Raw genomic sequence first — 71,091 nt, forward strand, 5'->3', positions numbered from 1 at the left:
GCGCACTGTATGCACTAAATCACTTTGAGCGAGGAGAAAATTCCAGGACCCCCACCCAGAAACATTGGCAGCCAAGAATCATTGAAGAAGGCCCGCCAGTAAAGATCAAGGTGGATAATGGGTCCTGGGAGTCGGGATGGTCCATACTAGTCTGGGGAAGGGGGTACGCAGCAGTAAAATGCAAAGGCACAGGAGACATACGTTGGGTGCCATCGAGAAAAATTAAGCCAGAGGTTGGTGGTGAAAAAGAAAATGTCAGGGAAATAACAAGAGCTGAGTATCCTCTTCCAGGACCTCTTGATCGGCCGCCCAAGGAATCCTGAACTGGTGGAGCGCAGAAGAAGATCTTTCATCTGGATACCGAAGAAATTCTTGAGACTCAAGAACCCAAAGGACCCAGAGAAACAACCCCTGCTGCCAACGAGAGACACCATTTTGATGCTGCTATGTCTTTTGTCTTTATGTTGGTCGCCGGTGGGGGGTATTCACTTGATCCAACAACCTGGGAATCTGTGGGTTACTTGGGCGAAACAAACAGGCAGGACGGATTTCTGTCTTAGCCTGCAATCAACTACCTCGCCATTTCAAACATGTTTAATTGGGATTCCTATATGGGGGAACTCCTCTGAGTTTCAGGGATACGTAAGATCATATAATCCCATACAAGATCCATGCAGAGAATTCTGTGCACTAACAGCTATTAACATCACACGTAGAGATTTAGGGAATGACACTGTAATCCTTGCCAGCAAAAGGATAGCATGTGTTGTTTGTACACTGAATGTCACTCTTCCTTGGGATCCCCAAGAGCTGCAGATATTGGGGTCTCAACAGGTACCTAACGATACATGGGATAAAGAGGGAGGCTATTGGTGGTCTCCTGGATGTATTGGCTTTGCAAGATTTAACTACGAGAGGAGCCGTTCAAATATTTTAGATCTTCTCACACCTCAAGGTCCTTATTGGAATGCACGGAAAAGTAGATCAGATCCATTCACTACCGTCTATCCACACAATACAGAGCTATTTACCTGGGAAGGGTCATATTGTGGCTTCCTTCCAAACACATCCACACCTAGGGAAAATAGTAGTTATTGTCTGCCTGAACATTGGGTGAGTAACCCTGGTGTCATTAATGTGTCGAGGCCTGATGGTTCTCAACGGGGAATAAATTGTAATCTCAGCAGCAAGTATGCAAAAGGCTGCTGTTTTGAACCCAGGGCAAAAGAACAGGGGCTAGAAAAATACATCTGGAACAACTCCACTGCGAAAGCACTGCCACCGGGTATATTCTTGATTTGTGGTGACCGTGCATGGCAAGGTATACCATCAAATGCAGTGGGAGGACCTTGTTATTTGGGACTGTTAACCATCTTGTCCCCACGAGCCCTCGACTGGGTGCTCCTGACCAGAAACATGACGAAATCTCGGAAGAGACGGAGCATTCACACACTGGCATCGGACTGTGGTGACAAAGTTCAACTTTGGGGACCAACAGCAAGGATTTTTGCATCTATTTTTGCACCAGGAGCAGCTGCAGCGCAGGCGCTAAAAGAGATAGAGAGACTCGCTTGCTGGTCCGTGAAACAGGCTAACATGACTTCCACACTGCTGAGTGAGCTACTTGAAGACACTGACAGTATTAGACATGCTATGCTTCAAAACAGAGCAGCAATTGATTTCTTGCTTCTCGCACAGGGTCATGGTTGTAAAGACTTTGATGGGATGTGTTGTTTTAACTTGAGTGATCATAGTGAGTCATTGCACAAGAAGTTGGAGTGGTTAAAAGATCACACCAAGAAGATTGGCATCCAAGATGATCCTTTTGGTAACCGGTTGGAGAGTTGGTTTGGTGGTATTGCACCATGGTTCAAGCAATTGCTTAAGGTAGTGCTGATAGGGCTTCTCATATTCCTCGCATTTATGGCTTGTGTGCCGTGTGTGTTTCAATGCTTGCTAGGCTGCCTGCAACGCATGGCTGAAAGAATGGTTAATACGCAAATAGAGTATCATAAGATGCAAGATAGGCTTTAAGGTGAGATTTAGGTGTTAAGATTTAAAGAGAAGTTTACACAATATAAATCTATAAGCTTATAGACCTATAAATGTGTGACCTTGTATATATGTGTGAAATCTGCAAACTCTATAGAAGCAGGAGGTGAAGAGGCTGAAGAAGAGGAGGAAGGTGCTAAGGAAGAATCAGAAGAAGGCAAAGAAGGTGAAGAGGAAGATGGAGAGATATTGTTGCGTATTGTAACGGGTTAAGCCTTTTAAGCATGGGGAGGGGGAAATGTTGTATTAGGCGAAATACGGGGATGTTATCGGGCTGTGACGTGACAGGCCCTTCCCCATATTCTGGAAGAATCTTGCTACGTGTAATACAGTAGGCGTAGACGAAGTGGACAAAGGTTATATAAGGTCGTGTGTGCTTCAATAAATCGCCATTTTACCACGCTACCACCTTGGTGTCACTTGGTAATTGGTCTAACTACTGCTTCAGTTGGAGGCGAGAGATCGTAAAGCCATTAACGATCATAAAGCCTTCACACAGCACTTGGGATGTGAGCACACAGAGCAATGCCCAGAGTCCATGGGGTAGGAGAACCATACTTAGGACACAGGTTCAGGGAAAACCCGAAGTGATGTGCCAGAAGAAATACCACATGGGTAGATGAGTGGGATGTGCAGCCTCAGAGCAGTAATCCTCGGGGCTGGAAATGAGAGGATCTGGATAGGAAATGTCCCATCCCTGGAGACAGCCCTGGGAAACCTGATCTAGCTGTGGATTTCCTCATTCACTGCAGGGGGGGTTGAATTCACAAGGAAAAGTGAAGAAGATACATAAAAACCTTTTAATCTTAGCAGGAAAAGATGCATTATGGAGAATGAACAAAAGTGTTCTTTCCATAGCAAGAGCTTCTATTTTATTTACTTACTTCGGTTTAAACAATAACTTGTTGCTTTCTTATTTTGAGACAAGATGTAGAATTCAGAACTATGATGATCAGAAACGTGGTTAATATTCAGCACAAAAGTGCAGAAGGCTGATTTTTTTCACTGAGAGAACTTCACACACCCCAGCACTTCACTGGAGGCTGCTAACCCTGCAGACAGTCCCACAGCCAGAGTAGCACCGCCCCTCATCTCCTGGGAGGGGCACTTCAAGTTCTGAATGCTGAGGTACAAGTAACCAAAGAGCACAAGGAAGAGGAACAATCCCCACCTTCTGGAATTCGCACCCAGCAGGGGGCCAAGGCACTCTAGGACTCCTCTCTCCACTCATTGCTTCCTTGGCAGCTGGAGAAGAGAAGGAGAGTCACAGGGAGCCACGTGAAAGCACTGCAGCATCTCTCCAGACTGCATTCATCAAATCCCACAAGCTGAACCTAGCTCTCTTCTATAGCGTGAACTGTGTGCTCAAGAGCAATGCTCTATGCAGGCAGGATGCAGAGGCAGGTAGTCAAGTAGAAAAAGATGGACTGTACAGGATTAGCACAAAAGACACCAAGCTGAGTGGTACGGTTGACATGGAGGAAGGAAGGGATGCCATTTGGAGGGACCTTGACAGACTTGAAAGGTGGGCCCGGGTGAACCTAATGAGGTTCAACACAGCAAAGTGCAACGTTTTGCACTAGGGCCAGAAGAACCCCAGGCACCTGTACAGGCTGGGAGGAGTGGTCCTTGAGAGCAGCTCGGCAGAGAAGGACCTGGGGGTCCTGATGGACGAGAGACTCAACATGAGCCAGCAGTGCGCTCTGGCAGCTTGGAAAGCAAATGGTATCCTGGGCTCCATCAGGAGAAGGGTGGTCAGCAGGGATAGGGAGGTGATTATCTCTCTCTACTCTGCTCATGTGAGGCCCCATCTGGAGTACTGTGTCCAGGTGTGGAGCCCTCAGTACAAGAAAGACATGGAGATTTTGGAAAGGGTCCAGAGGAGGGCCACAAAGATGATCAGGGGGCTGGAGCACCTCCCCTATGAGGACAGGCTGAGGGAGTTGGGTTTGTTCAGCCTGGAGAAGAGAAGGCTGCGGGGTGACCTCATTGCAGCCTTTCAATACCTGAAGGGAACCTGTAACCAGGAGGGGAGTAAACTCTTTGAAAGGACCACTAATAGCAGGACAAGGGAAAATGGTTTTAAGTTGAAAAAGAGGGAAGATTCAGGTTGGATGTTAGGGGGAAGTTCTTTACTAGGAGAGTGGTGAGGTCCTGGAACAGGCTGCCCAGGGAGGTTGTGGATGCCCCATCCTTGGAGGTGTTCAAGGCCAGCTTGGACGGGGTCCTGGGCAACCTGATCTAGTAAATGTGGAAGTTTGGTGGCCCTGCCAGGCAGGGGGGTTGGAGCTTCATGAACCTTGAGGTCCCTTCCAACCCGGGTCATTCCATGATTCTGTGAAAAGAGACTGAGTTGGGGTATCTGAGATCCTCATGAGAACCAGCAGTCAGATCTGGCACACCCAGACCAGTCTGGTTACAAGAGAGGGGAAGAGGCCAGAGAAGTCCCATTTTTAATCTCACAGGTTTTATAGGATTTTAGGCAATATCCATGAGATTTTATTGAGCAGAAAGAATTTTTACATTTCTGATTGCAACAGTTTCTGAGATCATTCTGCTCAAATCTCATCAGACCTCTGTATTCAGAAGTTCATCTGCTTGCAGAAAGTGATCAGACTTCAGCAAAGTGAGAGTACAAATGGGAGGAAACAAACATGTCAGCTAATGGACAATGGAGCCAGGAGTCTTAGCAGTAATCAAAGAAAAGCACTGTGAGCAGTGCAGGAAAGTGACATACCCCTCTCAATATTATAGATCAGCTTTTACTGAACTCAGCAGAGCTGTCTCAAGCTTTAACTCCAATGATATCTGCAGAGCTATCACTACTTTCAGTGTACCTTTCAGTGAAGGTGAAATAACGTCCACAAAGAAAGTGTAACTCCAAAGCGAAAGGCTGAGCAGACACTTCATACAGAAGCACAGCTCCTGGCCCATGCACTACTCACTGCTTGGTCCCACTGGGTGCAGGACTCACCTGCAGGCCAGACCTAACACATCTGGAAAACACGGTTCATCAGACTGCTAATGGAAAGCAAAGCTGCCCATTACATGCTCTCTGATGTGCTGCAGATACAGAAAAATGAACATATAAAATAAGATCACTATCAACTAATTTCCCATTGGTGTATTTTTTTTTTGTTTGTTTGTTTTTGTTTGTTTGTTTGTTTTTTAAATAGAGAAAACTCTCTGGAGAAGGGAGAAAGAATGTTTAAATATTGATTTAATACAGAGAATGGTCTGATGGTAATACATTTTCAGAAACACTCTTAATGGAAGGCTCCATCACAGTCATACACTGCTTCTAACAAACGCTTGGGCAGAGTATTTCTCTCATTCCTGAGGTATAAGCACACAGAACAAAGCAGAAATTTTTCTCTAACTCCATAGTTATACTATGTTCCATGGGCTGCATCTGGCCTGTGGATTGTTGTTCCTGATCTATATGTTATTTTACCTCACTTTATATTATCTTGCTCCTGTTTCTTTAAGATATTCCATATTTTAAAATGTCATGTTTGTGTCCTTTAGATTTGGCATAAGAAGCAGCTGGAACTGGGCTATCTCCTCTAGCTGAAGTAGGGCTCATTTAACACAACATATTTCACTTCTTCCCATATGCTGCACACCCACAGCATTACACAGCTATTTTTCCTCCAAGAGAAAGCACACCCAACTCACAGCCTCCACACCTGTTTTAGCTCCTGTATCCAGACTAATCAAAAGAGGCTCCACAGAAGATAAGAGAGCAGTCAGACATCCTCTGTTTACTGATTTACACATCACACAGCCTAGCCTTGTGAAAGCAATGTTGAAGAAATGTAATCGGTTTATTTGCACTGTGACAGCCGCGTAAACCACAGAAAGGAATGTGACAAATGAAGCCATCAGCTGTGCTGTGCAGGGAGTGAATACATTACACTTCCAATTACCAAAGTAGATAATACATTCCTTAAATAGGCTGGCACTGAAGCCCAGAGCCATTGTCATGGCACCACTGAGCATCCCTAGCAAGGCACTGGGTGAGAGCACTTCCCCTGAGGACAGGCCCCAGATGAGGCAGGAGGTGATGGCCAATCTGGGCTCATGAGGTGCTATCAGGGATGGGGCTGACACCACACATAGGGGTGGCAGGAGAACAGGGGCTACACAGTGCATATCACTGCTGGAGCAGTTGGGGTTGCTGTAGGGAGAAGTCCTGGATCCAATGTCCCTGACATCAGAGATACTCTTGTGGCATTTAAACTGATAGGACCCATATACAAAACGATTCAGGCAGCTTTTGCTCATTAAGGGATACAGTGTGGTACACAGCAGCCCTGAAAAATCTCTGCTTCTGTCTAGCAAACACTAAGGGCCTCTGAGCCACTAATCTGACTGTAAAGTTAAGAAGTTAAAGCATAGTGCCACTTAACCTTGCTGTGAGGAGACTGCATGCCTTCATGCATCTCAGCAGCTATGCTCCTTGGTGCTCTGTCAGTGAACCCCATGGCTATGCAGTGCAATGGGCACTATGTGCTTGGGGCTGCATGGACACTGCACCCACCCGTCTGAAGTAAGAACCCTGACCTCCTAGTAGCCACCCCATGCCCCCATCTCTCCAGCTCCTGAATTCTTCTTCACACTGCACTGTGTTCCTCCAGCTGGGACCCACAGCTCAGAAACTGGACAAGAAATGTCAGAGCCATGTGGATTAAAAGGCACCTCAGGAAATTCCCCCGCTTTGTACAGGCCAGCAAAAGTTCTGCTGCCACCGAAGTTGTCATTGGCTGTGGGGGGTGGAGGAGGGGGGAAGGCTGGGCAGTGTTTCTAGAGGCACACAGCCCACACTTGTGCTGCTCACAGCAAAGAGGACCTTAGAGAGACTGAAGCTGTGCAGCCTCTTAGCTTCTCGTTTCATAACCCATTAACTTTACACTGTCCAGACTGCCTGCTCCAGATGAAAGGTCTCTGATTATCTTTCCAGGTAAATTAATGCCTGACATATTTTGTTATTAGGCTTTGAAAGGCCTAATAAATAAATTTACTAGACAATTTCTTCATTCAGTATTGCAGTTTAAACCAACAGACAACAGCAGAGAAATGGTTCATTGAAGCTAACTGCCAAATAGCTGGTATCATGATGCAAATCAACCCTGAACAGTGCCCAGCAACACTTCTGGTCCACCTCACAGCACACAAATACAACTCCTGCACACTGCCTTCTTTGTGCACAGGCTGCTGCAGTCTCCATTCAGCTGAGCAAAGGCTCAGAGTTTCTGTCCTCCCCCTTTCAGTACAGTTATCCCTCACTGGGGGCACAGAGCACGTACAGTCCAGTGGTCCAGTGGAGAGGCCACAGCCCCCAGAAGTGTGAGGAAGGGACTGGGCTGCACCACAGCAGAGGTGGGTGCTGTGCTGGGAATCATCTTTTCTAAGCTGATATTGCAAATGGACCACTGAGATGATCCCTCATACATCAAAGCCTGAATTCCCATTAGCTGTTGAAAACTATTTAAAAATTACTCTCAAAATACTTCTCCTTAGTTCAAAAGTAGACAAGGCAGATATTAGAGATGTCAGAGAAGACACTTCTTTATTCCCAGTGGAAATGTTATTTGTACCTTCTAAACACCAGAGCTATTACAATAAACAATTCCATGCAAATAGGAGATATTTATGAGCAAAGAGGCACTCATGGGAATGAAATTATGAACACAGGTTCTTATTCTTAAAATAGTCCCTATTTTATGCAGATTAAAATTCTCCCTTGAACTATTCCCGTCCCTGTTCCCACCCCAGCACAGGTCAGGAGGAGTCAGCCCCAGGCCATGCCACCCAGCCCCTGCCTGGCACAGCTGGGCTCCTACCAGCCGGATCACCAGCTGCTCCAGGCTGCAACCAAACCTGCTGCCTCTGGTGTGCCTGTCATGCTTATCACTGGTTAACAGGCCAAGAGAAGCTGCTGAACCAGTGTTCTTGGCCTGTCTCACAGCAATCTCATGCAAGTCTCAAGTAGTAGTAGCCATAAATGATTAATTTTCAGCAACATGAGACAGGACTCCATCTGCATTGCTCTATACCATGGCCGTTACTATATTCTGTTCTACAAGATTTAGTATTAGCCTCATGCATCTGTGAGAAAGATTAAACAAACAAACAAAAAAATAAAAATAATTAAAATATCAACCAACACAAATGACCATGTCTAACTGAGAAGCAATGATTTTGAAGGAAATGAGTTTTAAGATACCACTGAAAGTTGCTAACAAATCTGAACCCTTACAAATACATCATCAAAATGCATCAGGAAGAGATACTTCTACTCAACAATTCCATTTGATTGTTTTGAATTTGGTTCTAGGAAGGCTGTTTTTTTGTTGTTGTTGTTGTTTGGTTTTTTGAGGGAGAAACAGAAAGAGAGAGGAATACTTAAAATATCTTGATAATCCATGAGCTTATGTTTGGAAGAAAAAAAGGGTACTTTGAAAGAGTGACCTTACAGCAAATTTGCCAGTAACAGTGGTATTTCACAGGCAACCAGCACTGCACTTGCCCTCAGCTCTGCCCTGGGCAACAACTGGCACAAGCAGGTCAGGACCTGGGCAGCAGACATCCACACTGCCATCAGGCTCCCACCTGAGGGTAGCCTTCCATCCCTCCAAGATGGTTTTTACTTGGGCACCTGCATCTTCACTGTAGAACATGTGCTCAGCTTTGAAGTTTATGGAAGGGGGTGACTTTTTCTGCAACATAGCCATAGCCTAAAAATGAGCATAATATAATAACCACATGAACTTTGTTCTTTAATACCTTTGGTGTTCTCAAAAATCATGCTATTCACAAATAAAAGCACAGTTGACAACATCAAATTACCAAAAGGGAATGAGCTCTGAACTTGAACAGAAGCTGGGGGACACAAATACATCTTGATACCTAAGGACATTTTGTACAGACAGAACAGCTACATTCCTGGGACGGGGACATGAAATTAAATGACTTTATGTAGTCAACTACAACTCTGTATTCACAGACAGGGAACAACTGGACATTGCATTTCACCATGCTGGAGTGGACAAGCTGTTCTCCCACGCCGTATACTCAGACCTTTCTACTACCACAGTGTTGCTCATCATTCTCTTTCCTGCTTGCCTTGCTGCCCCAGCACCTTGCTGTCTTGGAGATGTGTAAGAAACATTCCTTGGAGACAGTAACTACAAGACAGACAGAGCTCTCCAGTTAAACCTTCAACTTGACAGCTTTTCCCACTGGAAAGATCATTTTGTAGGTCCTTTCCAACCTTGTGATTCTATAAGTCTATGAAAGGGCACAGTGGGAATAGCACAGTATCTCCTGGGCTCAAAGGACCCTTTTAACTCCCAGAGCCCCTGCAAAAGGCTTGGGAGTGTCTGTCACACTGCATCCTTATGGTTGTTCTCCCACGGCAAAGAGGTGGCTTGGTTGATGATAGCACTGTTGGATTAAAGCTCACTGGCCTTTGGTCACTTACACTGCACCTGGTACTGAGCTGGTGTTCAGAAGGGCCACCCACAGTCCCCATTTCTGCCAAGTGGTTTTCCCCATTTATCTGAGCTTGAACTCCTGTATCCATAAAACAGGATTAAAACAGACCTATGCTGTTGTGCACAGAAATCCATAAAGAAACAATGCTGGTTATTGGAAAGACACAAATGCTCTCAAGTATGTGTGCAAAACAGTAGTAAATATTTTAATAAGGTATTAATGGTTGACTTAAAAGGCACTATGCTAATCTACAAAGAGCAAGACCGATGTGACTACTTTCAACACAGGATTCTACACTCCTAATGGTCCTGTAATTTTCAGCTAAAGCCTGTTTCTGGAGGATTATCAATTGTCTCTCATAGGCATTTCTTATAGAAAATTCTCAGGAACACTGTGCATATTTTAGCAGAGCCTGAATTATACAGAGAACATGCCTTATTTTCGTATCTATAGGAATAACTGGCTTCTGTGTCATTGTGTGCATAGGTTTTAAATTGTGGATCATCACATCAGTATCCTCCATGAACCTTAAATGCTTGTAAACATTCTACTTAGTAATGAATCTACATTTAATATAAATGTTTTTTTTCCTGAAGTTTATTCTAGGAAGAAAAGAACAGAAATTCTCATAATAAAAAATAAATTGTAGGTAAATCATATTCTTAAACTTCATATACTATTATATTTCATAACTTAAATTCTACAAATCTTGTATTAATTAAGCAAATTTTAAGAAAATGAGATCAAAGCAGAGAGTACACAAAGCCAAGCATTTGTAGTTATAGCCTATGAAAGTCTAACAGTTCTCTCCTTATTTCCTTAAGGTAGTAAAGAGAACCATAAAACCACTGGTTGGAAGGGCTACCAGCCTGTTCAGTTGCTCACACTATGTTATGAACTCTCAGAAAGGCCTGATAAGGCATTGCCCAGGCAGACGATCTGCCCAGAACCAGACGATCTATATTAAAATACACGGCCTAACGCCATTGGCACCGTCTGAGAACCCCGGCTCTCTCCCAGCGGTGAACCGAGCCCAGCCCTGAGCCCGGCACAGAGCGACGGAATTTTCTTCTCCTTTGCAAGAAGCTCCGGAGCTGCTGCGCTCCACGAGTGCCATCTGCTGGCACTGCTGCGCATTGCCCGGGCGGCCCCGGCTCGGCTCAAGGGCAAATTGTTGTGAACTCCCTCGGATAGACAGCTATGTTAGCTGGATAATCACAGCTGCGATGCCACCAAGAGGCATTTTGCCATCCAGCTGTAATTCTGTTATTCAAAAGGTAACTGTCAAATCACTGAAATCACATCCAGTTTAATTTAAACCAACTCTCTACTGCCCCCACCCTTTATCTGCAGAAGAAATCAATTTAGAAGGCTAGAGGAAACCTAGAAAAGTATCTCATCGCTTTAGTTATGCCAAGAAACTAAAACCTGTTTTGGTAGTCTCTGTTTCACAGACTTCCAAGAGTATTGTGGAATATTACTGCCTTGGAATGGAAAGATTTACAACCAGAAAGCCTACGAGTTATTACAAAAACAACACATTAGTTAGAGGATTTACTGTTGCAATTAGGCTCTCAGATGTGCGACATTCGGGCAAAACAAACAAACAAACCAAAACAGAAGAAAGTGCAATTGCCATACATACAGACAGCCAGAACAACAAGAATACGTTTTCTTTAACAGAAGAAGAATTGCTGTAGAAGGTAAGTAAAATAGTGAAAGAGAATGGCTACGCTCATGTCAGTAGATTTGAACAAATTATACTGGATATGGCTCAATAAATTTGTTAGCGCATTTCTGTATGGAACATCTCCAAAAATGTGTATCCAAATCCAGAATTATCTTTAAAATGCTAGCTAGCAAACAGCAAAACTATTGCATTTATCTTACTGAAAACACAGATGCAGCACAAGTCAGCATTACACTGTACACAATCAGGAGGTGCTACATTTGATTTTCAGCTTTCCCCTGGAAATGAACCCACAGATTTGCAGAGAATGACACACTCATAACATCAGGCACTATCCCAATCACCTCATCCAAGTATAACTCAAAACAAGGCCTGACTTGATGTCCTCCGAGTTCATATAGAAACGCACTGCTTCAGTAGTATATTCATAGACTGTAGTCCATGATCCCCCACCCCCCTTTCACACATAAAAGACAGAATACCTTCTAAGATTAATGTAACCAATTAATTGCTGATAGGAACCTCCTCCTTTACCCAGCTGCCTCTGAGAGCATCTGTATTTGAAACACCATGCCAGAACAACTTCATCTCACTTTATAGTGAACCTGTTCTGAGGAACAGATGGTACATAGAGGATGTGCTGCACTGCACCCACAAAAATCCACTGCCTGCAAGCACAGCAGATTAATGGCCTTTCACAAATTATTAGTACATCCCCATTTTTCAGGTGTCAGATAGATGTTGCCTGAAATGTTATTGCTAGTACTCTAGAAATCCAACATCTACTCTATTTTCTTTCTTGTTATTTCTGGCAAAATATGTAATTTATGTCTTCCAAGCCATCTAAACTGCAATGTATTGACAGCCAGACAAACAAATGTGCTGGAAAGCAGATGCAAACAGACACATTCTTAATATATCTATAGTTAGGAAGAAAGAGGTCAAGTAAAGCCAACTCTTGCACAAGATACACTTTGGATTTAGTTCAGAGAAAGCTATGAGGAAGTTTTAATGTCACTTTCTTCATTAACTGTAATCTGGTCCACCTGAGGATAAATGTGGAAGTCAACAAAAGCTAAGGTAAGAGCTTGCTCCTTCAGTCTTCCTGGCTCTGAATGAAAAGAAGAAGAACATACCAAGAAATCTTGCAGAGGAAAAAATAATCAGCTGGGATTTCAGTGAGAATTCCCAAGTGTACCTCAAGTTCAGGTTTCTGGGCATTACTTACACTGAACCCTGTGCAGTCAGATGTACAGTTGGAATAAGGCAAGAATAGTTATGTATGGTTAGAATAATACAAGAACAGTAATGTACAGTTGGAATAACACAAGAACAGTTGTAAATAAATAATCAGATGTTATCTATGGGAAAAACTCATCAACTCTGAGGCCTTCAGACAAGATGGAAAAGGTTGAGTCTTGCCACAAAGGAGCGATCTCCAGAAAGAGATGCTGCCTTAGTGGTCAGCCCTTAAATGAAATCTAGGAGAGATCTCTGTCCTTTTCCTCAAAGGCAATACCAGCTGATCAATAACTGTTCCACACTTTGGACAGCCAGAGCTAATGATATTGTATATAGCTGTCATGGTTTAATAATTTTGTATTTTTTGCTATCAGTATTCCACATCATAACATCATATAAAGCATGAATAATTTTACTGAATCTGCAACTTACAGAAGAAGACTACATCTCACAGGGAACAACACGATAGGTCACGGGACCTGGACTCTATATTAACTCTGTCGCAGAACAGACTGACGTCTTTCGAGTTCTGGCGTTCAGGGGAGTGTGTGGGAGCCTTCAGCCGTTCGCCTAGATTCACAGTAGGCCTCTCGGTTACGGGACTCATTCTCTCTCCTATTTTGCTTGATTTCGTTAGCTCAATTTTCAATTATATTGTATTATATTGTGTTATCCTGTATTTCGATATAGTATTTAGTAAATAAGTGTGCCTCCTTAGATCGTTGCCGCTGTTTTCTTTTCCTAATTAACTTTTTCCTTTCGGCCTAGGGCCCCTCCGGGGCCCAAGGCCCCCTGTCACGGGCGCAGGTGGATTTTTAGTTCAAACTGTGACAGATTTTGGTGGAGAATGCGGGCAAATTGAGTTGCTGTTTTTTCTGTGTTTTCTTCTGTTGCTCTTTTAGCTTTTAACAGAGCTACGAGTTTTTTTCCCTGTTAAGGAGCTATCTCGTGTTTGCGATTCTGCACCTGCGAGCTTGACCTTGAAAGTCCAGGCGGACTGCCAATACTCCGGTATATTTTATAAACACTGCTGAGCTTTGTTTTCTTTTACTTTTTTCTCTCTATTGGAGGAAAAAAAAAAAAAATGTTTTCTCTACTAAATTTGTTTTACCAGGGACTGTGTGCCATTGGTTCCTTTTTTGAGACGCTCCGAACATATTGGGCCATGTTTAAGCTAGCCACTTTTTCTTATGGAGCTATACAATTGTATAATGGATTGAAAGCATGGTTAGCAATGCTCACTTCGTATCTGTATACAGCTCCAGAGGGAGCAACTAATGCAACTAATTATACAGAAATAGTGATTTTTAAGCGTGCTCCTCTTTCTTTCTATGAATCCTTTATGCAGTTTTTGAATGATCAGTGGGCCACACTCTTAATCTCCCTGATCTTACTGTTGATTATTGTAATAATCTCACTCAGTATCTGGATTTATAACATCCGGAGGAAGTCTTCTCTAGAACCAGAGAATACTGAGTGGCAGGGAGTGTGGAGAGGTTTTGAAGAGATTCTCAAAGGACAGACATCTTCAGTGTTATGGAGCTTCACTCCTGAACACTTGAAGAATCCTGAGAGTTTGATTGCATATTTGAGGCAGGAATGTTGTGGCTCAGGCAGATCTCAGGAGGCACAAATGATTTTGGGCCTAGCTAATGCTTATCGGGCCTTAGTCAATACCATTCCTGAGAGGGAAGTTTTTGAAGGTGAGAGAGAGAGTCTCAGGGCCGAGAAGGAGAGTCTTAGAGCTGAGGCAGAAAAACTTTGGACTGAGAAGGTAGAGAGAGAAAAAGCTTTTGAAGCTGAGAGAAAAGATCTCCTGTACCAACGAGACTCAATCTGGTACGAGAAAGAGAGTCTTAGAGCTGACGCAGAAAAACTTTGGGATGAGAAGGTAGAGAGAGAAAAAGTTTTTGAAGCTGAGAGAAAAGATCTCCTGTACCAACGAGACTCAATATGGTACGAGAAAGAGAATCTTAGAGCTGACGCAGAAAAACTTTGGGATGAAAAAAGCTCCCTGCAATCCCAACTCAACACTCTCCAGTCCGAGCACAGCGCCCTCCGGTCCGAGCACGACACTCTCCAGTCCGAGTACGGCGCCCTCCGGTCCGAGAACGACACTCTCCAGTCCGAGCACAGCACCCTCCGGTCCGAGCACGACACTCTCCAGTCCGAGCACAGCACCCTCCGGTCCGAGCACGACACTCTCCAGTCCGAGCACAGCGCCCTCCGGTCCGAGCACGACACTCTCCAGTCCGAGCACAGCGCCCTCCGGTCCGAGCACGACACTCTCCAGTCCGAGCACAGCGCCCTCCGGTCCGAGTACAACACTCTCCAGACTGAGCGCGATGCCCTCCGGACCGAGCACAATGCCCTCCAGACCGAGCACAACACTCTCCAGTCCAAGTATGACGCCGTCCAGTCTGAGTGCGGTACCCTCCAGGCCAAGCATGATGCCTTCCAATCCAACTGCGACACCCTCCAGTCCGAGCATAACGCTCTTCAGACTGAGCACAATGCCCTCCGGACCGAGCTCAACACTCTTCAGACTGAGCACAATGCCCTCCGGACCGAGCACAACACTCTTCAGTCCGAGCATAATGCCCTCCAGTCTGAGCATAACGCTCTTCAGACTGAGCACAATGCCCTCCGGACCGAGCTCAACACTCTCCAGACTGAGCACACTGCCCTCCAGGCCGAGCATAACGTCCTCCGGTTCGGGTACAACACTCTCCAGTCCAACTACAACAGCCTCCAGACTGAGCTTGGTGCTGTCCAGTTTGAGCGGAACGCTCTCCGAGACCAGCTATGTGCCCTCCAGGGTGAGTTGAATGTATTTAACCAACTACCAGGGGCACATGTAGTCCAATTTGGCCAGCCATTGGGGGCACATGTAGTCCAATCTGACCAGCCACCGGGGGCACAGGTAGTCCAATTGGACCAACCATCTGAGACACCAGATACAATGTTGGTTGCCCCTGTAAGAGGGCGAAAGACAAAACAAGTTTCAACTCAGTTAGAGAAAATGCAGAAGGAGTTAGAAGAGCGGAGGGAGTTAGGAGAGCAGGACTCAGGAGACTCAGGGGAGCAGGGGGAGTCAGAAGACCAGAAGAAGTTGGAGGAGCAGAGGATGTTAGAGGGGTATAAGAAGATGATAGAGGAGCAGAAGATGATAGAGGAGCAGAAGATGATAGAGGAGCAGAAGAAGTTAGAGGAGCAGAGAAAGTTAGGAGAGAGGAAAAAGAAGGAGGGTTACCTGGAGGAAATAACACAAGCATCAGGGTCAGGGTCAGAGTCAGAAGAGGAGCCAAAAGCTACTTTTTCTTTACGAGAATTTCTCAAGTCCAAACTTGTAGATGGGGCAGCCTCATCAACACAGTTGCCACCATCAACACCTGGGACTCTTGATAGAGCAAAAGGTGAGCAAAGTATTACGACCATTATTGATCGATCTTTTAAACTGAGTGAAATTCGAGATCTAAGAAAGGATTACACACGTCAGCCAAAAGAAAATATGGTCACTTGGTTACTTCGCTGCTGGGACAATGGTGCCAACAGTGCATGGCTCGATGGCAGTGAAGCTCGCCAACTGGGTAGCATTTCCAGGGACCCACGTGTGGACAGAGGTATTGGCACATGCCAAAATCGGTCCTACACCCTTTGGAAGCGGATGTTGATAGCGGTAAGAGATAGATTCCCCTTTAAACGGGACTTGGAGCCTGAGAGAAAGAAATGGACTGATATTGAGAAAGGTATCCAATTTTTGAGAGAAAATGCTCTGGTGGAAATGCTATACAGCCGCGAGTTCAATCGTAATGATCCAGACCAATTACATGATCCTGAAGCAGTCCGCGTTCCACGACAAATGTGGCGTGACTTTACAAAAGCAGCTCCAGAAAAGCATGCCAGTGCACTTGCATTAGTATATGGCAAAGGGGACAGGAAACCCTTTGTGAATGAACTAATTGGCAGACTTCAGGAACTTGAATTATTTATAAGCGCCACAGAAGTTAATCTGTATACTTCAGCCATTGTCAAAATTGTGGAAAGGTTAAACGAAGTGGAGGGAACACAAAGTGATATTATTGACAAATTGGCTAATGTGCCTGATGTAGATGAATCCACGGTGGTACAAGATGATGGAAACCAGGATTTCCACAATCGCCTATTGAGGAAGCTAAACAACATGAGTTCCTCTCGACCTGTATCATCGAAAATCTCAACCATAAAAAAGAGAGGTCCTCGTATTCAAGCAAATGACGATGATAAGTCACCTCGAATCAACAATGAGACTACACGTCTTGCCTTGTTGCTTTTCCTCTGTAGTCATGGGGAGGACATGAAGAAGTGGTGTAATTCATCCACTTCTGCACTTCAGGCACGAGTGAAAGAATTACAAGGTGAAACAACTACCAAGGTGAACTCTTCCAAGAAGGGGAGAGTTCCAGTTGCTGCAAGTCAACGAGGTAAACAATATAGGGGCCCTGCCCCCAGCCAGGGGGGGGAAAGGGACAACAGAGTATACTGGACTGTGTGGATTAAGTGGCCTGGCACATCTCAACCACAGAAATATAAAGCCTTGGTGGACACTGGTGCACAATGCACCCTAATGCCCTCAAGTCACCAAGGGACACAACCAATATATATCCATGGAGTGACTGGGGGTTCCCAAGAATTGACTATGTTGGAGGCCGAAATAAGCCTCACTGGTAAAAACTGGCGAAGGCACCCTATTGTGACTGGTCCAGAGGCTCCATGTATACTGGGAATCGATTACCTTAGGATGGGATATTTCAAGGATCCCAAGGGGTATCGATGGGCCTTTGGGATAGCTGCTGTAAACACAAATGGTGTTAAGCAGCTGTCAACTTTACCTGGTCTGTCAGATGATCCTTCTGCTGTGGGGTTGCTCCAGGTAAAAGACCAAGAGGTACCAATTGCCACCAAAGTGGTTCACAGACGGCAGTACCGCACCAATAGGGACTCATTGCTCCCCATTCACAAGCTAATTCGCCAATTAGAAAATCAGGGAGTGATTAGCAAAACGCACTCGCCTTTTAACAGCCCCATATGGCCAGTGCGTAAAACCAGTGGGGAATGGAGGCTGACGGTAGATTACCGTGGCCTGAATGAAGTTACACCTCCATTAAGTGCTGCTGTACCAGACATGCTAGAACTCCAGTATGAATTGGAGTCAAAAGAAGCTAGGTGGTATGCCACCATTGATATTGCTAATGCCTTCTTTTCCATCCCATTGGCTGCAAAATGTAGGCCACAGTTTGCTTTTACCTGGAGAGGTATTCAGTATACCTGGAACCGTTTACCCCAGGGGTGGAAGCACAGCCCAACAATTTGCCATGGATTGATCCAAGCTGTTTTGGAACAGGGTAATGCTCCTGAACACTTGCAGTATATTGATGACATTGTAGTGTGGGGCCATACAGCAGCAGAGGTTTCCAAGAAAGGGAAACAGATAATCCAAATTCTTTTGAAAGCTGGTTTTGCCATTAAGCGCAGCAAGGTGAAGGGGCCTGCCCAGGAAATCCAGTTCTTAGGTATAAAATGGCAAGATGGACGTCGTCACATCCCAGCAGATGTGATTGACAAAATCACTGCTATGTCTCCGCCCACAAATAAAACAGAGACCCAATCTTTTCTGGGAGTAGTGGGCTTTTGGAGAATGCATGTCCCAAACTACAGCCACATAGTGAGCCCTCTCTATCAGGTAACACGGAAGAAGAATAATTTCTCATGGGGTCCTGAGCAGCAGCAGGCTTTTGAGCAGATAAAACAAGAAATAGCCCGTGCCGTGGCCTTGGGGCCAGTACGGACGGGACAGGATGTGAAGAACATCCTCTACACTGCTGCTGGAGAGAAAGGTCCCACCTGGAGTTTGTGGCAAAGAGCCTCAGGAGAGACCCGAGGCCGACCCCTAGGATTTTGGAGTCGAGCATATAAAGGGTCTGAGGAGCGCTACACTCCAACTGAGAAGGAGATCTTAGCCGTGTGTGAGGGGGTTCGGGCTGCTTCTGAAGTAGTTGGGACAGAGGTTCAGCTTCTTCTAGCACCTCGCTTGCCAGTAATAAACTGGATGTTTAAAGGACAGGTTCCCTCCACCCATCATGCTACTGATGCCACTTGGAGTAAGTGGATTTCATTAATTACTCAACGAGCTCGAATGGGAAAACTCAGCCGTCCTGGAATTCTAGAAGTGATCATGGACTGGCCTGAGAGTAAAAAAATTGAAACACCACCTACAGAAGAGGTATCACGTGCTAAAGAGGCACCACCATACAATGAGCTACCAGAAAACGAAAAGAAATTTGCCCTATTCACAGACGGATCATGTCGTATTGTAGGGAAGCATCGCAGATGGAAAGCTGCTGTATGGAGCCCCACACGACAAGTTGCAGAGGCCACTGAAGGTAAAGGAGAATCAAGTCAATTTGCAGAGGTAAAGGCTGTTCAGCTGGCTTTAGATGTGGCTGAACGGGAGAGGTGGCCAATGCTTCATCTTTATACTGATTCATGGATGGTGGCAAATGCCTTATGGGGGTGGTTGCAACAGTGGGAGGATGATAATTGGCAACGAAAGGGTAAACCTGTTTGGGCTGCTGAACTGTGGAAAGACATTGCTGCCTGAATAAGGAACATTGTTGTAAAGGTGCGCCATGTAGATGCTCATGTGCCTAAAAGTAAGGCTACTGAAGAACATAAAAATAACCATCAGGTTGATCGAGCTGCCAAAATTGAGGTGGCTCAAATAGACTTGGACTGGCAGAACAAGGGTGAATTATTCCTAGCTCGGTGGGCCCATGAGACTTCAGGTCATCAAGGAAGGGATGCAACATACAAGTGGGCCAGAGACCGAGGGGTGGACTTAACTATGGACGCTATTGCTCAAGTTATTCATGATTGTGAAACATGCGCCATAATTAAACAAGCCAAGAGGATGAAACCTCTTTGGGGGGAAGGGCGATGGCAAAAGTATAAATATGGAGAGGCATGGCAGGTTGATTATATCACCTTGCCACGATCTCGCAATGGTAAGCGTTATGTACTCACCATGGTGGAGGCAACCACTGGGTGGCTCGAAACATACGCAGTACCCCATGCTACCGCCCGAAGCACCATATTAGGGTTGGAAAAGCAAATCCTGTGGCGGCATGGCCCTCCAGAAAGAATTGAATCAGATAATGGGACCCATTTTAAAAATTCCCTTGTAACCACTTGGGCCAAAAATCATGGCATTGAGTGGATTTACCATATTCCCTATCATGCACCAGCTTCTGGTAAGATTGAACGATTCAATGGGTTGTTGAAAACTATGTTGAAAGCAATGGGTGGCGGAACGTATAAAAATTGGGAGAACCATTTAGCAGAAGCCACCTGGTTGGTCAACACTCGAGGATCTAGTAATCGCAATGGTCCTAACCAATCCAGCTCCCTACGTACCGTGGAGGGAGATAAGGTTCCTGTAGTACACATAAAGAGCGTGTTGGGAAAGACGGTTTGGGTCCTTCCAGCGTCTGGAAAGGGCAAACCTCTCCGGGGTACTGTCTTTGCCCAGGGACCTGGGTGCACGTGGTGGGTGATGGACAAAAATGGGAATGTCCAATGTGTACCACAAGGGAATTTGATGTTGGGGGAGTGCAGCCAATGATTTTCCTGTAGATATATAGGTAGAGTCTCAGAAAATATTTCAATTAGGTAGAGAATAGTTCAATTAGGTATAGGACTTAAGATAGAGTGGATTAATGTTAAGGAAACACTTTTTCTCTATATACCTTAATTAGGCATTCTGTAAGCAAGTTTTCCATCTGGACTCTATATCCTGCACTGGCCATGCATGTGTAGAGCACACATGGAAAGAAGTATAAGTCAAAAGGAAATCTGCTGTGGTGGCTGGGAAAGGATGAGTGCACCTTGATGTGGGGGACGCCCTACTAGCGCTGCCTTTCCCCTCTACCGCTGACATGTTTTCCTTTTTCTGGCAGTTTTGCCATTTTCTCAAAATTAATAAATAGTAGGTTAGGTTATAGAGTTTTGTTCTCAACTTAGGGATTTGTATGGAATAAATATAAATTGTTGAGAAAAATAAGGTTGCTGATTATTCACAATTATACATATGAGTGTGTATGTATGTATAAACATAATGTAATGATGTAGAATAAGGGGTGGAATGTCATGGTTTAATAATTTTGTATTTTTTGCTATCAGTATTCCACATCATAACATCATATAAAGCATGAATAATTTTACTGAATCTGCAACTTACAGAAGAAGACTACATCTCACAGGGAACAACACGATAGGTCACGGGACCTGGACTCTATATTAACTCTGTCGCAGAACAGACTGACGTCTTTCGAGTTCTGGCGTTCAGGGGAGTGTGTGGGAGCCTTCAGCCGTTCGCCTAGATTCACAGTAGGCCTCTCGGTTACGGGACTCATTCTCTCTCCTATTTTGCTTGATTTCGTTAGCTCAATTTTCAATTATATTGTATTATATTGTGTTATCCTGTATTTCGATATAGTATTTAGTAAATAAGTGTGCCTCCTTAGATCGTTGCCGCTGTTTTCTTTTCCTAATTAACTTTTTCCTTTCGGCCTAGGGCCCCTCCGGGGCCCAAGGCCCCCTGTCACGGGCGCAGGTGGATTTTTAGTTCAAACTGTGACAATAGCTACATAGTATCAACCTTCTATTTCTATCCAGTTATAATCTTATGCGCACTTATTAAAATTAAATTGAATGCAATCACTTACAACTCCTGACCTGAATTATCTCTGCTTCACGTCAGACCTCTTCAGCACAGCACTAGGGATTAACTAGCATTGTAGAAGCACAGTATGGGCAAGGAGTCCAGGACATTGAGAGTGTAGCCTCCCTGACTGCTTGGTGTCCCACTACAGTGCTGTGACCTTCCTGACAGCATGAAGAAATTCTGGAACAAGAGAATAGCTTCACTGCATTAGTAATAGTCATTACACTCCTTTTTCCTCATATATTTCCCTCCTAGCCTTTAGAAATCTACAGGAATATTTTCAGAGCATCAAGCCTAAATTCATACTTGCAAAATCCATCCACATTTCTCCTGTAATTACAGCACACAGAGCAGTGCTGACAACCTGAAGTCTTTTGAGGCTCCTGTCCCATTGATCTGGACACTAAACAGGGGAAAGCTACTGTGGACGTTAGTGGATTCACAGCTGTATACCCAAATTTTCCTGTGCTCAAACTCATTTCTTTGTTTGGGAAGCTGAAAAGGAATTGAAGAGCATCAGTTAAATATTTCATGTTGTGCTGGAATGTATAATTCATGATCAAATCCTTGAGAAAGAAACAGATAAGATGGAGCTGCAAAAGCTTTAAATGAAGTATTTTCTTTTTGTAGTAAACTGACTGCTGAAAAAGTGCTTTTCTTCTTTTCTATTGGTATTATAATGAGAATTAAAAACGTGATAGAAGTAAGAAATGCACTAAATGGATTTGAACAGTTATTCACTTATACATTTTGTTGATTGATGCAATTAATGTTTTATACATGCTTTTCCAAAGGTACCCTGTTGTACTGAGTTCCTCCACATATCACTACCTCCCATAGGAATGGGATGCATTGGCCTCAACGTATAAACAACCCCATGTGTTGTTCTTTTATTGTAGTAAGCTCGAGGAGTCACAGGGGCTATTTAGCAGTGCTTTTGGAACACAGCTTTTGGAACTGGTTCACTCCGTTAAAGCTGATGTGGTGGTTTCCAAAATCTGAACTTTCCTCCCCTTCTCTAGCTGGACACCCCTATCTCCCTCAGCCTCTCCTGATAGCAGAGTTGCTCTAACTTCTGTATCTTCTTGGTGGCCCTGCAGTGGACTCTGCAGCAGCTCTGTGTCTCTCTTGTACTGGGGAGTAGAAGACATAAGTGTACTGGGGAGTAGAAGACATAAGCAGACTACTTCAGATACGGCCTCACCAGTGTGGAGTAGAGGGGAAGGAGCTCTTCCCTCCTGCTTGCTTGAGCACTGAACTTAACAAAAACACTAGGATATGAACATTTCTTGTTTTCTGGTTGTTGGGCTTTTGGGGTCTGTTGTTGTTTATTTGGCTGGTTGGCTTGGAAAGTTCAATACCATTATACATGCGCTGGTAGGATCTCATCTGATAAACTGCATATAGTTTTGATTACACATATTCAATATAGACTAATTCAGATTGCCATCTTTTCTTGGCTCACTAACAACCAAGATCATAGAACCATAGAATGATCACAGAATCATAGAGTGGCCTGAGTAGGAAAGGAGCTCAAAGAGTATCTAGTTTTAAACCCCCTGTCAAGGGGCCACCAACCACCAGACCAGGCTGCCCAGATCCACATCACACTGGAGAATCATTCGGTTTCCAGATTATTTTAAGGAAAAGATTTTAATCCATCGTATTTTCTGAAAACTAAGAATTGATCCTGCTCAAAGAAACAGAATAGAAAAACATCACCCACAGGCTGCAGATATTTACCTCGACTTCTCTACATGCCATCCCCAGTGTGCTTTTCAACTCACCTTGCACAGTAACCCTGGCTTTTGTTATGGAGTCCTCTGTCTCACAGGGGTACTCCCCACTGTCCTTGGCAGTAGAGTCATGGATGATCAGAATGGCCCCAGTTCCCTCCTGCTGCAAGTCGTACTTCTGGCTTTTACTGATTGCTTTGCCATCCTTGTACCACCTGATGTTCAAATCCGGTTTTGACAGCTCACAGCTCAGGCTGATGTCCTGCCCTGCTGCTGCTGTCTTATCCTCCAGCTGTTTTGAAACCTCAGTAAGTTTTCCTGGAAGAAAACATTGCTTTTTGAGTAACATACACTTAGGGTAGGATGCCTCTCTCAAAATACATGCATCTACATGCTGGAGATAAGTTAGAGAGGCACTTGCAACAGACGCCATCCTACAGCCAGCAGTAATCTGAAAAGTACAGACAATAGAATTCCAGGCAGCATTTATTCTCTCTTAAATCTACCCAATTGAGGATGATGAACCATGTCTGAAAACTGCCTCTCTCTTCTCTCCACTCATCACACTGGGAGCCTCGGATGATGCTCTCAGATGCACATGCTCTAGATAGGAATTTGTTGTACAGCTAGATGATGTGAAGGCCATCCCTTCAGCTTATACTTAGAGGATATTTGCTCCCACAGTTCCCTCAACAGAGCATTCCTGATTTACTGTTAATGGAACAAGCTGTAGTGAGATGCCCATTTCCAACACTACCCCAGTGCTTTGGGTAGTTCTCACATTTGTGTAAAATGTTTCCTCCTTTTACATATTTTTAAGAGAAATTCTCAGTGCTTTGAGGTTCAAGTAGAAGGTTGCTATTCACTTTAACCATATTATGAGTTAGCTCTCATGACAATCTTATCAGAAGACAGTTGAAGGAATCAGGCCCCAGAATCTCTCCCATCTCATTACCTTTCACAGACAGAGAGGCTTTGGAGGTTAGACCACGGGCAGTAAAAACGACTTCCCCAGCGTCAGTAGGAGTCACACTTTTGATAATGAGAGTATATTTCCGACTCACGTTAGAAGCTTTAAATCGCCCACCACTTTCCACTCTGCTTCCATTCAGTGACCACTTGAACTCATCAATGCTTTCATGGGACAGAATGCATTCAAAAGTACAATCTTCTCCCTCCTGGATTTCAGTGGTTTTCAGCCGTTTGGTAATGCCACTATTCAGCTCTGGAAGGTAAGAGATAGGTTAGTATGAGGTTTATATGGAGAAAAGGCATTTGTGACTGACATGAGTAGCAGTACTGGTGTTTTAACTCAGGATTTGCAGAACATGGCTACATTCCTTACTGATGTATTCTCTAAGACATTCTCCACTCAGAATTACCAGAAAGCTATAAAAAAAAAGAGACGTGAATCTCTTGTCTTTGCTCTGGAAGAACTACAATTAGAGCAGCTCAGTCCATGGAGCACAATGAAGATTCAATGAGCTACAGAGGGAACAACCTAACAGAGAGGACAACTCTAGGATGCTGCGTGAGAAAAAGGGTTTTGCCTATGACAAGAAATTAAATGTTTCTATTAGCTAATTTGTTACCATCCTACCCCTACTGGTGTTCAAACCATTTCTCCATTTTAGGGATGTTTAGAAAGGAAATATTTCCAGGACATTCTTGATGTGTTTGGTGATTTTCATGGCAAAATGAGATACATTTACATCAAAAGCAATGGGAATTTTCCAGACATCACTGTGCTAAATTGCAGTAATACACTTCTATTGTAGAAACTATTAAGGCTCGTGGGGGAATAGGTGTAAGACATAGTGACCACACTGAATGTGCTTTCAGCACTCCTTTACTTTCCACAGTACTTACCCTGAATGCCGACCTTTGATTTGGCAACATCACTGCCAATATCACAGGTATAGAAACCTGCATCTGACTTCTCGAAGTCATGGATAAGGGGATATAGGGTCTTCCCAGACTGTACGAGCTCATACTTGTTGCCAGAAGTGAGCAGAACACCGTCCTTCTTCCACACTGGTTTGACCTTCTCTTTAGAGACTTTGCTTTCCAATTTAATCACACCCCGCTCCTCATCAAAAACATCATCCAAGGACTTAATGAAGACAGCAGGCTTCTCTGCAATTAAACAGGCAAAACACAACAATGTGATACAGAAGTTGAGACATTTTCAGTTGCTTTCAGCTTTTTAAAGAGGGATCAATAAATCTTTACCACTACTGACAACACCAATATAGAACCTAAAGCGGTTTCATGTCTGTTGACTGAATGTGCTTTATGGAATTCTGAACTAATCAGTAGGAGAATACAGGGAGCAGGAGGGACAGCCTGCATTGCCATGGGTGGGACTGATAGCACATGAAGTAATTGGGATGCAGCTCTTCTAAAGCTGGAGATCTGTCATTGCCCTCACATGGAGCAGAGCTCATACAGCAGGCCACAGTATTAAGAGGATAAGCTGCTGAACACTTTTGATTTTCCTGTTTTATTGACTCCTTTTATCTATCTTCTATATCACACATCAGATGTTTATACTGGGGAAAAAACTTCCACCAAATGCAAAAGAAAGGAGAAAGAGGAAATCCTTCAAACTCTGAGCACATAGAGTAAAAGAGCTTAATTGCTGGGGAGAGCAGATTAGAATCACAGTATCCTTAGAACTGGAAAAGACCCTTAAAGGCCATCTAGCCCAGCTCCCCTGCCATAAACAGGGACATTCACAGCTAGATCAGGTTGCTCACACTCTGGTCATTAGTCATTCCAGAGGCAAAACACACACTGAATGATCTCTCCCTGCAGTCATAAATCCTTGGAGACAACAGCACTGACACTGCATGTTACTGAAGCAGTAAAAGAAATTGCTCTTCTAACTCCCCTTGTGTTAAGTAAAATGATGATAAAAAGGAATGGAATGCTTTGGCAGGACACCAAAACCATCCTCCTTTGTTGATATCTGCTGCAATGGAACCTTCCACTGGAAGAAAGCCCCTGATGACTTGTCACCCCAGAGAGGTGAGCTTTAGAAGCAGGATTGCTGCACAATAGAATGAACTGGAGCTCCTTAGCATCTCTTACATCCAGGAGGGGTGTGATCAGACCCACCTATCACCTTCAGGTGCGCTTTCTGACACCTTGTCTGACTTCACTGTCACTGTGCCAGCATCCTCAGGCTTAACCTGCTTCATTGTCAGTGTGCAGCAATTGCCAACGTTCTTGATGTCATTGTAATTGTTGGTGTAAAGGAGGTTGCCATTCAGGAACCATTCCACGTCCTCGACATCATGGGACAGCTCGCAGGAGAAGACAGCAGAGCTCTCTTCTTCAATTTCTACATCCTGCAGCTGCTTCGTTACTTCTACACTGCGGGCTGTGGGGAAACAAGGTGAACTGTTACCACTGTTACTATCAATCATACTGGGATGTGTTAGAATGGTTGGACTAGATGATCTTTGTGTAATCTTCTCAGTGAAGATTATACATTTCTAAAGTTAGCAGGAGAGAACGGCAGAAATCAACCTCAAGAAGAGAAATCAGAGGTGAAATAGGACAATACCAAATGCAAGGTCCAGCTCTTGTTCTGTGCTTATTAAATTACTCCCAGTTGAGGCTTTTATTCAAATAAGAGTGAGTTGAAAATATAACAAGTACTTTAGGATGTGAATGGAGACTCTTACACTGGGGACAACAGCAGATAAAACGCCTGGAAGTTTCTTTCAGATGAAATCAATGACAAACTGCATCAAATTTAGGTGCTACCAAACTTAACCTTGTCTAGTTCAGAAATACAATTAATTTCACCTGATTTGAATTCTTTGCTATAGCCAAGGACAAAACCTCAGCTCTGTAGGTCTGAATAGTAAGCACATCACAACTATTCAAACACATCTTTTACTGAGATGCAGCTGTCTCATTTAGTGTCCAACGACTTTGAACTGGAAATGGAGCAGACCCTCCAGACACACACACAATATTTCAAAGACCCCAGTGAAGGAAGACTGTACATTAATTAATTCTTCATCTTCATGATGTAAACCAAGCCAGGATATGTTACCTCTGATGAGCAGATTGGCTGTGGATTTTGATTTGCCAACTGAGAACTGAATGGTGCCTGTCATATCAGTGATGGTTTTCATATGGTCAGCTGGTGGATGGTGCCTTCTTGCTGCATAATCAAGTTTCTGCCAGCCTCTAAGACTTCCCCACATAGATACCACTTGGGAGGTTTCACAGAAGGAATGGATATCTCGCATTCAAATTTGGCCTCTTCAGGCTCAGTCACATCCTCATCACACAGCTCCTTTACTAGATTAATGGATTGCTCTTTAAGAAGGATGGAACAAGAGAAAGCAGAGATTTAGAAGGGATGTAAAAAAACACTTACATTATCACCCTACTTACTCACATCAGCATTACTGCACATGAACACTACACCTATCAGCTCAAAATGCCTTAAAACATCATTAAAAAAAGAATAGAAAGAAAGGAATGTTTTTAAGAAGTCAGACAATATAACTGACAACCTGAAGAGAGCCCAGATCTTCTGATTCCCAGTCCAACATCCAAATCAAACCATGACCTTCCCATCCCGATATCAAAATCCTCGCATTACGAAATGGAAAAGAGGTTCAATGAAACATGGACATTGATAATTACTTTGATTAAATACAGCAACTTAGCTCTGAACAACAAGTTTTCTCCTAGTAAAGGTCTCTGTAGCTCAAATGTAATGACTCTACTTAGGAGAAATTCACTTTCCAGGATGTTCTTGTCCTTATAATTGTAACAGTGGCAAAGCTGGGGACTGAACTCTTGAGTACTCTGCTAACTCAAATGTCTCCCTTTTCTTTATCACACTTAACATCATATATATACCCGAACATTGTATATATTAAAAAAACCCAACACCTGTGATCTTTCCAAACAGACAGAGAAAATGAAGAAAAAGTCAAGCTATGTGTTTTATCCCTCAATGTTCAAACACAAATCTGAAGACTAAAGGTAGAAAATCAACCTCCTAAGAAAATAATCTGTTTTATTTAACAAACATAAATCCCAAAAGACAAGCTGGATATTTTGTAGGCAGAAAGGTAGGTAGGTAGGAGTTTTCATTTCTGTGAAAGGTCCTGGTGGTGTGTAAACTCCTTGACATTCAAGCAAAGGATGTTAGCTGGTTTATAACATAAGATAATTTAAACAAAATCGTCATCAGAAGCATAATTACCTTTCACTGTAAGATGGGCACGAGATTCTGCCTTTTCTGCTACAGATTTTATTTCTGCTGCATCCTTGACTTGGACACGTGTGTAAGTCAGCGAGTAGGTCTTTCCTGAAGCAGAGAACCACAGAGTCACTAAGGCTGGAAAAGACCACTAAGGTCATCTAGTCCAACCGCCAACTCATCCCTACCAAACTGTGCTCTTGAGAGCAAACCCACAACTACACTTGGCTTCCTTGAGCAAAGAGCTCTGAGACACATGGCCAGGCTGAGCATCATCCATCTGGTTTCACAGCATCACTGCCTGTTCTCACATGTCAATGAAACCACCCATTCCCCCACATCCACATCCCCACCAAAGTGGAATCTAAACATGGCTTCTACAAGGACTGACCAAATGTGGCCGCCGTCACCTTCAAAGTACCTGATACAGAAGGATCACACTCACTGTCAGACAAAACCTCTTTGGAGAGGTGAACTGACTGCCCTGTTCACCCCCACTTTGGAAAGAACTGCACTCATTTCCTACCTGCTCCTGGCAGTGTGGGATGGTGGGATAGCATCACACTTCCCACACTAAGCTTCCCACCTGTCACTTGTTTCACTTAAACCTCAGTCCCAAAAGAAAAGGGGAACTCCCTTCTGAACCCCATTCACCTCTTTTCAGATGTCCTTTCTGCTTGATCTCCAACCCACCCCCCACTCAGGAGAAAGATCCCCCTCTTACACCCTACCATCTTGCCGCATTCTGATGTTGCCATCAGCCTTCAGATTGTTGTCATCTTTGTACCACTGGCACTGAACCTCATCGTGTGAAATCTCACAGACAAAAGATGCACTCCCATATTCATTCACTACCACATCTTCCGGTGGTTTAACAATCTTGATATCTCCAGCTGTGAAACACTAGAGATATATTTGTCAGGGTATTTCCAGAACTGAGTGCAGCATCTTTTCCTTACACATATTTGCATAGAAAATAAGTAGGTTTATGTTTTATTCTAAACCATCATCCATTCCTGAGTCATTTCTCTCTTCAACACAGTAAATGCATTATTGCCCTTGAACTTAAAGATAGACTTACTAGCTACAGTGGAGCTCCCTGCAAACAGTTTTCATGGAAACCAGAATCTCATTTATTCTAAAACCTTTCAAGCAAAATTAAGGGTAGAAAAACAATAGAACTGAATGAATCTTTAAGGTCATTTAGTTCCAATCCCACTGCTATAGGCAGGGACACCTCCCTCCAGACCAACTCTTCTCCTCAGGGTCAAGGCTTCTCTCAAATCATTCTCCTCTAAGCCTGTGCCTGTGCTTGGGATTGCCCTGACCCAGGTGCAGGGCCTTGTACTTGGCCACACTCAAGTTCATGAGGCTGCCAAGGGCCCACCTCTCCAGCCTGTCCAGGTCCCTCTGGGTAGCATCCCTTCCCTCTAGCACATCAACAGCACCGCTCAGCTTGGTGTCATCTGCAAACTTGCTGAGGCTGCATTTGATTCCACTGTCCATGTTGCCTACAAAAATGTTAAATAACACTGGTCCCAACACCACCCTCTACCTGGACACTGAGCTATTGACTGCTGCTCTCTGAGTGTGACCATCCAGACAGTTCCCTATCCTGCAACTGGTCCATCCATCAAAACCATTTTTCTCCAGTTTGGTGACCAGGATGTCATGCACGATGGGAACAAATGCTCTGCACAAGTACAAGTAGATGATGTCAGTTGCTCTCCCATTATCCACTGATGCTGTTACTCCATTATGAAACTCTACAATGTCCTGTCACTACAAACCTGTCTGAACCATTGGCTTCTCTGCATGCTCATCACTAGTCTCTCCTTAGCTTGTGTGCCCACAACGTATGGGGAATGTCAGCCACAAATCTTACCTAGGGGACATCTGTACTTCAAAATACCTTGAACATCACACAGTCACTTTTAACTCTCCAGGTCTGCACTTCTTTATGTCAGAATCAGACCATATTTCTGTGCTGCTATTTCCCTTTCCTTCTGAAGGGCTTGGATACAACTTGGATTAACCTGAGGAGCAGAGTTCCTGCATAAAACAGCCAGTACTGAAACACCAACCCAACCTTGTTGCAGACTGAGAGAGAAAATGAGAGTTCACCAAAGTCATGGGACAGGACAGATGTTCATGTTCATGCTAACACTGAACTCAAGTGGCCACATGAGGACAGTATCTAGTAGGAAATCAGAAAAAAGCATCCTTTCAGACGTCCCTTTGGAAGGTGGCAACTACCAGGGCAGTAACCTGTCTGATGCTTCAGAGCCCGCTGATGAGCTACAAACTGGGGTTTAACCAGTGCAACACATGGAAATAAAATCTGTCTTGTGCATAAAGAAGTAAGAGAAAGGTATCCAAAATGACTAATCAAGAAATGCCCAAACTGCCCATGAAGCATTTCTTCCCGTGGTGCAAAACACCACAAGAGGATTTATTTGCTCTTTCAGTTAAACTTACCATGAACCTTTAGGGTAGCTGATGTCTTGTCTTCAGCTGCTTGGCATGTGCATGTTTCCTGATCTTCATATTCACACTTGTGAATAATGAGACTTCTCTTATTTCCCTGGGAAGTAATGCCCACTTTTTTACTTTGATGGAGCTCCTTCCCATCCTAGAAGGGAAAATATCAAGTCAGATCTCCATTAGTCCTTCCATCTCTGCACTGAGCAAATGCAGCCTTCAGATCTGTGCTTAATTCACCCACTTCCCTAGAATTAATGGGACTGTGCTTACTGGAACATATGCTGAAGCTTGACCACAGTGCAGTGTTTTCAACATGTAGGAATGGCTATAGAACATGCAGAAATTCTGGCTGACCTATGACAGCTTAAAGCACTGTGGAGGACTGTTAACAAGCCCGTTTGGACATCACCTTGAATAAATGACATTATCCCCAAGTAAGGGAAGGAACAGCTGAGCACCAGGGAGGTACACAAAGTGCCAGAGCAAATTCTCACACTGTCACGTGCAAAGAAAACTGAGATTTCACCCTAAAACCCAGTTCACAACAAGGCTACAAAATCCTGGCTGAGAATTTCTGTGTTAGAGTTGAAGCTCAAGACTGTACTGTACTCCAACCGACAATATTTTGTGCAGCAAGACCTCAGGAGTTCACAAGAAACCCAAAACAAACTTCCATTTCAACTTGATAAATGAACTCAGGACATAATAACAAAGAGTGCTGATCTGTACAAGTAAAAGAGCATAAAGAAAAGAGAGCAGTGCAAAAGCTATCAAGCAAAAGCTCAGACTCGCATCCCTTGGAAGTGAAATTAAAGGCTCTCATTCATTTCCAGAGAAGTCAGAAATGAAAATACCATTACATGCCATACCTTGAACCACTTGATGTCCACGTTGGGCCTGGACAGCTCACACTCAAATGTGACCTTGTCCTTCTGAGTGACGCTAATTTTGATTGCAACTTTCATTCTTGGATCACTTAGGGCTTCAGCCACTTAATGGAACTAACTCAGTTAAAAGTCAGGGGTAAAATAAAAACTCTCTTGTACTAGCAGAGAGATTTGCAATGGAGTAACTTAAGTAAGGATGGGAGACTGAAGGTGTTGGGGAAGACATCCAGGCTTTAGCTACAGGGCATGCACGCAGAATCACAAAACAAAGGCCAGTCAGAGTAATTAGAGCTTTGTCAGAATTAATGGGGTTGTTTCTACATGCCCACCCTATCTGCCAGTGTAAACCCTTCCAGTGAAAAAAAGGAAAGCTACATATAGGTGGGGAGAATTGTTGGTGAAATTATTTGTGATATTTTTGCTAAGAATATGCCCAAAATCCTGGAGCAAGACTTCAAGTTAAGCAACTCAGTCTGTGTAAGCAGACTTACAGAAGGGAACCATAAAGCTTATGGAAGGGAACTGTCAAGCTAATCCACAGCTAAAACAGAGTAGAGACGAATTGCAGGAGCTTGTTTACTTACTTTGCACAAGTGTGAGCTTTAACCACTGCTGAGCTCCTAGAACAAAAGTCTGAGCCAACAAATTTCACCACCCTGGGAGATGATGGAGAAGAAGAAACCACTTAGGACCACATAAAAGATGTGTCCCTAAGTGTATGAACTCCTTTATGTATGAGCACCTTCAAAGAGCCAACAGAGTCAATGATTTTATTGGAAGCATCAGATTTTATGACCCGCAGGAAGTAACCACCATAACTCACACTCACATCTCCTGCCTGTAGAGGAGATCCTCCTTGCATCTACAAAGATGCAAGAAGAAAAGAGGCAAAGAAGGGGTAAAAAAAATCCCATCTTACATTTGGGATGCTTAATTCCAGACTTGAAGGCTGATTTGCCCACTTAACAGCTGTGCTCTTCAGAAGCAGCTGTTCAACAGTTATTTAGAGAGAAAGACAAGTTTTGTACATGGTTGTTAACACAGAGAACAGCATAAACACACAAATAAACTCAGCTTTGCAGTGTTGTAATGGCTGATGAGGGAAGCCAAGGATCCTTCCACACTGTCAGCCTTCATTTCCAGAGACATACCTTTGGGGGTGATGGTAATGCTGCTCTTGTCATCTCTGGACTCACAGAAGTACTCTCCCTCATCCTCAGCCCGGATCCCTCTTATTGTCAGGGTTCTTCTGACCCCTTCCTCATCAATCTGGAAACGTTTGCTGGGTTTGATCTCAACTGCATTCCTGCGCCACACCACCTTCCCTTTGCCATGGCTCACTTCCTCTTCCTCTAAGCCACATAAACAGCTGCTTAGTGCTCCCAAAGCGAATGCTCACCAGTTGTTTCCAACTTGAAGGTCATCTTCTGGCCAGCAGCCTCGCAGATGTATTCTCCAGCATCTTTCTTCTCCAGCTGCTCCACAACCAGACGCCGTGTTTTGCCCACAGATTCCAGTTTGAACATTCTGGAGGAGGCAAGCAGTCTTCCATCCTTGTACCATTTTACTTCGCTTGGATCCTGTGCTACTTCACAGCTGAGGGAGGCACTTGCTGCCAGAACAGCACTCGCCTCTTTCTGCACCTTCTCCTGGTTTATAAACACAGGTTTTGGCTCTGAGGGAAGAAAAGAAAAAGTATTGACTGAGGGACTGAAATGTGACCATCTTGCAGCTTTGTATGTACAGCTTGGAACAGGTTTAGGTTACCACTTGTGCCCAAACTAATAGCCTTCACTAGAGAATATCAGCTCTTCTGTTGAAACTAAGTGTCAAATCTAGGCAAGAAAGAGCCTAGGAACTGAAGGAACCAAGAGGGTCCTTGAACACCAGTCCCATGGTTGCAAGTCACTATGCAAACATATTGAACCCAAAAGAACATTTGTCCTGCAGGCAACCAAAACCTGAGTTCCTTTTACTTAAGACCCACTGTGAAACATCAAAACATATAAACATGTGATAGTCAAACCACTGGCTGCCTTTTCATGACCCAGAACAGTACTCCTGGCTTCCTGAACAGACTCCTCATGGCCTCTACCATTGCCACAACTGGGACTGTTAAAGGCACAAAGGAAATATGCTCACCAATGCAGTCCTTTGTTCTTTGTGTGTGATTTGCAGATATCTATTTTACTTTGAGCTCTGGCAATAGTCAGCTCTGCCAGGTCTCTTACTGGGAGTAGCAGACTCACCTATCCAGATGCAGCCTCCAACATAAAGGCATAGTAAAAAGGCAGTGTACTACTAGGAGAAGTTCCTGCTTCTCCTGCCATGAAAGGCTGCACGTAGAACATGCACTCCAGCCTCACTGCACATACTTATCTTAGTCAAATGTTAGGGTGAACAAGAATTACAGTTTGGGATCTCAGGCACAGGAGAGGTTTGAATAATATCTTGAATATTGCTTCCATTGTACATATATCAGTAATTATTATTCTACAGACAGACTGAAACAGGTCTTTGTGCCATACTAAAACCAAATACTTTCTACAAACCCAGGCAATCAAGTCTAGAGAAAAAACCTCAGCACAGACTACTGCAACTGGATCACTGTATAACAGAAACTAGATTTTACTTTAATGTTCTCTGCTGTATTTCAGACAACACCTGTCTTACCCGTGACATGAATCTTGAAGGTGAGTTTCTGGCCAGCAGCCTCACAGCTGTACTCCCCTGCATCTTTCTTCTCCACCTGGCTCACCACCAGCCGACGCTGTTTGCCCTCTGACTCAGCCTTGAACTTCTTGCTCCAGGTGATCAGTTTCCCCTCCTTGTACCACTTCACCTCCGTCTTCTCCTGGGCCACCTCGCAGCTCAGCGTGGCATTTTGAGTCATTACAGCCTTCACCTCCTTTTGTACCTTGTCCTTGTTTGTAAACACGTCTTCTTTCTCTGCAGGGACATCACAACAGTCACACCGTTTTGCTGCAGTCGGCTGCAGTGCTTACTCCAGTTCCCCATTTTCACTATACTTGCCCTTCACAGGGAGCATCGTGATGCCTCATTAAGACAGGAAAACACTTTCCCTCTATTTTGCCTTGGGAAATGATAGGCATATCATTTCATATCATATTACATCATATCACAAAGGTAAACATTTTGCAGTCTGATAGCAGATTTGGACATAAGATTTAGAACACCTGCATGCACTGCTGAACCTCCTCCCTTCTGTTTTTTTCTTCTCATGTCTCTCTACATTTCCAGAAAATCAGAAGGGAACGGCCCTCTAGAACAGGCTGCCCAAGGAGACTGTGGATGCTCCATCCCTGCAGGCATTCAAGGCCAGGCTGGATGTGGTTCTGGGCAGCCTGGGCTGCTGCTTGGCAACCCTGCACATAGGAAGAAGGGGGTTGGAACTGGATGAGCACTGTGGGCCTTTGCAACCCAGGCCATTTATCAGTCTGATTATTGGCATTTTCCACCTCATTGTGTCACTCAAATTTTGTAACCAGATCTCTTCAAACACCTCCCCTTTTCTCACTCCTTGCATGCCTGGTGTGCTCTTGCACTGTAACCCTGCAGACACCAGCTGACTACAAGAGCTGCACAAGTTACCCTCTTTGCCTGTGGTTTGTGGCAGTAATTCATTCCTGGATGGAAAAGCACATGTAGAATAGTGTTGCTATGACACTAGATGACAAAGAAAGTCCTATAGCCAAAACGTTTTGCACCAGAGAGGCTGTCAGTTTATTCTCCAAATGCAAGACACACAAAACGAAGCGTTCCTTTATCTCTGGGATTCCAAGCATTTTCTCACCTCTGACTTTCACTTGGAATGTTGCTTTGTCATCTTCTGTTTCACAGCTGTAGCTCCCTTGGTCTTTCAGGGTCACATTTTTCACCATGAGGTTGCGGTGCGTCCCCTGGGAGATGATGGTTGTCCTCTGGTCCTGCTTCACCTCTGTTTCATCTTTCTTCCATACGACAGCTCCGCTTGCAGCTGACACCTCACACACCAGCTCCAGGTCTTCAGAAGGACTGACTGATATTTCTGGAGTCGTTTTGGGCTTGTTGACAACATTAATGGCTTCATCTGAAGAAAAAAAGAGAAAGTGGTTTACACCCTGACTCAGGCTTATTCAGCTTATTCAGAACTGATTGCAATGTCTCTGCTCATTACATTTGGGTGATCGAGTTTCACCTCTGGAGGTACTCACATACAAACGTCTGCTTGATTCTCCTGTGTAAAGGAAACAGTAAGTTCTATGCAGACAGTTCTTATTTCTTTTAATCAATTCTGTATTCTGCACATGTTCTTCTAAAGCTAAAATGAAGGCAGCTAAGTAACGTGTTTGCAATACATGAACAAACCTATTCAACACCTTGTCTCTAAGCTAACAAGCAGCGTTTGATGAGCACATCAGTATTTCATGCCCTTCATTCCATCCAGAGAGAACCTGCCTGAAGAGCAAGCTGATGGCTGTCAGCTACAGGCAGACCTAGCTTACTATGGCATTTCTTACAGCAACAGCTGTTGCTTTCAGTCACTGAATATACCAAGGCCAATTACTATGCCAGCCACATTTATGGCATCAGTGAACAAATAATTCATAAAACCAGGGTCTTCGAATTACAAAGTGAAATTGCAGAATGCATGATTCTCAACCAAACAGAATGGGAGGTGGGATGCAGGGTGAATACCTGAGCCAACACCACCTGCAAGCAATCCTTCAATATCTTAGGAATCTCTAGCCATCCCAAATCCAGTGTTGTGCTTGATCTATCATCTCTGCTGAGTTTTTAGCTAGCTGATGGTGAGCATCATGGTGGTGATGGGTGAGCAGTCAGACTAGAGGGTCTTAATCAACCTTAAGGATCCTGTGATCAGAGGAACGTGAATGTGCTGTTAAAGGTCACAAGCGCTGCGCTGCAGCATGAGCATACACAGCGAAAGGCTTTCAGTAGAGCTTCAGTTCATAAATAAGGACTGTGTTATGGAAAATAGGCTCAAGATAGAAACCAGAAAACAGATCTTAATGCCAGGTTCTGTGAATGCAGCCAGCTGAATTTCACAGATATTGAATTTCAATGACAATTTCTTGTGTTATTTTACCCTCCAGCTCCACCCTGAACAGGAACATGTCAGTGACAAGCATTACTCCTCCAGGCTTGACCTGACAGTGCTTTACTTGTACTATGAGCTAATGCCAGGAAGAGCAGGAAAAGAGTTTCATCCACGTGCCTTCTCCTTCCTTAGTAAAACCAGTGTGAAACTGCAGCCACGTCAGGCTGAAGGAGACGTCTCAGATGTCCTGCCTGGATGCAGGAGGTCACGTGTCAGAGGATGTCTGGCACGTCAAGTCTCATGGCAGTGCAGTGCATGACAAGCTGCAACAACACTTTCCTGTGGGCTCCTTTGGGCACGAGGCCCAGCGGGTGACACACCTCTGGCTGCAGCTCTTCAGAGCCTCCCAGCAGCCACGTGATGCCCATGGGAGAGACACAGCTGACCCGCACAGCAGATGATTTACCAGCTAGCTCTGATTTACAGCAAGAGCAGATACAAGTGGCGATGCTGAATGGTGAAACACTGAGAATGTGTGGCATGGGTATAAGATTGGTGAGCCTGAGGATGTTCAAACTCAGGCTGGACAGGGCTCAGAGCACCTGATGGAGCTGTGGTGCCCCTGTTCATAGCAGGGGAGTCCAACTAGCTGACCCTTAAGGGTCTCTTCCCTATCTATGAGATACACGAAAACTGATTCTGCAGTAATCAAGCTACCAACAGCAGAATATGATGAAGAGCCTCATGCATACTCAGTGTGGAAAAAAAAAGGCAATTGTTGCTGGGAAGAAGGTGCATTTGCATTTGTGTCATCTGCAGAGGGTACTGCAGAAATAGAAAGTCTTCCACTGGAGCAAACAAAGGGCTCTCATTTATTGCAATCAAGGCCCAGCGTGTGGATCTCAGAGATCAGACCTACACCCTGCAGCAAAACAGACTTTCCCTGCGTGGGAAAGTTCAGTTTCTCTCTACATCTGTGTAAGAAAAAGCCCACCATGGAATGACAGCTAAGGAAACATCCCTGTGACTCTTCACAGGTCTCTTCTACATTTGGGATCACTGCTACAAAAAGAGCTGTTTACATCATCTCTCGTGGCCACCCTGAGAGAAGAGCAGGAAGGCTGGGATGCTCTTTTTCCTATCTTTCCCTTGATTTCCACTATATCTTAGGGACGAATCACAGGACAGAACACAGAAATCAAATGCCTCTACAAAGCAGATTGGCCAGTTCAAGTCAAAACAGCCACTGAAAACACCCCAGATGCTGTCTGACAACAGCTGGACTGTCGGGGAGTCAGGTGAATGCAGTCTGCTGGCCCTGGGCAGGAAGAGGACAGCCCAGACTGTCACATACCTTTCAGTGAAAGCTGATAGAGCATTTTATCCCCCTCACAGATGCACTGACAACTTCCAGCATCATCCATTGAGACGCTGTGAATTTTCAGGCTGTGCTTCTTCCCCACAATGTGCAGTTCATAATTTTCACTGGCCTTGAGCTCCTTCCCATCCTTCATCCACCCCACAGTAGCGCCTGTGTCTGAAAGCTCAGCCTGCAGTTTGGCTTCCTCACGCAGCCGAGTGCAGATCATTTCTACATCTTTGCTCTTATTGGTAAATCTCACTGCAGCACCTGTCAGGAGCAAAGGCCTCGTTATTTCAATTTAGATCAGGCTAATGTGGTCAAAGTTTGCTGCAACATCTCTGAAAAAGTATCACCTTCTGTTCCTGCACTCATCATTGTGTCAGTGCTGAGCAATTCAAGATATTTCATTTGGTCTTATTGCCGGATTTACTAAGTAAAAATCAACCAAACATCTCCTGCTACTGATTAAGAATGCTCTAAACTGCCACCCAGTGACAAACAGCTCCTCCCATCATGAATGTTTATTTGTTCTATTTGGTCATGCAAAGCTGATTGATAGAGATATTATTGTAATGAGTGCTCCCCTACTTCTAAACTATTCCAGTGCAATCAGAAAGGCTGTCTGAACCTGGAGCTGAAAGTACTGCTCTATGGTGATGCAGTGGTAAACCTGCTGACTGAATGCACTGGCCAAGAGCTGTGAACTGCAGACATTCATCAGCTGGCATGAAGCAATCTGGTTCAGATACCAAGCAGCTGGGTAGATTGGCTTACCCTACACTCAGTGCTATCATGTTTAGGTCATTACCAGGACTCACGTCAGTCCATGGGATGCAATTTCAGGTATTTGGTACAATCAGTGAATGCCTGCAGCCCCAGTTGTAATCATCAGATCACAGCATTGACTTGACTGTAAGAGGAAAGGAGAAGGATCAAAACAAATACCTCTCACTCTCATCTTGGGGCTGACATCAACATTTTTGGCAACAAATTTCACTTCTGCTCCATCATCGTTCTTGGTGATGTTCTTTATGACTAGGCTGTGAGTAGTTTGGGTTCTCTTGATGATGCAGGTCTCGCTTTCCTGTAAGACTTTACCACTGAGGTACCAAGTACCGCAACACGTTGTTGTAAGGTCAATAGTAAACATGGCATCCCCTCCAAGTACAGCTTCACCAGTTGTTAGGGGGGATTTCACAGCCAGGACTGGATCTGAGGAAGAACATGGATGTCTTAATGCTCTTTAGATGCAAGTCTGGTATCGGGAAGATTAAATCATAGGTACATTTCTACTTCTTTCTTTGCATGAGTGCTGGAAGAAGCACTTCTATGCTTCAGATCTGTTACAGAAAGTTCTGCCTCTTGCACATGTGAGATATCAAAAGATAAGGATATTCACGTCTCTGTCACAGAAACAGAACTTGTATCCCTTTGTGGTAGCCGGAGGTTGATAGGAGAACTAGGAATAAAGGAAAGCCTTTGGTGTGTTAATGCACTACTATCCTTACAGTCAAAGGAAACATCTTTAGGGAACCAACACAGCTGCTCAGCACACGCTGACCCATTTCCATTGGGGTTTTTGTGCTTGCCAAGGTGCATGCTCCCTGGGAATTCCAGAGACAGGCTCTGTCCATGCGCATTGACTGCAGACACTCGGAACTGATCATCAGCCTCTTCAGACAGATTGCTCACCGTGAACTCTGGGACGGGGACAAGAGACTAGTGGCACCTCACCCAGGTGAAGCCAGTTAGTTTATAGCGTTCCACAATGTAGCCATCGATTGGAATGAGGCAGTGCATCTTCGGAGGGGACCATGCCAGCGTCACTGAGGTTTCTGTTTTGTTTTTCACCACAGGGTCAGCTGGGGGCTGGGTGGGAGGTTTTCTGGGAGCTGAACAGAAATAAATACAGAAATATTAGCATAACGTCATTTAGGCTGGAAAAGACCTTCAAGATCAGCAGACTCAACTTTCAGCATGACCTACTGAGTCCCACCATTAACTACTGTGATACCTGAGGACATACATGACAAGCTTATTCCTGCAGGTATTTGCATAGTGAATATATTCACCCTCTGGTTGCTTTGGAACATTTTAGAGGTTAAAACCCCCGTGTGCAGGAGGTTAAATTCACTGTGTGCAGCCGCTGATACAGGCAGGAGGCTGGGAATTACCTGATGGGCTTTAGTTACAGACTACTGACACAGTAAAGGATTGATTTCATTTCATTTTGGCCATCAGAGAGTTTGGTGTCTGGTTTAAGTCACCCATCTAGACTCCAATTATAAGCATATGGAGAACAGCGCATTTAGGAGAACTCATCTCATCTTAATAAACCTGAATGAAATCACAGAATCATAGGATCATGGGAGGGTTTGTGTTGGAAGAAACCTTCAAGATCATTAAGTTCTAAACACCCTGCCATGGGCTGGCTGCTCACTAACCAGCTCAGGCTGCCCATCACCCATCCAACCTCGCCTTCAACACCAAGGACAGGCATCCACAGCTTCTCTGGGCAGCCTGAAATGGAAGCAGTGAGACACAAGTTGAAAATACTCAAACATTCATGACTGTAGAGAGAGCCAAATACTCCATACATATTGCCTGCCTGGTCAATGGTATTAAAATGCCAACAACAGACTCATCCAGCTCATTGAAAATGGTGTGAACATGGCGTACATGATTCTTCCAACAGCTAGTTAGATCTGCAAAGAGTAAAAATAGGAAATCTCAATGCCATACAATTTTCCCTTATAACATAGAGAGACACATAACTGTTTTGGGGTGCACTGTTACCAGCCTGTCAGTTGCTGTTGGTCAGTGCTAGATGCCAAAGGTCCCACTAACATAGCATGAAGCCGAAAGCTAGACGCTGGAATCAGATCTCCTGACCTTACCATCAGAAACTGAGATGTCATATTTTGCTCAGAGGTGCCTGCTTGTAGGAGGGACAGCTTCCGAGCTGTTTCTGCTCCAGGAACCAGCTCCAGCTTCAGAATTTAAACAGCAGTCAGAAATTAAACTGAGCTTTGTAACCTCCATCAAATAGAAGGAGTGGTTGGGTGGTACAGCTTTCCAAATAACTTAGAAACTGTCACAACAATCAGATGCCGACCTTTTCTTTTTGAACTTGTTAATACATAGAGCTTAATAGCATCAGAATGCCCCAAGCACTTCAGATAACACGACAGCTGTAAACCCTTCTTTAAGGATTCCTTTGTTTAACCACTGAGTAACTGTAATTCAGTGGTGCTGGAGGGAGAAGGGAAGTCCTAATCTTCCCAGATGGTGAATAGAGTTGATGTTCACATGCAGACTGGTGCTGCAGCACGGCCAGAAACCACTCATTTGGGAAACACAGCACCAAGAAAATAATGGCAATAGCTTCATAAAATCAGGCAGCTTCACCCAAATTTCCCTCTGATCATCACAGTGGCCCTCCTTTGGACCCACCCCAACAACTCCACATCCTTCCCAGGCCTGGACACAGTGCTGCAAATAGGGCCTCACAAGAGCTGAGCAGGAGGGGACAATCACCTCCCTCTCCTGCTGGCCACCCCTTTTTCAGTGCATCCCAGAACATGCAAGGATCTATCTTTTCCATACGGATATTCCCATAGATGTACATATATATACCACACCTACACCCCCACAATCTGCTACAACTCCATATTCCTCCCCACAGTCCCCGACGGCCCCCAGTAGCCCCATATCACCCTAAGGCCCCCACAACCCTCTATCTCTCCATACACCACCCCTTAAAGCCCCATACCTGCCCATATCCTCCAATAGCTCCCCACAACCCCTACACACCCTCAGAGCCCCCTAGAGCCCCTAGTCCTCCTATGGCCCACCACAGCCCCATATCCCCCCTAGAGTCCCCCTCAACTCCCTTTACAGCCCCTGCACAGCTCTATAGAACAGTCTGATAGAACTACCTCTAGTAGAAGCAATCTCCACACAGAGATCCTTTCCCAGTGGCACTCAGCCCTTCAGTGGGGTCTAAGAGAGCTGCAGCCAGACTCAAACACAACTGCTCTCACAGCTCAGCTGCCTTCACCTGTGCTCCTGACGCTGACACATTGCAGCCCCACATCCCCCTCTGCCCCCCCACAGCCCCACACCCCCCTGTCCTCCCCGCACTCCCCATCAGCCCATCCCACCTCAGTGCTGCCTCTGTCTCTTCTCTCCTCTCCCCGTCCCAGCGCCGGCCTCCCCCGGCCTCCCATTGGGCAGCGGCAGCTCCGCCGGCTCCGATTGGCTGAGCCGCAGTGCGCGGGAGTGGCCGTTGTGGGGGGGGCAGAGGGGGATGTGGGGCTGCAATGTGTCAGCGTCAGGAGCGCAGGTGAAGGCAGCTGAGCTGTGTGAGCAGTTGTGTTTGAGTCTGGCTGCAGCTCTCTTAGACCCCACTGAAGGGCTGAGTGCCGCTGGGAAAGGATCTCTGTGTGGAGATTGCTTCTACTAGAGGTAGTTCTATCAGACTGTTCTATAGAGCTGTGCAGGGGCTGTAAAGGGAGTTGATGGGGACTGTAGGGGGGATGTGGGGCTGTGGGCCATAGGAGGACTAGGGGCTCTAGGGGGCTGTGAGGGTGTGTAGCGGTTGTGGGGAGCTATTGGAGGATATGGGCAGGTATGGGGCTTTAAGGGGTGGTGTATGGAGAGATAGAGGGTTGTGGGGGCCTTAGGGTGATATGGGGCTACTGGGGGCTGTCGGGGGCAAATATGGGGAGGAATATGGAGTTGTAGCAGATAGTGGGGGTGTAGGTGTGGTATATATATGTACATCTATGGGAATATCCGTATGAAAAAGATAGATCCATGCGTGCTCTGGGCTGCACTGAAAAAGGGGTGGCCAGCAGGAGAGGGAGGTGATTGTCCCCTCCTGCTCAGCTCTTGTGAGGCCCTATTTGCAGCACTGTGTCCAGGCCTGGGAAGGATGTGGAGCTGTTGGGGTGGGTCCAGAGGAGGGCCACTGTGATGATCAGAGGGCTGGAGCAGCTCTCCTATGAGGAAAGGTGGAGGGATCTGGGCTTCTTTAGCCTGGAGAAGAGAAGGCTGCGGGGAGACCTCATTGTGGCCTGGCAGTACATGAAGGGAGTGTATAAACAGGAGGGGGAATGTCTGTGTATGAGGGTGGATAGTGATAGGACAAGGGGGAATGGTTTTAAACTGAGACAGGGGAGGTTTAGGTTGGATCTTAGGAAGGTGTTTTTCACCATGTTCACACCATTTTCAATGAGCTGGATGAGTCTGTTGTTGGCATTTTAATGCCATTGACCAGGCAGGCAATATGTATGGAGTAATTGGCTCTCTCTACAGTCATGAATATTTGAGTATCTTCAACATGTGGCTCATTGCTTCCATTTCAGGCTGCCCAGAGAAGCTGTGGATGCCTGTCCTTGGTGTTGAAGGCAAGGTTGGATGGGTGATGGGCAGCCTGAGCTGGTTAGTGGGCAGCCAGCCCATGGCAGGGTGTTTAGAACTGGATGATCTTGAAGGTTTCTTCCAACCCAAGCCCTCCCATGATCCTATGATTCTGTGATTTCATTCAGGTTTATTAAGATGAGTTCTTTTGAATGTGCTGTTCTCCATATGATTATAATTGGAGTCTAGATGGGTGACTTAAACCAGACACCAAACTTTCTGATGGCCAAAACGAAATGAACTCAATCCTTTACTGTGTCAGTAGTCTGTAACTAGAGCCCATCAGGTAATTCCCAGCCTCCTGCCTGTATCAGTGGCTGCACACAATGAAAAAGTCTGATGAGATTTTAACCTCTAAAATGTTCCAAAGCAACAAGAGGGTGAATATATTCACTATGCAAATACCTGCAGGAATAAGCTTGTCATGTATGTCCTCAGGTATCACAGTAGTTAATGGTGGGACTCAGTAGGTCATGCTGAAAGTTGAATCTGCTGATCTTGAAGGTCTTTTCCAGCCTAAATGACCTTATGCTAATATTTCTGTATTTCTTTCTGTTCAGCTCCCAGAAAACCTCCCACCCAGCCCCCAGCTGACCCCGTGGTGAAAAATAAAACAGAAACCTCAGTGACGCTGGCATGGTCCCCTCCGAAGATGCACTGCCCCATTCCAATCGATGGCTACATTGTGGAATGCAAGAAACTAACTGGCTTCACCTGGGTGAGGTGCCACTAGTCTCATGTCCCCGTCCCAGAGTTCACGGTGAGCAATCTGTCTGGAGAGGCTGATGATCAGTTCCGAGTGTCTGCAGTCAATGCGCATGGACAGAGCCCGTCTCTGGAATTCCCAGGGAGCATGCACCTTGGTAAGCACAAAAACCCCAATGGAAATGGGTCAGTGTGAGCTGAGCAGCTGTGTTGGTTCCCTAAAGATGTTTCCTTTGACTTTAAGGATAGTAGTGCATTAACACACCAAAGGCTTTCCTTTATTCCTAGTTCTCCTGTCAACCTCCAGCTACCACTAAAGTGATACAAGTTCTGTTTCTGTGACAGTGACGTGAATATCCTTATCTTTTGGTATCTCACATGTGCAAGAGGCAGAACTTTCTGTAACAGATCTGAAGCATAGAAGTGCTTCTTCCAGCACTCATGCAAAGGGGGAAGTAGAAATTTACCTATGATTTAATCTTCCATCAATAAATGAGATACCAGACTTGCATCTAAAGAGCATTGAGACATCCATGTTGTTCTTCCTCAGAACCAGTCCTGGCTGTGAAATCCCCCCTAACAACTGGTGAAGCTGTACCTGGAGGGGATGCCATGTTTACTATTGACCTTACAACAACGTGTTGCGGCACTTGGTACCTCAGTGGTAAAGTCTTACAGGAAAGCGAGACCTGCATCATCAAGAGAACCCAAACTACTCACAGCCTAATGATAAAGAACGTCACTAAGAACAATGATGGAGCAGAAGTGAAATTTGTTGCCAAAAATTTTGCTGTCAGCAGCAAGATGAGAGTGAGAGGTATTTGCTTTGATCCTTCTCCTTTCCTCTTACAGTCAAGGCATAGTTGCTGTGATCTGATGATTACAACTGGGGCTGCAGGCATTCACTGACTGTACCAAATACCTGAAATTGCATCCCATGGACTGACGTGAGTCCTGGTAATGACCTAAACATGATAGCACTGAGTGTAGGGTAAGCCAATCTACCCAGCTGCTTGGTATCTGAACCAGATTGCTTCATGCCAGCTGATGAATGTCTGCAGTTCACAGCTCTTGGCCAGTGCATTCAGTCAGCAGGTTTACCACTGCATCACCATAGAGCAGTACTTTCAGCTCCAGGTTCAGACAGCCTTTCTGATTGCACTGGAATAGTTTAGAAGTAGGGGAGCACTCATTACAATAATATCTCTATCAATCAGCTTTGCATGACCAAATAGAACAAATAAACATTCATGATGGGAGGAGCTGTTTGTCACTGGGTGGCAGTTTAGAGCATTCTTAATCAGTAGCAGGAGATGTTTGGTTGATTTTTACTTAGTAAATCCGGCAATAAGACCAAATGAAATATCTTGAATTGCTCAGCACTGACACAATGATGAGTGCAGGAACAGAAGGTGATACTTTTTCAGAGATGTTGCAGCAAACTTTGACCACATTAGCCTGATCTAAATTGAAATAACGAGGCCTTTGCTCCTGACAGGTGCTGCAGTGAGATTTACCAATAAGAGCAAAGATGTAGAAAAGATCTGCGCTCGGCTGCGTGAGGAAGCCAAACTGCAGGCTGAGCTTTCAGACACAGGCGCTACTGTGGGGTGGATGAAGGATGGGAAGGAGCTCAAGGCCAGTGAAAATTATGAACTGCACATTGTGGGGAAGAAGCACAGCCTGAAAATTCACAGCGTCTCAATGGATGATGCTGGAAGTTGTCAGTGCATCTGTGAGGGGGATAAAATGCTCTATCAGCTTTCACTGAAAGGTATGTGACAGTCTGGGCTGTCCTCTTCCTGCCCAGGGCCAGCAGACTGCATTCACCTGACTCCCCGACAGTCCAGCTGTTGTCAGACAGCATCTGGGGTGTTTTCAGTGGCTGTTTTGACTTGAACTGGCCAATCTGCTTTGTAGAGGCATTTGATTTCTGTGTTCTGTGCTGTGATTCGTCCCTAAGATGAATATAGAGGAAATGAAGGGAAAGATAGGAAAAAGAGCATCCCAGCCTTCCTGCTCTTCTCTCAGGGTGGCCACGAGAGATGATGTAAACAGCTCTTTTTGTAGCAGTGATCCCAAATGTAGAAGAGACCTGTGAAGAGTCACAGGGATGTTTCCTTAGCTGTCATTCCATGGTGGGCTTTTTCTGACGCAGATGTAGAGAGAAACTGAACTTCCCCATGCAGGGAAAGTCTGTTTTGCTGCAGGGTGTAGGTCTGATCTCTGAGATCCACACGCTGGGCCTTGATTGCAATAAATGAGAGCCCTTTGTTTGCTCCAGTGGAAGACTTTCTATTTCTGCAGTACCCTCTGCAGATGACACAAATTCAAATGCACCTTCTTCCCAGCAACAATTGCCTTTTTTTTTCCACACTGAGTATGCATGAGGCTCTTCGTCATATTCTGCTGGCTTGTCACCCTTATTGATCCATGGAGAAACAACAAAGCCCTAGAGTAGTGTTTGCACTTTGGCATTGGAGAGCTTACTTAATCGCTTCTTCCCAAAGAACAAACTCCAGAGAGGCATGGAGACAGCTCCAAACAGATCTGAATAATGGGACTAAATTGTTGGAGAGCAGAACTTCCTGCCAAGGCTTGTCAGCTAGTCTTAATTTTGCTTTTCTTCTCTCTGTTTGTCATGTTAGCATAATATTTCATACTGGCAGGTCTGCCCCAGAATTAATTGAATTAGCTGATGGACTTTTCCATGTGCTTTGGACTGTAATGTGACTATCAAATGAGTAATCAATGCTGTTATTTTAAAATCTGTGTTGGCAAGCTGTAAGACGAACAACTGCTGTTGTTAGCTTGGTTACTGCAGAATCAGCTTTCGTGTATCTCATACATAGGGAAGAGACCCTTAAGGTTCAGCTAGTTAAAAGGAGGTGGGGAACTGGCACAGGCTGCCCAGGGAGGTGGTGGGATCCCTGGAGGTGTTCAGGAACTGTGGAGATGTGGCCCTGATGGATGTTATCAGGGGGCACGGTGGGGTGGGTTGGGGTTGGAATCAAAGGAGGACCCCCATTTATTTCATCAGGAAGCACTACTGGTAATAAGACCTTTGGAGCAAATCCTGGTAGGGCCACGCTCAGCTGGTCCAGTGTGGAGGCTGTTCCTCCTTCCTGCAGTATCTGCAGTGAAAACCAGCAGCTGCTTTTGTGTGGCTGGGCTCACATCCAGCAGTGGTGAGGGGACTACAATGATAAGAGACAGTTGCTGAAAAAATGAATGAAATTTGACTGTATGATAGGATGGAGTTAAATGTATTGACAGGATCTCAGGCATCCCAGTGTCCATCAGCTGGCTCTCGAGCTCCTAAAAGACAGGCGTTCTGTAGAACGTTGTTGAATTTGTATTATACATGCATGTTCTTGGAACTGCAGAACAAATGAATGCATAATCCAGACTTTGATTTTAGCAGCTCTGACTGCGCTGTCTCAACAGACCCAACTCAGTTGTGTGCGCTGTTTTGAAATGATATGTTAACAAGAAGTTGGAAAACAAACTCCATTACCCTGAGTAAAATATTACTGTGGCCTTAGGCTTAAACTTTTGGCTAAGAAAGTGGTGAGATTTTGAATCTTTGAAGTCAATTGTTCCACTGTGTGTTAATAGGGGCCAGTTTCATCATCTAACTTTTGAGCTCCAATTAATTTCCATAAAGGAATTGTGTTTTTCTTTTCAGTCCTAATTGACTCCATCTATTAGGCTCGATTTGTTTGCAATGTCATGGTGAAGTGGTACAAAAATGGCAAAGAAATCACGACCAGTAAGAAATTCAAAATGGAAGACAAAGGGAAAGTGTGTAAGCTTGTGGCTTCAGCTGTAACGAAAGAAGATGAGGAAACATACATCTGCAAAATTGGAGATGACACTCTGATTTTTGATTGGAAAGTCTCAGGTAAGTTTGTGAGGCAAACATGGGATCACAATCCACGTAAAGCACTTCAGACTTAATTCTTTTTATATGTCCAACCCTGTGAGTTTCCAGTATTTAGGACAAAGATTGCATAGCTCTATTGAAGCAATTCTGACCTTACTGTTGTCCCTGTGCAAATCCACAGTACGAGCAAATAATGTAACTGTGTTGTGATGAATTCAGGACAGCCTTAGCTCCAGCTGGGGCTGGAGTCACGACTTGAGCCCTGACATCTGGGCTTCATTCTTCTAGTTCATGAATTGCCTCAGCACTTACATCATCTTTAAACCTCTGACTGAAATGGTCCTAAGTTCTTAGCATGGGAATCCTGTCTCCTCTTTTGACAAATTAAACTCCACATTTGGAGAGTTGAGTGTCTCCTGCTGTACCCAAAGGACGTTGTGATCTCTGAGGTGTCTCCCTGAGGTGCTGTAAGCACAGCTATTAGCTCATAGTACAAGTAAAGCACTGTCAGGTCAAGCCTGGAGGAGTAATGCGTGTCTCTGACATGTTCCTGTTCAGGGTGGAGCTGGAGGGTAAAATAACACAAGAAATTGTCATTGAAATTCAATATCTGTGAAATTCAGCTGGCTGCATTCACAGAACCTGGCGTTCAGATCTGTTTTCTGGTTTCTATCTTGAGCCTGTTTTCCATAACCCAGTCCTCATTTATGAACCGAAGCTCTACTGAAAGCCTTTCGCTGTGTATGCTCATGCTGCAGTGCAGCGCTTGTGACCTTTAACAGCACATTCACGTTCCTCTGATCACAGAATCCATAAGGTTGATTAAGACCCTCTAGTCCGACTGCTCACCCATCTCCACCATGATGCTCACCATCAGCTAGCTAAAAACTCAGCAGAGATGATAGATCAAGCACAACACTGGATTTGGGATGGCTAGAGATTCCTAAGATATTGAAGGATTGCTTGCAGGTGGTGTTGGCTCAGGTATTCACCCTGCATCCCACCTGCTGTTCTGTTTGGTTGAGAATCATGCATTCTGCAATTTCACTTTGTAATTCAAAGCCCCTGGCTTTATCTGTTGAAAAACTGATCTAAAACAAGCCAAGAAGACTCCGTTGGAACTGGTTGATGCAGAACAAAGGCATCCCCAAAGGACAAGTTGCACTGTTTGATCAACATTATTGGATGAGAGCTAAGCTAAGATTTTAAAAGTTCTGGGGCTGTCTCTGAGCATCAAATACAGAGGAAGCCTGCATGATTCCCTGAGAATGGATACCTCCTACTTTGGTGTAGGGTGAAGGGAACACTAGCAGTAACTCCTATCACAAAATGTCACGTGGCTCAGACAAAAAAGCCATCAAGAGGGCTTAATTAGGAACACCAAATGGTCAGGGCAGGGAAGTAATCGATCTATGTGATACTGATTGATGCTATTAGTTCTAAACAGCTTGACTCTAGAGGGACCGTTCTTCTTTGGTCACCTAGTTTTAAAAGAATAGATGGCTCCTGTCTATTACAATTTTTAACTCATTATTTGTTCACTGATGCCATAAATGTGCCTGGCATAGCAATTGGCCTTGGTATGTTCAGTGACTGAAAGCAACAGTTGTTGCTCTAAGAAATGCAATACTAAGCTAGGTCTGCCTGTAGCTGACAGCCATCAGGTTGCTCCTCAGGCAGGTTCTGTCTGGATGGAATGAAGGGCATGAAATACTGATGTGCTCATCAAACGCTGCTTGTTAGCTTAGAGAAAAGGTGTTGAATAGGTTTGTTCGTGTGTTGCAAACACGTTACTTAGCTGCCTTCATTTTAGCTTCAGAAGAACACGTGCAGAATACGGAAGTGATTAAAAGAAATAAGAACTGTCTGCATAGAACTTACTGTTTCCTTACACAGGAGAATCAAGCAGACGTTTGTATGTGAGTACCTCCAGAGGTGAAACTCGATCGCCCAAATGTAATGAGCAGAGACATTACAATCAGTTCTAACTGTATTTTCATGCTGTGCTGAATAAGCCTGAGTCAGGATGTAAACCACTTTCTCTTTTTTTCTTCAGATGAAGCCATTAATGTTGTCAACAAGCCCAAAACGACTCCAGAAATATCAGTCAGTCCTTCTGAAGACCTGGAGCTGGTGTGTGAGGTGTCAGCTGCAAGCGGAGCTGTCGTATGGAAGAAAGATGAAACAGAGGTGAAGCAGGACCAGAGGACAACCATCATCTCCCAGGGGACGCACCGCAACCTCATGGTGAAAAATGTGACCCTGAAAGACCAAGGGAGCTACAGCTGTGAAACAAAAGATGACAAAGCAACATTCCAAGTGAAAGTCAGAGGTGAGAAAATGCTTGGAATCCCAGAGATAAAGGAACGCTTTGTTTTGTGTGTCTTGCATTTGGAGGGTCAACTTTCGGCCTCTCTGGTGCAAAACGTTTTGGCTATAGGACGTTCTTTGTCATCTAGTGTCATCTAGTCAGCAAAACTTTTCTACATGTGCTTTTCCATCCAGGAATGAATTACTGCCACAAACCATAGGCAAGGAGGGTAACTTGTGCAGCTCTTGTAGTCAGCTGGTGTCTGCAGGGTTACAGTGCAAGAGCACACCAGGCATGCAAGGAGTGAGAAAAGGGGAGGTGTTTGAAGAGATCTGGTTACAAAATTTGAATGACACAATTAGGTGGATAATGCCAATAATCAGACTGATAAATGGCCTGGGTTGCAAAGGCCCACAGTGCTCATCCAGTTCCAACCCCCTTCTTCCCATGTGCAGGGTTCCAACCAGCAGCCCAGGCTGCCCAGAACTACATCCAGCCTGGCCTTGAATGCCTGCAGGGATGGAGCATCCACAGTCTCCTTGGGCAACCTGTTCTAGAGGGCCGTTCCCTTCTGATTTACTGGAAATTTAGAGAGACATGAGAAGAAAAAAAGAGAAGGGAGGAGGTTCAGCAGTGCATGCAGGTGTTCTAAATCTCATGTCCAAATCTGCTATCAGACTGCGAAATGTTTAGCTTTGTGATATGATATGATATGATATGATATGATATGATATGATATGATATGATATGATATGATATGATATGCCTATCATTTCCCAAGGCAAAATAGAGGGGAAAGTATTTTCCTGTCTTAATGAGGCATCACGATGCTCCCTGTGAAGGGCAAGTGTAGTGAAAACAGGGAACTGGAGTAAGCTCTGCAGCAGACTACAGCAAAACAACGTGACTGTTGTGATGTCCCTGCAGAGAAAGAAGATGTGTTTACAAACAAGGACCAGGTACAAAAGGATGTGAAGGTTGTACTGACTCAAAATGCCACGCTGAGCTGCGAGGTGGCCCAGGAGAAGACGGAGGTGAAGTGGTACAAAGAGGGGAAACTGATCACCTGGAGCAAGAAGTTCAAGGCTGAGTCAGAGGGCAAACAGCGTCGGCTGGTGGTGAGCCAGGTGGAGAAGAAAGATGCAGGGGAGTACAGCTGCGAGGCTGCTGGCCAGAAACTCACCTTCAAGATTCATGTCACAGGTGAGACAGGTGTTGTCTGAAATACAGCAGAGAACAGTAAAGTAAAATCTAGTTTCTATTATACAGTGATCCAGGTGCAGTAGTCTGTGCTGAGGTTTTTTCCCTAGACTTGATTGCCTGGGTTTGTAGAAAGTATTTGGTTTTAGTATGGCACAAAGACCTGTTTCAGTCTGTCTGTAGAAAAATAATTACTGATATATGTACAATGGAAGCAATATTCAAGATATTATTCAAACCTCTCCTGTGCCTGAGATCCCAAACTGTAATTCTTGTTCACCGAAACATTTGACTGAGATAAGTATGTGCAGTGAGGCTGGAGTGCATGTTGTGCGTGCAGCCTTTCATGGCAGGAGAAGCAGGAACTTCTCCTAGTAGTACACTGCCTTTTTACTATGCCTTTATGTTGGAGGCTGCATCTGGATAGGCGAGTCTGCTACTCACAGTAAGAGACCTGGCAGAGCTGACTATTCCCAGAGCTCAAAGTAAGATAGATATCTGCAAATCACACACAAAGAAGAAAGGACTGCGTTGGTGAGCATATTTCCTTTGTGCCTTTGACAGTCACAGTTGTGGCAATGGTAGAGGCCATGAGGAGTCTGTTCAGGAAGCCAGGAGTACTGTTCTGGGTCATGAAAAGGCAGCCAGTGGTTTGACTGTCATCAATTTATAAGCAATGAGCCGATAATGTTCCAATTAGAAACTTTTATTAATTGTAGCGGGTAAAACAAAAAGGCAATTCAGCGCTGGGCGACAGGGGAATCCTCGTTCCTCCAACTGCCGCACCTTCCCGTCCCTTGCAACTTCTTTTGTAAGGTCCATCCCGAGTGTATTGTCCTTTAATTGGTCGGTCGTGATCGTGCCACTTGGTGTGTCGTTCCTTGGTTGGTCCTTCCGTGAATCTTTGTATCCATCGGGGCGCGCTTTGCCTGTAACTATGCAGAGTACACAATCTACCCATAAAATTAGAGTGTTCTGCAACCCTTGTGGCCTCCATATTCCACCATCACATCCCGGTCCTAATGAACAAGCACTCCACCACAATGCTACCACATCCCGGTCTTAATGAGCAAACATTTTATCACATTGACTATCACATGTTTATGTGTTTTGATGTTTCACAGTGGGTCTTAAGTAAAAGGAACTCAGGTTTTGGTTGCCTGCAGGTCAGATGTTCTTTTGGGTTCAATATGTTTGCATAGTGACTTGCAACCATGGGACTGGTGTTCAAGGACCCTCTTGGTTCCTTCAGTTCCTAGGTTCTTTCTTGCCTAGATTTGACACTTAGTTTCAACAGAAGAGCTGATATTCTCTAGTGAAGGCTATTAATTTGGGCGCCGGTGGTAACCTAAACCTGTTCCAACCTGTACATAAAACCTGCAAGATGGTCTCATTTCAGTCTCTCAGTCAATACTTTTTCTTTTCTTCCCTCAGAGCCAAAACCTGTGTTTATAAACCAGGAGCAGGTGCAGAAAGAGGTGAGTGCTGCCCTGGCAGCAAGTGCCTCCCTCAGCTGTGAAGTAGCACAGGATCCAAGCGAAGTAAAATGGTACAAGGATGGAAGACTGCTTGACTCCTCCAGAAAGTTCAGAATGGAATCTGTGGGCAAAACACGGCGTCTGGTTGTGGAGCAGCTGGAGAAGAAAGGTGCTGGAGAATACATCTGCGAGGCTGCTGTCCAGAAGATGACCTTCAAGTTGGAAACAACTGGTGAGCATTCGCTTTGGGAGCACTAAGCAGCTGTTTATGTGGCTTAGAGGAAGAGGAAGTGAGCCATGGCAAAGGGAAGGTGGTGTGGCGCAGGAATGCAGTTGAGATCAAACCCAGCAAACGTTTCCAGATTGATGAGGAAGGGGTCAGAAGAACCCTGACAATAACACGGATCCGGGCTGAGGATGAGGGAGAGTACTTCTGTGAGTCCAGAGATGACAAGAGCAGCATTACCATCACCCCCAAAGGTATGTCTCTGGAAATGAAGGCTGACGGTGTGGAAGGATCCTTGCCTTCCCTCATCAGCCATTACAACACTTCAAAGCTGAGTTTAATTGTGTGTTTATGCTGTTCTCTGTGTTAACAACCAAGTACAAAACTTCTTTCTCTCAAAATAACTGTGGAACAACTGCTTCTGAAGAGCACAGCAGTTAAGTGGGCAAATCAGCCTTCAAGGCTGGAATTAAGCATCCCAAATGTAAGATGGGATTTTTTTTGCCCCTTCTTTGCCTCTTTTCTTCTTGCATCTTTGTAGATGCAAGGAGGATCTCCTCTACAGGCAGGAGATGTGAGTGTGAGTTATGGTGATCACGTACTGCGAGTCATAAAATCTGAAGCTTCCAATAAAATCATTGACTCTGTTGGCTCTTTGAAGGTGCTCAAACATAACATGATTGCAGGTTTTGAGTAAATGAAAGGCTCTTAGAAAGTGGAAGCAAACAATCTGTTCTCTGTGCGGAAATAATAGACCTAAATTGCAATTACAAAGATGCAAGTTCTACAACAAAAAATCTTTTTAATGGTTGGATAACTGGATAAGTCATTTGGAGGGGCTTTGAAGCCTTCAGTGTGGGTTTCAGAAAAGGTTAGTGAAATATGTGGGGCACAAAGAGCTGAGCATGTCCTGGAGCAATGGAGAAGGGCTGGATGATTTTTGCGGGTATTTTTAGCCATATAATTTTGTGTTCTGGTGGTGTCAGTACATTCCTTCGTACAACATGGACGGGTTGGTTTGTTGCATTGGTTCAGACTTTTGTACTAGGAGCTCAGCAGTGGTTAAAGCTCACACTTGTGCAAAGTAAGTAAACAAGCTCCTGCAATTCGTCTCTACTCTGTTTTAGCTGTGGATTAGCTTGACAGTTCCCTTCCATAAGCTTTATGGTTCCCTTCTGTAAGTCTACTTACACAGACTGAGTTGCTTAACTTGAAGTCTTGCTCCAGGATTTTGAGCATATTATTAGCAAAAATTATCACAAATAATTTCACCAACATTTCTCCCCACCCATCTGTAGTTTTCTTTTTTTTCACTGGAAGGTTTTACACTGAGAGATAGGGTGGGCATGTAGAAACAACCCCATTAATTCTGAAGAAGCTCTGATTTCTCTGACTGGCCTTTGTTTTGTGATTCTGCGTGCATGCCCTGTAGCTAAAGCCTGGATGTCTTCCCCAGCACCTTCAGTCCCCCATCCTTACTTAAGTTACTCCGTTGCAAATCTCTCTGCTAGTACAAGAGAGTTTTTATTTTACCCCTTCTGTGAGGCAGCAGCTGGATGAGAAGGGTGAGATGAGGGAGGACTAGGTTGTTTGGGTGGCTTTTTTTTTTTTTTTTTGTTTTGCCTAAGAGCCAACTGGGAATCAAAGATCCCAAAAATTGAAGACGAACTGTGCCATACTGAGCAGGGTTTGTCAAATCACTGGCATGCACTGTTAGGACATCTTCTTCATCAACATATTCCGGGCTGAGAGTTGTCACAAAATTCTGCTCTGTGTCCCAAAATGTGCACTTATCACTTGTATTGGCAGTTATGCCAATATTCTATTGGCAATTATGTTAGTAATGCATATAAGAATGTTATGCACTGGGCCATTGCCACCAGAGTATCCCTGATATATCAAGAGGATTGTTGTAACATTATTGTCCCTAACACAAGTAATGGTAATGTGCTCAGAACAATAGTTTTTTCTGTTATTAATTACAAGTTCTAGTGATCATGGAGAGTAGGCTCTGCCTTTCATTATACCTTATGCCAGATGCTCCTAGAGACCTCCTTCCCAACTAAATCCACATCCTTCTTTCTCCTTCTCAGAATTGCCTGTGAAAATCAGCAAACCATTGGCAGACATTAGCATCACTCAGAAGGACAGAGTCACTTTTGAGTGTGAGCTGTCCAGGCCCAAGGTGGACGTCAAGTGGTTCAAGGTATGGCATGTAATGGTATTTTCATTTCTGACTGCTCTGGAAATGAATGAGAGCATTTAATTACATTTCCAAGGGATGCGAGTCTGAGCTTTTGTTTTATAGCTTTTTCACTGCTCTCTTTTCTTTATGCTCTTTTACTTGCCCAGATCAGCACTCTTTGTTACTATGTCCTGAGTTCATTTATCAAGTTGTTTTGGGTTTCTTGTGAACTCCTGAGGTCTTGCTGCACAAAATATTGTCGGTTGGAGTACAGTCTTGAGCTTCAACTCTAACACAGAAATTCTCAGCCAGGATTTTGTAGCCTTGTTGTGAACTGGGTTTTAGGGTGAAATCTCAGTTTTCTTTGCACCTGGCAATGTGAGAATTTGCTCTGGCACTTTGTGTACCTCCCCGGTGCTCAGCTGTTCCTTCACTTTCTTGGGGATAACGTCATTTATTCAAGGTGATGTCCAAACGAGCTTGTTAACAGTCCTCCGCAGTGCTTTAAGCTGTCATAGGTCAGCCAGAATTTCTGCATGTTCTATAGCCATTCCTACATGTTGAAAACACTGCACTGTGCTTAAGCTTCAGCATATGTTCCAGTAAGCACAGTTCCATTAATTCTAGGGGAATGGGTGAATTAAGCATAGATCTAAAAGCTCCCTTTGCTCAGTGCAGAGATGGAAGGACTAATGGAGATCGGACTTGACATTTTCCCTTCTAGGATGGGAAGGAGCTCCGTCAAAGTAAAAAAGTGGGCATTACTTCCCAGGGAAATAAGAGAAGTCTCATTATTCACAAGTGGTGAACTCTCATTTTCTCTCTCAGTCTGCAACCAGGTTGGGTTGCTGTTTCAGTACTGGCTGTTTTATGCAGGAACTCTGCTCCTGAGGTTAATCCAAGTTGTATCCAGGCCCTTCAGAAGGAAAGGGAAATGGCAGCACAGAAATATGGTCTGATTCTGACATAAATTAGTGCAGAGCTGGAGAGTTAAAAGGGATTGTGTGATGTTCAAGGGGTTTTGAAGCAAAGATGTCCCCTAGGTAAGATTTGTGGCTGACATTCCCCATACACTGTGGGCACACAAGCTAAGGAGAGACTAGTGATGAGCATGCAGAGAAGCCAATGGTTCAGACAGGTTTGTAGTGACACGACATTGTAGAGTTCTGTCTAGTTCTCCTTGGCATAGTTTGGAAAATAAAGATGAGGTGATGGTGGTAACCAATATGGCTTCATCAAGGTCAAGCCATGCCTGACAAACTTGGTGGCCTTTCATGATGGAGTAACAGCATCAGTGGATAATGGGAGAGCAACTGACATCATCTACTTGGACTTGTGCAGAGCATTTGATCCCATCCTGCATGACATCCTGGTCACCAAAGTGGAGAAAAATGGTTTTGATGGATGGACCAGTTGCAGGATAGGGAACTGTCTGGATGGTCACACTCAGAGAGTTGCAGTCAATAGCTCAGTGTCCAGGTGGAGGGTGGTGTTGGGACCAGTGTTATTTAACATTTTTGTAGGCAACATGGACAGTGGAATCAAATGCAGCCTCAGCAAGTTTGCAGATGACACCAAGCTGAGCAGTGCTGTTTATGTGCTAGAGGGAAAGGATGCTACCCAGAGGGACCTGGACAGGCTGGAGAGGTGGGCCCTTGGCAGCCTCATGAACTTCAGTTTGGCCAATTACAAGGCCCTGCACCTGGGTCAGGGCAATCCTAAGCACAGGTACAGGTTTAGAGGAGAATGATTTGAGAGAAGCCTTGACCCTGAGGAGAAGAGTTGGTCTGGAGGGAGGTTTCCCTGCCTATAGCAGGGGGATTGGAACTAAATGACCTTAAAGATTCATTCAGTTCTATTGTTTTTCTACCCTTAATTTTGCTTAAAAGGTTTTAGAATAAATGAGATTCTGGTTTCCATGAAAACTGTTTGCAGGGAGCTCCACTGTAGCTAGTAAGTCTATCTTTAAGTTCAAGGGCAATAAAGCATTGACTGTGTTGAAGAGAGAAATGACTCAGAAATGGATAATGGTTTAGAATAAAACATAATCCTACTTATTTTCTGTGCAAATATGTGTAAGGAAAAGATATCCATTCCTTCTGTGAAACCTCCCAAGTGGTATCTACGTGGGGAAGTCTTACAGGCTGGCAGAAACTTGATTCTGCAGCATGAAGGCACCATCCACCGCATGAATATATCGAAAACCACCACTGATATGACAGGCACCATTCAGTTCTCAATTGGCAAATCCAAATCCACAGCCAATCTGCTCGTCAGAGGTAACATATCCTGGCTTGGTTTACATCATGAAGATGAAGAATTAATTAATGTACAGTCTTCCTTCACTGGGGTCTTTGAAATATTGTGTGTGTATCTGGAGGGTCTGCTCCATTTCCAGTTCAAAGTCGTTGGACACTAAATGAGACAGCTGCATCTCAGTAAAAGATCTGTTTGAATAGTTGTGATGTGCTTACTATTCAGATCTACAGAGCTGAGGTTTTGTCCTTGGCTATACCCAAGAAGTCTAATCAGGTGAAATTAATTGTATTTGTGAAGTAGACAAGTTTAAGTTTGGTACCACCTAAATTTGATGCAGTTTATCATTGATTTCATCTGAAAGAAACTTCCAGGCTTTTTATCTGCTGTTGTCCCCAGCGTAAGAGTCTCCGTTAGCATCCTAAAGTACTTGTTATATTTTCAACTCACTCTTATTTGAATAAAAGCCTCAATTTAATAAGCACAGAACAAGAGCTAGACCTTGCATTTGGTAGATAATATACAGTATTACTTTATAGAAATGTAGTCAATGGCATTCCCTATAGGCAGTCGTTTGTTTTATCTTTGGAGTGGTTCACAGAACCATTGTGAACATGAAATGAAATGGAATGGAATAGACGCAAGAGACTTTCCTCTTCTTCCAATTGTCCTCATCCTTTCTTCTCTTCCACCCCTGCTTTTCAGATTACCATATACAAATCACCAGGAAGTTGGAGGACAAGACAGCTTTGGAACGTCATTCTGTCATCCTGTCCTGTGACTTCAGGCCTTCTCCAAAGGTTGTGAAACAGTTCAAGGGCCACACGCCCATCGAACCCTCTGAGAAGTACAGGATCAAGAGGGATAAGCATTCAGCAGAGCTCCAGATTCTGAAGCTGAAGCCCGATGATGCTGGTGTGTACAAGTGCAAGGCAGGAATTGCAGAAACTGAGGCCACGCTGACAGCTGAAGGTATGAGCAGGGAGGGTGGCCTCTTCCATGTCCTATTTCACCTCAGATTTCTCTTCTTGAGGTTGATTTCTGACATTCTCTCCTGCTAACTTTATAAATGTATAATCTTCACTGAGAAAATTACACAGAGATCATCTAGTCCAACCACTCAACTGCTTCCCAACATGATTTATAGTAACAGTGGGAACAGTTCACATTTTTTCCCCACAGCCTGCAATGTAGAAGTGACGAAGCACCTGCAGGATGTGGAAATTGAAGAAGAGAGCTCTGCTGTCTTCTCCTGCGAGCTGTCCCATGATGACAAAAACGTGGAATGGTTCCTGAATGGCAACCTGCTTTACACCAACAATTACAATGACATCAAGAACGTTGGCAATTGCTGCACACTGACAATGAAGCAGGTTAAGCCTGAGGATGCTGGCACAGTGACAGTGAAGTCAGACAAGGTGTCAGAAAGCGCGTGCCTGAAGGTGATAGGTGGGTCTGATCACAGACCTCCTGGATGTAAGAAATGCTAAGGAGCTGCAGTTCATTCTATTGTGCAGCAATCCTGCTTCTAAAGCTCACCTCTCTGGGGTGACAAGTCATCAGGGGCTTTCTTCCAGTGGAAGGTTCCAATGCAGCAGATATCAACGAAGGAGGATGGTTTTGGTGTCCTGCCAAAGCATTCCATTGCTTTTGATCATCATTTTACTTAACACAAGGAGAGTTACAAGAGCAATTTCTTTTACTGCTTCATTAACATGCAGTGTCAATGCTGTTGTCTCCAAGGATTTATGACTGCAGGGAGAGATCATTCAGTGTGTGTTTTGCCTCTGGAATGACTAATGACCAGGCTGTGAGCAACCCGATCTAGCTGTGAATGTTCCTGTTTATTGCAGGGGAGCTGGGCTAGATGGCCTTTAAGGGTCTCTTCCAATTCTAAGGATACTGTGATTCTAATCTGCTCTCCCCAGCAATTAAGCTCTTTTACTCTATGCGCTCAGAGTTTGAAGGATTTCCTCTTTCTCCTTTCTTCTGCATTTGGTGGATGTCTTTTCCCCAGTATAAACATCTGATGTGTGAAATATAATAGAGATAAAATGAGTCAATAAAAGGGGAAAATCAAAAGTGTTCAGCAGCTTATCCTCTTAATACTGTGGCCTGCTGTATGAGCTCTGCAGCACGTGAGGTCAATGCCAGCTCTCCAGCTTCAGAAGAGCTGCATCCCAATTACTTCATATGATTATCAGTCCCACCCATGGCAATGCAGGCTGTCCCTCCTGTTCCCTGTATTCTCCTACTGATTAGTTCAGAATTCCATAAAGTGCATTCAGTCAACAGACACGAAACCGCTTTAGGTTCTATATTGGTGTCGTCAGTAATGGTAAAGATTTATTGATTCCTCTTTAAAATATGAAAGCAACTGGAAATGTCTCAACTTCTGTATCACATTTTTGTATTTTGCCTGTTTAATTGCAGAGAAGCCTGCTGTCTTCATTAAGTCCTTGGATGATGTTCTTGATGAGGAGCGGGGTGTGATTAAATTGGAATGCAAAGTCTCTAAAGAGAAGGTCAAACCAGTGAGGAAAAAGGACGGTGTTCTGCTCACTTCTGGCAACAAGTATGAGCTGCTACAGTCTGGGAAGACCCTATGTCCCCTTATCCATGACTTCGAGAAGTCAGATGCAGGTTTCTATACCTGTGATATTGGCACTGATGTTGCCAAGTCAAAGGTCGGCGTTCAGGGTAAGTACTGTGGAAAGTAAAGGAGTGCTGAAAGCACATTCAGTGTGGTCACTATGTCTTACACCTATTCCCCCACGAGCCTTAATAGTTTCTACAATAGAACTGTATTACTGCAATTTAACACAGTGATGTCTGGAAAATTCCCATTGCTTTTGATGTAAATGTATTTCATTTTGCCATGAAAATCACCAAACACATCAAGAATGTCCTGGAAATGTTTCCTTTCTAAACATCCCTAAAATGGAGAAATGGTTTGAACACCAGTAGGGGTAGGATGGTAACAAATTAGCTAATAGAAACATTTAATTTCTTGTCATAGGCAAAACCCTTTTTCTCACGCAGCATCCTAGATTTGTCCTCTCTGTTAGGTTTTTCCCTCTGCAGCTCATTGAATCTTCATTGTGCCTCATGGACTGAGCTGCTCTCCTTGTAGTTCTTCCAGAGCAAAGCCAAGAGATTCACGTCTCTTTTTTTTTATAGCTTTCTGGTGATTCTGAGAGGAGAATGTCTTAGAGAATACATCAGTGAGGAACGCAGCCATGATCTGCAAATCCTGAGTTAAAACACCAGTACTGCTACTCACATCGGTCACAAATGCCTTTTCTCCACATAAACCTCATACTAACCTATCTCTTATCTTCCAGAGCTGAATATTGGCATTACCAAACGGCTGAAAAACACTGAAATCCAGGAGGTAGAAGATTGCACTTTTGAATGCATTCTGTCCCATGAAAGCATTGATGAGTTCAAGTGGTCACTGAATGGAAGCAGAGTGGAAAGTGGTGGGCGATTTAAAGCTTCTAACGTGGGTTGGTAAGAGACTCTCCTTATCAAAAGTGTGACTCCTACTGACGCTGGGGAAGTCGTTTTTATTGCCCGTGGTCTAACCTCCAAAGCCTCTCTGTCTGTGAAAGGTAATGGGATGGGAGAGATTCTGGGGTCTGATTCCTTCAGCTGTCTTCTGATAAGATTCTCATGAGAGCTAACTCATAATATGGTTAAAGTGAATAGCAACCTTCTACTTGAACCTTGAAGCACTGAGAATTTCTCTTAAAAATATGTAAAAGGAGGAAACATTTTACACAAATGTGAGAACTACCCAAAGCACTGGGGTAGTGTTGGAAATGGGCATCTCACTCCAGCTTGTTCCATTAACAGTAAATCAGGAATGATCTGTTGAGGGAACTGTGGGAGCAAATATCCTCTAAGTATAAGCTGAAGGGATGGCCTTCACATCATCTAGCTGTACAACAAATTCCTATCTAGAACATGTGCATCTGAGAGCATCATCTGAGGCTCCCAGTGTGATCAGTGGAGAGAAGGAAGAGGCAGTTTTCAGACATGGTTCATCATCCTCAATGGGGTAGCCCTGATTTCTATTGCCTGTACTTTACAGATTACTGCTGGCTGTAGGATGGCCTCTGCTGCAAGTGCCTCTCTAACTTATCTCCAGCATGTAGATGCGTGTATTTTGAGAGAGGCATCCTACCCTAAGTGTATGTTACTCAAAAAGCAATGCAAAACAACCACCAAGGTGAACTCTTCCAAAAGGGGGAAAGTTCTAGTTGCTGCAAGCCACCGAGGTAACCAATAGAGGGGCTGGGAACCAAGGACACATCTTTTGTGTCACTCACCCACCTGTGCCACCTACAATGAAGTAGATGTCATTTTTTTGGAGTCCTTTAATTCCATGTCCATCATTTCCCAAAAACAAAAGAATTTGGAGGTAACCAGCTGCAGTGAAGTGAGCGATTTCAGTGCCTACTTCAGGTGGTGGCAGTGAGTTCAGAGGTCACACTTAATTGATGGTGCTTGCTTCCGTTCTGACAAAGGCTGTAGTTGCAGCTGACTTCCCGAGGCTGCCATACGTGGTGGTGACGCAGCCTTGGGCTTGTGCGTTTGCATGACTCCCACCTTTCCTTTCTGTGTCTTGCAGGTCAGCTGGTGCTGGAAGCGGCCGGTATCTGAGTAGGAATGAAGGTGAGTGCAGGAGCAGCTGCTGAGGGGAGGAAGGAAGTCCATGCTAATGAGCTCTGAAGCATCTGCGGGTCCGGTACCAGAGGAGGCAGCAGTGATGCTGGAGGGCACGTGGTGAGTGCGTGGACAGGGTGGCACAAAGGCGTGCGTGTGCTGAGGAGTTGGGTTGCACACAGGTGCACACAAGGGGGTGTTTGTGGAAGGTGTAGGCACGTACGTGTTCCCAGGGATGGTTGGCACACGTCTGTGAATGCAAAGGAGGGCAGAAGATGCAGTACGTGCATGGGAGTGTGCAAAGCACGGAGGGTGGCGCACGGGTGATCGTGTGCACATGGATAGGGGAAGGCTGGGGTTACAGGTTCACCTGTGCTGAGGTGAGTGGGGGCTTACGGTGTTGCTCAGTGGTAGATTTGTTCACACTGAGTGCTAACAAAATGCCGCACACCCTTTTTGTTTCAGCTGTGCCAGTGCTGTGATCCCTTGCTGCAGGGATGTGCTGTTGGAAGGATGGTGTGCATGCCGAGCTCCCATCACTTGCAGGAATGTCCCCCATGACATCCTTATAACAAAGCTGAGGAAGTATGGGATAGATGAGTGGACGGTTAAATGGGTTGAGAATTGGCTGACTGGCAGAGTGTAGAGGGTTGTTGTTGGCGGTGCGGTGTCTGGCTGGAGGCCTGTAACTAGCGGCGTCCCCCAGGGGTCTGTTCTGGGTCCGGTCTTGTTCAACGTCGTCATCAACGACCTTGATGAGGGAATAGTGACCACCCTCAGCAAGTTTGCTGATGATACGAAGTTGGGAGGATTTACTGACACGCCTGAAGGCTGTGATGCCATTCAGCGAGACCTGGACAGGCTGGAGAGCTGGGCAGTAGGAAACCAGATGAGGTTTAACAAAAGCAAGTGTAGAGTCTTGCACATGGGTAGAAATAATTGCATGCACCAGTACAGGCTGGGGGAAGAGCTGCTGGAGAGGAGCTCTGCTGAGAGGGACCTGGGCGTCCTGGTGAACGACAGATTGACCTTGAGCCAGCAGTGTGCCCTTGTAGCCAAAAAAGCCAATGGCATACTGGGGTGCATTAAGAAGAGCGTGTCCAGCAGGTCGAAGGAGGTGATCGTCCCCCTCTACTCTGCCCTGGTGAGGCCTCATCTGGAATATTGTTTCCAGTTCTGGGCTCCCCAGTACAAAAAAGACAGGGATCTCTTGGAAAGAGTCCAGCGGAGGGCCACTAAGATGGTGAAGGGTCTGGAGCATCTCCCCTATGAGGAGAGACTTAGGGAACTGTGTCTGTTTAGCCTTGAGAAAAGAAGACTGAGAAGGGACTTGATCCAGGTTTATAAATACCTGAGGTGTGGGAGCCATAGTGGTGAGTCTGGTCTCTTTTCAGTAGTGTGTGGGGATAGGACTAGGGGTAATGGGATGAAAGTACAGCATAGGAAGTTCCGCACATTCGTAAAGAACTTCTTTACAGTGAGGGTGACGGAGCACTGGAACAGGCTGCCCAGGGAGGTGGTGGAGTCTCCTTCTCTGGAGATATTCAAGACCTGCCTGGACGCCTACCTGTGTGACATGGTGTAGGGAACCTGCTTTGGCAGGGGGGTTGGACTTGATGATCTCTAGAGGTCCCTTCCAACCCCTACAATTCTGTGATTCTGTGAATCAAGTGTAGAGCAAAAGGGATGTTTGGGCCAGGTGACTGTAAGAAGGCTGGCTGTTTTGGATGGTGGCAGCTGATGGAAACAGGTGCTCTGGGGACCATTCAGCTTTTAACAGAAGTCAGGGGTCCTGCAGCAAGAACAACTAGGTTCTCAAATGGCTTCAAACATGCACACCGAGTACATCTGTCCTGCCGTGCCATCTCTGCTTCTTTTTGATGAAAGCATTTTCATGACCACGTGTTGGGCCTGTTTGCTTGTAGAAGGAGGAATGTTAGGTGCAGTTCTCACTGAGAACTTGTGCTAGGATTTCTGTGTAATTTGAATCTGAACTACCAGAAGGAGTGCTGCAAGGAAGGGCCCTGCCACTGCCAGTAAGTTCCTTCTCAGCTCTCCTGGACGGACCCCACTGTGGAGACAAGTGTAAACGACAGCAGTTCAGAATCATCTCTTGCCAGCTTGATGTGCTGGATTTTGAGCTTGTGAAGCCTGCTCTGTCTTTCTGTGGTGTTTCCTTCTGTTCTAATGGAGAAGGGCAGCATGGTGAGTTTTCTTCTGCATCTTGCAGCTGCGCTCCTTGGCACACAGCTTTGCTTCCAAGCAGTATATTATTTTGCAGACCGAGGATGTCTCAGATTCAGCCTTCTATTCCTCTAGTCTGAGAATCAGTTTATTTTGAGGAGGATGTGGTATAATCATAACGACAGCTGAGTGTTAGTACACTGAGGTGAAGGAGGGCCCCAGAAGCAAATTTGGAGCTGTTGAAGCACTGTCTGATGAGAAGGTGGGAGGTAACACGTGCTGGCAGACATGGGAAGTACTTTGGGATTGAGGTGTGGAGGAAAGGAAAAGCGATGACGGAGCTGATGGCAAAGTTTCCTGGGGAGGCTCGGTGCTTGCTTGGGGTTGGATCTGATCAACTTCTTGTTTGCTGGTGTCCAGCTGGGCTTTGGAGAGCAGTCTGCATCCCAGTGTCTGTCTGGTTAACTCATGCTAACGGCATGAGTTTCAATAGGGCCAAGAGTCGGGTCCTGCATTTTGGTCACAACAACCCCAGGCAACCCTACAGGCTTGGGGAGGTGTGGCTGGAAAGCTCACAGATGGAAAGGAACCTTGGTGTGCTGATGGACAGTCGGCTGAATATGAGCCAGCAGTGTGCCCAGGTGGCCAAGAGGGCCAATGGCATCCTGTCTTGTATCAGGAATGGTGTGGTGAGCAGGACTAGGGAAGTCATCCTGCCCCTGTACTCGGCATTGGTGAGGCCTCACCTTGAGTACTGTGTTCAGTTTTGGGGAGCTGAGCACAGGAAAGACATGGAGTTACTGGAGCAGGTCCAGAGAAGGGCAACAAGGCTCATGAAAACTTGGAGAATCATCCCTATGAGGAGAGGCTGAGGAAGCTGGGGCTGTTTAGTCTGGGGAAAAGGAGGCTGAGGGGAGACCTTATTGCCCTCTTCCAGTACCTGAAAGGTTCTTACAGTGAGAGTGGGGCAGGTCTCTTCTCACTAGTGACAAGTGAGAGGACAAGGGGAAATGGCCTCAAGTTGCAGCAGGGCAAGTTTTGGTTGGATATTAGGAAGCACTTCTTTACAGAAAGGGTAGTTAGGTACTGGAATAGGCTCCCCAGGGAGGTGGTTGAATCGCCATTCCTGGTTGTGTTTAAGAGCCATATGGATGTGGTACTCAGGGATATGATTTAGTGTAGGGTTTTTAGAGTTAGGGTAGGCTGTGGTTGTACTTCATCATCTTCCAGGTCTTTTCCAACCTGGGTAATTCTATGAGTCTATGGTAGGACCGGGTCTTGGGCCAGGCCAGGGTGAATCCAGTGACTGGAGTCAAATGGATTTGAGACCTGTGGTGAGAGGATGAGGCGTAGGAACAAGAACCTCTTTGGTCCGTATTAGCTCCTGCCGTTCCCTTTTTTGGTGGGGGATCAGTGTGGTTTTTTTTGTGTCAAGAACAGACTCATTGTGCAGCCTGTGAATGAATTCATTCTCACCTGCTGATTGATGCTCTTCTCTAGATGGAGCTGCAGTGGAAATGGACACTTGTGGTCCGATGTCCGACCCCCTCCCTCATGCTCCGATCATCCGAATTAGCAAGACCTGGCTGATGGTTGGTGAGTTGGCTTTTGTTGGCTTGGAGAAACGTCTTCCAGTTGCACCTCACATTATATCTGTTGTATTGAGCTCTCGATCTCCAGCCCAAACTGGATCTATGTATGAACACAGAAGGAGTAGTTTAGATCTATGTTTACCTTGATTGGAAATGCAGTGCAGAGGGTTGCACTGTTGTGACAGCTCTGAGATTATGGAAAAGGTATCTGGTGGGTGAGCGCTTTGCTGGGTGAGCATCCCCCTGCTGAAGAGCAGGCAGCTGTTGTGTTTGTAGACAGAATCATCCGTGGGGATTAGAGGCGTTTCCAGCCTTCCAGCTCTTGGCTGTTGCTGAGAGAGTAGAGCTTCCTGCCCAGAGAGAAGGAGCAGCAGAAGGGATCCCATGAGAGCAGCCTTAGAAGCCTTTCAGACAAAGCAGGTGGATCAGGCTGTGGCCTGTGCCTGTGGTTTGCAGTGAAGCCAGCAGGCTTTGCCCCAAGCAGAATGAGCTGTGGGTGCAGCATCCAGCAGTGCAAGTGGCCAACAGCAGGAGACAGCATCACCTTGAGCAGCACTCTTGAGGGAAATGCTGAGTGTGAAGGAAGGCCACGAAGAAGAGAGTAGCTTGTGGCTGTGTTCCCGGGGTAAGGTTTTTCCTTCCTGAGCTGTTACCTCTCAGGTGCTGTGTGAGTCTTCTGCAGTGTGCCTACAGCTGTGCGATATGCTCTGCAGGAAGCGCTGATGTTGCACATGCAGCCCTGTCTTTCATGTCTCATGTCCAGTTCCACATTTTGTTTGAAGCACCATCTTAGAGGCAGCCTTGATTTCTGCAGCCCCGAGCTTTGTGCCACGAGAGCTCTCCTGCTTCTCTCTGTGATGTGAGACCAAATGGAAGGCCCTGCAGAAGTCTGGGTAGGTGATGTCAGTTGCTGTTGATTTCCCAACCCATGCTGGGAAAAGCAGGGAATGGGACTGGGGGACATCCCGGTGGTGGGATCCTGCCTCATCAGAACTGAATGGCTGTTCTGATCCATGTATTTTAACCTGAGTGAATCTGACACTAATGAGAAAGGGGAGGGACCTGTGGGAAGAAAATGTATGTGCCGCAGTTTGTGGTGCAAGGTGTTCTAGGAGCTGCTGGTAACAGTGCCCAGAAAGCTTGCTTTTTTGATGGGGAGATAATTAACTAGGTTATTTTAATGAATCTATTTTCTTTCTGTTCATCATTCATACTACCTCTCCAAAAACTGTCTGTGGATTCTCAAGTAGTATTTCTTGCTAAAGAGAATTCATGTGCACCCTTCCTATTTGTCTGCTCAAATTATCTTGCAATCATCTCTGTCTGTGTTTCTTTTAGACCCTGTGATGGAGCAGAGTGGAACACAGACTTGGGTGGTTCTTCATTCAGGAGCAGGGACACGTCATGCTCATCTGAGGTGTCTGGCTGACAGCAAGAGCACAGAGGTAAGTTTCATAGGGCCGCGTGCTCATTTTATTTTATTTTTCATTCATGATGCATAGAGGCGTTCCCCAGACAAAGTGAGCATTTCTCAACTGGACTTTCTAGAAATGAGCTACGCAGTGAAAATGGGTTTGAAACATTCCTAAGAGCCCCGCAAGAGAATGCTGAGAGTTAATCTGGCACCCTCCTTTGGAAACGTCCGGTGTCTTTCAGCTCTTCAGCTGTTCCCTAACACCTCCCATTGCGCTGCCACACCAGGATAGAATTCCAAGCCCACACTGAGTCCTGGAATGTTGTGGTGCCGTGTTGGAATCAGATGTGACCACAAGGTCTTGGCTCCCCGCCTTGTGGGGGGTCATGGTGGACCAGGCTGTTGGCCGTTGGTGATGTCATAAGCGGCTGGAATGAGGGGAGGAGCGGTGCGTTCTGTGTTCCTTTGTGGGTGTGCTAGTGGTCGGAGTGGTTGATTGCTTTGTTGTTCTTGTGCCTTTAGTGCCTTTAGTGCTGTTAGTTAGTTAGTTCTGTTAGTTAGTTAGTTCTGTTTGTTAGTTAGTTCTGTTTGTTAGTTAGTTCTGTTTGTTAGTTAGTGACTTTAGCTAGTTAGTGCCGTTAGTTAGTTAGTGCCTTTAGTTAGTTAGTGCCGTTAGTTAGTTCCTTTAGTGTTTTTTTCTTCACACCATAGTGTGCAGCAGCTTGTAGGTAAGCTGAGCTGGTGTGGGATGGATGGGTGGGCAGTGAGGTGTTGAGAACTGCTGGCTGTCGGAGCTCACAGCACCGTATTGCTTACTCTTGACCATCAGACGTAATTTTCCCCTGGTACACACGTTCCAAAGGGGGTATCAGTAAAGTTGACACCTGTCCCGTGCTTCTTCCATTGTCTTTGCTCAGTAGTGGAAGCGTTGTAAAGTTGCTGGGTGGACAGGCATCACGTAGCCTGAGACTCAGCATGTCTTGTAGCAAGTGGATGGGACGGTTGTGCTGTGTGTGTTATTCCATGACTGTCTTAGCCCTGCTCACTGACCTGCTCTTTCTCTCTCCTCTCCTCACCCTCCGCCCACTGCCTCGGTGCAGCTTTTGCTCTCATTCCATCTGAGCAAAGCGACAAGGAACTGCTGCAGATAGCTTGAGGTGATCTCACTGCCAGGTACGTGCCATGTTTTGTCCCCCTGCATGGTTTTGCCGCAGGGTATGCGCGGGTAGCTCTGAAGAAGTGTGTCCATACTGTGCTGTGTGAATAGAGAAAACAGAAGTGTGTTTCTGCTCTGTTCCAGCTCTTCACAGCTTCTGTGATGGGTGTCGCGTGCAGTGGGATCAGCCGTGAGCCTCAGCTGGCGGCGACGGAGGTACAGTATGAAGCTCTGGCTGGTCTTTGTTCACTGTGTTGAGCTAGCAGAGGGAGCTGCAGATGTACTCTCCTGCAGGAAAGAATGGGCCAAAAAGGGCCTGGCCAGCTGTCTGCGCCAATGCCATTGCTGATTAGTCTGGGTAGAGAGAGATGCATCTTTGCATGGCCTGGCAATGCACGCCAGGAAGGGAAATAACTGTGATGAGACGTGCAGCTCCTTCTGAAGTGCTCCTGATAACGGTCTGTTCTCTGTTTTGCAGGCTGATAACATGCGGAAGCCACAGCTGGAGCATGTAGTGTCATCGATTAACGTTCCAGCGATTGCGGCAGCCCATGTTATTAAGTCCTACGTCACCCAGGGGCCGGGTGAGCTCTCCCTTGAGGTAAGCAGTTAGAGGCGTTCCTTGTTGTCATGCATAGAAGGAGGCAGTCATTTGAGCTGTGTTTTCCTACCAGATTTTCTGAATGTGGGATTGACGATTTAATCTCTTGCAGGTCGGAGATCTGGTGAGCATTGTTTCTATGCCACCAAAGGAGCTGAGCCCCTTTTGGAGAGGCAAGCGTGGCTTTGAGGTAGGCACATGTTTCTGACTAGAGAGCAGAACTTCAGTACAGTCGGGTATCTCAGGCTGGAGGTGCTCTGCCTGCACAGGATAGCGTCTGGATACAAACAGTTGCCCTGTGTCGGTGTCAGAGGACCTTCCCTTTGGCTCTGGGCTTGGGCTAATGCCCACCTGTCTTTTTGTTCTTATTACAGGTTGGGCTTTTCCCTGGTGAGTGCGTTGAACTCATCAGAGGAAAAGTTCCCGATTCCCTCGTCAATTCATTGCCAGAGCCAGGTACGTATGTTACATTTGATAATTCGGGTTAGTAAAATGGGATCAAAATGTGGGTTTCAGGGGATTTGTTAATGCCCAAGTTCAGCAAGCTTAGCAAGAGGACTGCATTAAGCTCCTTGGGCACCTCCAGGGATGGGGAAAATCTGTTCTTGCATGTCCTTGTTGGGAATGCTCTTCCCGTTGTTACATGCCCTGTTGAATGCATTATGTTTGGCCTTGTCCAACTGAGCCAAGCCTGAAATTGAAATGAATTGGATTCTTTGTTTTGTTGTGCAGTGCCAAGGAGACGGGGCAAGCTCATCCCCTTCCTTCGTTCCCTGGTGAAGGCCCGTCCAAGGAGAGCGGCGGAGCCGGAGCCAAAGAAGGAAGGGGTGTTTGGATGTGACCTGGGAGAGCACCTTCTCCGCTCTGGCCGTGATGGTAAGGAACAGCCCATTCCTGAGATCTTGCTCCATTGGGCATCTAAAGGTGAAAGGGAGATCATATCCAGCAATTGTTTCAGCCTGAAAACGTAGGAAGCCTTCTGGCCAGAGAGAGCATCCTGCATCCTTTTTGTAGCTCTTCTGGTCTTTAGATTCTTGAGGGAGCTGTGATGGGACTTGCAGTGTCTGTGGCTTTGCCAGAATTACTTTCTCCAGGCTGTTGATAGGTCGTGGCATTTCTGGAAAGCCAAGAACACATCTCTGTGCAGTTTCCTCACAGCTGTCTCTTCCAGCTTTCTCCCCTCTGGAGGAAGCAAGCAGTATCTTGGCTGGGCTTAGAGGATGGGATGTGAGAAGGGCACGGCCTGATCCAGGACTTGAGTAAGAAGCTAAGCTAACCAGTGTCTCTTGTTCTGTAGTCCCCCAGGTCCTGCAGAGCTGTGCTCAGTTTATTGAGCAGAATGGCGTAGTGCGGGGCATATACTGCCTGTCCGGCGTGGCTTCCAAGATCCAGCGACTACGGTAAGAGTGCTGCGACTGACACAGCTGTCAGTAGGGGCCCATGCCATGCTGTGGGTGTTCAGAGGAACCTCTTCCTTTTCTTGACTGTATTTTGTGTGGCTGTGGACTTGTTTTCGTCTTTCTCAAAGCCCTCTGCCCAATTCTGTGTCCTTCTCTGCAGCCATGAATTCGATATGGAGCAGCTTCCTGAGCTGAGCGTCCAAGACATTCACAGTGTGAGCTCCCTGTGTAAAATGTACTTCAGGGAGCTCCCGAACCCTCTGCTGACCGAGGAGCTGTATGACAAGTTCTTGGTAAGCACAGGGGAATGTCTTGGAAAAGATATGTGCGTCTTCCCTGGGCGTCCTGGCTAGTGGTTGCAGCAGTGCCCCAGCTCTGAGGTCTTCTTT

At 45.3% G+C, this 71,091-nt stretch overlaps 3 protein-coding genes and 2 long non-coding RNA genes across 7 annotated transcripts in view; 4 read left to right on the plus strand and 1 right to left on the minus strand.

Moving 5' to 3' along the window:
* Positions 1-446: 446 nt before the first annotated feature.
* LOC146756432 (syncytin-2-like) lies at positions 447-2,445 on the plus strand. The gene is made up of 2 exons (XM_085524356.1): positions 447-481; positions 903-2,445. The coding sequence occupies exons 1-2, from the start codon at positions 447-449 to the stop codon at positions 2,032-2,034; spliced, it is 1,167 nt and encodes a 388-aa protein (XP_085380482.1). The 3' UTR covers positions 2,035-2,445.
* Positions 2,446-23,891: 21,446 nt separating this feature from the next.
* On the minus strand, positions 23,892-26,322 carry LOC146756433 (uncharacterized). Its single transcript, XR_014937445.1, has 3 exons — positions 26,102-26,322; positions 24,851-25,117; positions 23,892-24,206 (listed from the first exon to the last, which is right to left on the minus strand). It is a non-coding gene; the product is annotated as an uncharacterized LOC146756433 (long non-coding RNA).
* Positions 26,323-55,240: 28,918 nt separating this feature from the next.
* LOC146756434 (obscurin-like) lies at positions 55,241-59,671 on the plus strand. Its single transcript, XM_085524393.1, has 3 exons — positions 55,241-55,247; positions 58,390-58,656; positions 58,867-59,671. Exons 1-3 carry the CDS (start codon positions 55,241-55,243, stop codon positions 59,172-59,174), a joined length of 582 nt encoding a protein of 193 aa, XP_085380519.1. The 3' UTR covers positions 59,175-59,671.
* Positions 59,672-62,329: 2,658 nt separating this feature from the next.
* On the plus strand, positions 62,330-67,564 carry LOC146756435 (uncharacterized). Of its 3 annotated transcripts, none has more exons than XR_014937411.1 (4): positions 62,330-62,475; positions 66,040-66,135; positions 66,895-67,024; positions 67,470-67,564. It is a non-coding gene; the product is annotated as an uncharacterized LOC146756435 (long non-coding RNA). The 3 variants fall into 3 exon arrangements; XR_014937410.1 differs by having other exon boundaries at positions 66,914-67,024; XR_014937412.1 differs by having other exon boundaries at positions 66,946-67,024.
* A 1,360-nt stretch (positions 67,565-68,924) lies between these two features.
* Positions 68,925-71,091, plus strand: part of LOC107306918 (rho GTPase-activating protein 32-like) — a 10,143-nt gene continuing 7,976 nt past the window's right edge. Inside the window, exons 1-7 of the mRNA XM_085524394.1 lie at positions 68,925-68,981; positions 69,180-69,302; positions 69,415-69,492; positions 69,677-69,758; positions 70,035-70,178; positions 70,600-70,702; positions 70,863-70,995. Coding sequence (XP_085380520.1) covers positions 68,925-68,981; positions 69,180-69,302; positions 69,415-69,492; positions 69,677-69,758; positions 70,035-70,178; positions 70,600-70,702; positions 70,863-70,995 — 720 coding nt within the window. The remainder of the gene's footprint in view (positions 68,982-69,179; positions 69,303-69,414; positions 69,493-69,676; positions 69,759-70,034; positions 70,179-70,599; positions 70,703-70,862; positions 70,996-71,091) is intronic.

The sequence above is a fragment of the Coturnix japonica genome, chromosome 27 (genome assembly GCF_054131305.1).
Source record: "Coturnix japonica strain WE chromosome 27, WE-NBRP24, whole genome shotgun sequence".
Taxonomy (NCBI): Eukaryota; Metazoa; Chordata; class Aves; order Galliformes; family Phasianidae; genus Coturnix; species Coturnix japonica.

Bases quoted from the DNA above. Each gene is read 5' to 3' on its own strand.
- LOC146756432 (XM_085524356.1), top strand. From the start codon at position 447: ATGTCTTTTGTCTTTATGTTGGTCGCCGGTGGGGG. The intron at 482-902 runs GTATTCACTTGA...TGGCTTTGCAAG, and splicing joins ATGTTGGTCGCCGGTGGGGG to ATTTAACTACGAGAGGAGCC.
- LOC146756434 (XM_085524393.1), top strand. The intron at 58,657-58,866 runs GTATGAGCAGGG...TTTTCCCCACAG, and splicing joins GGCCACGCTGACAGCTGAAG to CCTGCAATGTAGAAGTGACG.